Below are 72089 nucleotides of genomic sequence, written 5' to 3'. Positions count from 1 at the left end.
AAATCCTTTTTTACTAATCCACTTTGCTAATTTACCCTTTTGAGTCTAGGTCCTTAAACCGACATGTAAAAATATAGCTTTAATCACTAAAATATCAATACACATATTTAACACTAAGTATGAGTTCTTAGATTAGAAGCAACTTTAGCATAGATGTCTCCAATAAGCATTTAATTTAGATTCAGGAAGACCGCTCCTCTGCTAATTAGAAACCAATAAATTTGTAAAAGTGTAGCTATCAAACATTACCGTACCACTTAGAAATGACAAATTCAGATACCATATAATCAGTTCAAAATTATATAAACAGTAAACATAAAAGATCATGTCATCAGGGACTTAGTAGTTTGCCTACAAATCCTTCAGTGTATCTGTATTTAGAATACAAATCTCAATATGTGGCATGTAGCAAAAGTATAGCAAGTAACTGCTAGTACCGTTAAGTCTCGTTCAACATGTTAGTCTGCTCCTTAACTTGGGATCATTCTGTCTTGAATGGTCAATGATCTCGCCTCGTCTCATCCTGCCCCACCCTGCCCCACCCTGCTCCGCCCTGCCCCACCCTGCTCCGCCCTGCCCCACTTCTCCCCTCCCCTCCCCTCCCCTCCCCTCCCCTCCCCTCCCCTCCCCTCCCCTCCCCTCCCCTCCCCTCCCCTCCCCTCCCCTCCCCTCCCCTCCCCTCCCCTCCCCTCCCCTCCCCTCCCCTCCCCTCCCCCTCCCTCTCCTCAAAAACAGGCTGCCCGGAATGGTTGTGCAGTCTCCAAGCTGCCTGGATGTGTTCTTGAGTGTTCTGATTTTGATATTTCTGCTCCAGCAGGAGGATTGGATTAGATGATCTTTCAAGGTCCCTTCCAATCCCTAACATTCTATGATTCTGCGTTTCTGTGAATGTTAAATTATTTTCATACTCTCAAACCTGAGTTTTCCTTATTCTAGAGTGTCATAACCCCACCTTTTCCTTAAAGTCATAATAATACATAGGTAGGAAGAAAGTGAAATGTCACGTTAAAAGAATGTTTTGAAAAGCACTAAAAGGGAACAAACAAAATACTATTTTCTAGTGTTTATTTTTATTTTTTTTTCTTGGATGTCTACAAAATTTGTCATAATATCAGTTAAAGTCACTGCAAAAATGTTACTTAGATTTCTGTGGTCTTTGAACCATACTACAGAAAAGCAGGTAAAAAAATTACTACTCATATTATGAACAGTACCATTTATTTTATTTATTATTATAATTATTGTTATTTTCTTAGGGAAGATTAATTTATTGTTTTCATTGTGGTTTAAAAATTATTCTATATAGTTTTTTTTTATTTTTTACATATCTAAATTTTAAGCATATTTGAAATATTAACACATTTGCTACTGAATACAGACAATAGTATTTTAGTAACATAATAAAACAGAAAATGAATTGATTGTAACATATTTATTGAGCTAGATTGTTTGTGATATCAACTGAAATATATTGAAAGCAGTAGATCTCCAGCCCTGGTTTGGTTGGACATAGGAAATCAATAGTCTTGAAGGAAGTTTGGTTTTATTTTCAGAGTACTTTTTTTAAACTCAGAAGTGTCATTCTGAATTTCTGTTATTCCTTAATAACATTACCATTACTTTTGGAAAAAGAGGAATGATACAGTGGTTTGCTCTCCTGAGGCTGGTGAAATTCAGGAGGGACGACTCTAGGAGCTGTCCTTGGAGTTGTGGTGCAGATATTCCCATCTTTTTCCCATTTACTCTAACACTACCTATTCCAGGAAAAGAGCCAAAAAAAAAAAAGATTTACCTTAAAAAGGCTGAATATCTTGTGTAATGATGAGGGACTTCTTGGATGACATTATTTGCCAAAGATGATGAGCACTGCACTTACAAGTCAGATGCCACTGCTGAATTTCTCAAGTAACATGAAAATAGCTCTCAGCAATTCAAAAAATAATTGTCAGTTCCTCCCTCTTCACAAAAAGGAGAAGGAAAAAAAGAAACGACTATGAGGAAAAAATAAAAATAGTGAGACAATGACTTAGCAAATAACATAGTATAATAATAATCTTCTCATTTAGACTAATTTCATATCCAATTAATTCAAGGTCAAATTTCAGAAAACTTTGGAAAATTAATGTATCTACGAAAAAAATGTGGGATTTTCTGCCTTTCAGTAAAGTGGGTGATTCTGCTTCTTCTTTGTTGACAAATCTTGGTTGTATTCATGTGTCATGCCATGTAATTGAGAGGGAAATAATAATGTCATGTGATTTTATAAATAGAATGATTATGAGATGTATAGCCATCTTATAGTATTGCAACTGAGCTCAAACTTAGGTAAAGATGAATCTAGACTATAAGGTCATTTCCAAGGACAGTGAAAAGTTCCTGGGTATACTGGGTACATTTTTTTTTTTTTAAACATATATTTTCTGCTAGTCATATTTGTAAATTTATGTAGTTACATAATAGAGCACTGAAGTACTATGACTAATGAACAAACTGTATTGTGAGATCTTTCATTTAAAAATATTATTAGTTTCTATTATATGAATTACTTGACATATCAGAAAATACTCAAGCTGAATATAGAAGCTAGCTGTTGAAAAAGTGCTGAAAAAGCATATCTGTGTAGGGATAGAAGGGGACAAATGCTGTGTGACTGAGAGCAGTCTTAACACAGACAGGGAACATAGAATCATTAAGGTTGGAAAAGAGCTTCAAGATTATCTGGTCCAACCATCACCATACTACCAATGCCAACCACTAAATCATGTCCCTACGCACCAGGTCCAATCTGTCTTTGAACACCCCCAGGGACAGTGACGCCACCACTTTCCTAGGCAACCCATCCCAATGCCTGACTGCTCTTTCTGAGAAGAAATGTCTCCTAATTGCTTTCATTGCTGAAGAGTACACTGAGTCAGGGATTTTTCAGCTCCTCACACTGCCCTGCCAGTGAGGAGGCTGGGGGTGCAGCAGGAGATGGGAGGGGACAAAAGCAGGACAGCTGACCCAAACTGGCCAAAGGGGTTTTCCATACTGTCTAACATCATGCTGAACAATTAATATGGGGTGGCTGGCCAGGGTGGGGGGACCGGCTGCTTGGGGATAGGCTGGACATCAGTCAGCAGGTGGTGAGAAATAGCATTGTGCATCACCTGCCACAGGTCTTGGAATGGCCTCTGGGCCTGTCACTGGGATTATAGTGGCGTTGATTGCAGCTCAGTAAGCATAGGCCAATCCCCAGTGCATTGCAGTGATTTGTGTCTCCCTGGAATTGTCAGGGTGATGACACACCTTTTTCATGCATTCTGCCAGTTTCTTGGGATTTTGCACCTGTTCAAGGGTGAATTTCCAAAGCCCACTGCTTTAGATGCCTTTCCATATGTTCCCACAATCCCTGCCACTTATAACTATTCTGACTCAAAACAGATCTCTGGATGGAATTCCACAGTAGTCCTTTAACCTTGAACAAAACCTGAAGCACACTAAGGAGACAAAACAATAAGAACATGCTGGTCTGAACATCCCAAGGATGTTCAAAGACCTGAAGAGCTATTGTAACTAGCCTGGAGGAGAAGAGGAGGGTGAAGGAGAGTGTACAAGTGGGAAAAAAAAATCTCTCCCTGTCCCCTTCATAGATTGTCTCCCTGAAGAAAAAAGGTCTTTGAAATATCCTCTCCTGAGAAAGTCTATGCCAAGGATGCACAGAGCATGCCAGTCACAATAGGGTGTTTCTGCCACTCATTCTCAGTTAGGCTCACACTGGTATAGGCCTTGGGTAGTTATAGATGCTCTTGTGAGATCTTCCTCTTCGTCTTCCTGTTCCTCTGATGACCCAGCCACTTTGAAGTAGCACATCTGATCTTCTTCCTCTCCAGTCTGAGTAGGATTTCCTCTGCTTTCTGAACAACCTGACTTTTCATTCATATTTAAACAGGGGCGTGATGTTTCCCTTTTTCCACCCACCAGGGACTTTGCCTGACTGTCTGAACTTTTCAGCAATGATGGAGAGAGGCTTGGCAATTACATCAGCCAGTTCCCTCAGGACCCTGGGATGCCTGTCATCAGGTCCCATAGACTTGCACCTTTTTAGATTCATCAGGTGGTCTGGCAGATCTAAGCTCTGGCAGATCGACATTTCCACCCAGCTTGGTGTCATCTGCAAACTTACTGAGGGTGCACTCAACTCCCTTATGCAAGTCATCCATACATATGTTAAAAAGGATGGGCCCCAACACCGACCCCTCGGGAACACCACTGGTGACCAGTCACCAGCTGGATTTCGCTCCTTTCACCACCACTCTATGTTTGTCAGCTCCTGGTTGCTTGCGCTCCCCAGGGGCTGCCTTTGTAGGACAGAAGAGGGGCATTCCTGGCTCTGCTCAAGCCTCATCATCCTCCCTCACAAGGGCTGCCAGGTCCTGGCTGCTCCCACAGCCCTCAAAGGGCCCTTGAAGCGGAAAACCCCTTGCACTCTGCAATTCCCATCTCCACTGCAGCATGTGTCTGCCCTGGAGCTGATCGCCTTGAGGAAATAGATCTTCACATAGGACAGAACAATACATATTACAACATACTTTCATTATCAATGATCACAGAATTTTATAGGGCTTTTAACAACCGGAAGTATCTCTCACTTTTCAAAATATCAAAATACAGATGATTTTGCAAGAAGTTGCATGAATGGCACAAAATCTCTCTCTTTTTTTTTTTTTTTTTTTTTTTTTTTTTTTTCACATACACATTATGATGGGATGAATTTAGACCTCTTTTTTTTTTTTTTTTTCCCAGTCCGAAGAATAACACCTGTATTATTTGTTGATTGAAAAAAATAACCACATAAATTAAAAAATAGTAATTAAAACATAAAGTAAATGAGATATGAGAATGCAAGTTCCTTGTCTAGTGAAGTCCAGTTATTTTTTGGAAACTGACTTTGAATGCAAAGCATCTACATTTAGTTCATTATATAGATAAGGACATGTAAAAATATTAATTGTGATAAAATTTGGATTCTGTTGCCCTATCACATAACACCTTACTTCTATAATTTCAACACCTTACTTCTATAATTTCCAACCTGAGTGAAGACTTGTGAAGACGTTGAAAATGTTAGTTTGTTAAAACTAAACTTTTTAAAAAAGAATTCTCTAGTAATTTTAGAAAATAAGGCAGTGAAATTTCTGTGGAGAAAGAAACATCTCAGAGAACCCAGATCTCTGTAAGAGCAGTTACTTGGAAACATATTGAAAAGCATATATATAAGGCATATATATATATATATACATATATAAATATATATATATTTTTTCTGGCTATTTTGAGGGACTTGATGTGCTCATGTTACTCATATCTATGCAAGCACTTGGTCATTATGTATTATTTCTCAGTGTCAAAGTACTTTCTATTAACCTCTAATTCCACTATCTAGATTTCAGCATGTATCTGTCTTTTCAGTTCATAAGTTCACATTAAATAGCTACTCAGTAGATTTAATAAGTGATACAAAGAGTCTTCCACTCTATAAGTTATTCATCCTTTTTTGTTTATCTGTTTTTATGTGATTCTAGATTCTAGTTATTATTATTACCTCTCTAATTAAGATTATGCCTTTTTTCACCATAAGATTTTGACATTGGAGTCATCAATATTTGCTGCTTCAAATGCTTCCTAACAAGAAAAAGTATGTTCTACTGGGTTAATATTGCTTAAAATGTATCTGTCCTGTCTCACACTCTCTATCATAGTGTCTTTGAGGCTGAGAGATAAACTATTCTTGCTTGGTAAATAATCTTTGGGACCACACTTTGTAACAATGTGAACAATTAGTTAATTGTGCGAAGAGTTTTTATTCTCCTTCAAAAGAGAAAAAAAAAAAAAAAGACAATTACTATAGAAAAGGAGTACAGTTCTTTCTAAAATCATGACATACAAAGCTACTAAAGTCAATTTGCAGCTATAGAAGATCACATTTCAGAAACATGAAAGTAACTGAAATAGAAAGACAGGGCATACCTTGACACTGAAATATCTAAAAATCTGAACAAGGTTCTAAATATGTTAAGTGTTAATTACAAGTTAGGAGCTTAAGGGAAACTGAAAATGGTGGAAGATCAAGCATCAATAATTGGGAGTTTACTCAGTATCAACCCAAATATCTTTTTCTTTGCTTGTGATGATTCCTCTGGCATTAAATCAGTTCTCTGCTCTCCACAGTATTACAGAAAATCTTTTTCATTGTAAAACCTTTTGGGGACAGCATAAAAATTTAATGATTGCAATTTTTCAAAAATAAATTGGAACTTGAAATAGAGACAGAAAGAAAAGCTTAATTTGGTTCAATAAAATGCCAGCCTAATTCTTTGGAAAAAGAGAAACAGAGGGAGAGAAGGAGAGAGGGAGAAAGAAAGAAAGAAGGAAAGAAAGAAAGAAAGAAAGGAAGGAAGGAAGGAAGGAAGGAAGGAAGGAAGGAAGGAAGGAAGGAAGGAAGAAAGGAAGGAAGGAGAAAAGGAAGCATAAATAAATATGCAGTAACCTAAAGCAAACAAACAAAAAAATAAAAATGGCAGTGAGCTACATGAATATATTCAGCCATAAAATTAGTCCAGACAGCAAATAAACTAGGTATTTTATTCTATATAATCTAATAAAACAATCCTGAAGATCTCCAAAGAAACAAAATTTCAATAACAAAGGGAAAATATATAAATATTTTTTTCAATTTTCTTGAGTAGCTTCAAATATAAACCACATAGGAATTCTTTCTTGGAAAATATCCAGATTCTGTTAGCTTCCACAAGGCTGATAAGACATATTATGTTCTTAGTGTCAATCTTATGACATCTTTCCTTGAGAAATCTAGTCTCTGACAGCACTATGTGGCTTATGAGGGTATCAGGAAGTAAATGTAAAGGTATTATGAAGCATTACCAACTGTAAGGGGTGCTATAAAGGTGATTACTTTGAAGATCAGGACAAGCTAAATTTCCAGCTATCTTTCTTACTTTCCTAGACTTCTAAATTGAAAGATATGTTTTAGTCACTCTTTGCAAAAGCTGATTTTGCGGCTGCCCCAGGAGAAAGAAAAAGTACTTGAGCATTTATTACAGTCTTCCCAAGAAATAACGGGGTTAATAATGTTTGATAAGCCTATGCAATGTAAAGAGTGAAAAGAACTGATGCATTTTTAAAGGGATTGTCAGTCCCATTTGAGGCAGGCGCAGTAGTCACCCAGAGAACTCTGTCAGTAAGCAATGTCATTAATAATGATTCATGGATATGGATATTCACAACAGCTGTGTCCTCACCTTTAAGTACCTCATACAATATTTAGAAAGGACTGGGAGATATTGCAGCAGGGAAGCAACTAAATTGCTAGAAGGCAGTGCTGGTTTAAATTGTTTAATGTGCCTCCTCAAAACTGGCATACTGAGTTTTTGGAGTGAATCCCTCTTCTTCTGTCTCTCTCCAATAAAACTGCTACAAGCAAAATAAGCAACATGCTAATCATCTAGTCTGTGAAATCTTATAATACTGTGAAGTGTTGGTATCAACATTAATATATATCATCAGTTCATATATAAACTGGCTGCTAGCAATTTTCCTTGTTCTATTAACATAGGAAAGAAACATATGGAGCAGTTTCCCAGGAACATCTTGAATTTTAAACTTTAGAAATACATTCTTAATTTTCCTTTTTTTTTTTTTTTTTAAATCTTAGCCACTGTAGTTCAAAAACATGAATCCATTTTTTTTTCATGCAATAAGGGATATGTCATAATTAGACTCAAAATATTGAACTACAATCTAATTACTCTTCAAACTATGGGTACAAATGTTTAGTAGTATATTCCTCTTTTATACCTCTTCTCATCTTTAAGGAATATTTAAAAGATGAGCTCTGAAATTACCAACTAAAACTGCCTAAATGTTATAAGCATTGTCTAGGTTGCAACATTCAAAAGAACACAATGAAACTTTTGCAGGAAAGAATCAGCAAAAAGTGGCTCCATGAATAGTTAGGCCAGTTACAGGACTCTTTACATCCTCATTTCCTGAAAGACTGAACTTTGGCCCCAGACCCAATTCAAGGATGATCTGCAAGCAACAGCAAACAGGAAAAAATTATAACTTCTTCATTTCAGTAGCAAACCAGAACCATCTGTAAGCCAAGAGCTGATTTAGTCTGCCGGTACATATATCAAAAGTTATCCTAGCACACTGCAGCTGCTTCAGGTCATGATCTATAGACTTTACACCTTCACAAATTATGTCCTTTTTCTGCTATTCCTCAATATGTAAAGCTGACAAATTTTTACATTGTTGTATTGGGTTTACATGGCAAGGTTTGACAGTGGGGGGCTGCAGGTGTGGCCTGAAGCTGAGAGAGTCCAGAAGCTGCCCCATGTTAGATAAGGGACAGTTTCAGCTGCTTCAAAGGGACCCACCGCTACCCAGAGCTAAGCCATTAAGCAATGTTGTTTGTGCCTCTGTGAGAGAATATATAAGAAAGGGAAAAAAAAAATGCTGTGGAACAGCATCTGGGAGAGCAAGGTGTGAGAAACAGCCCTGCAGACACCAAGGTCATTGAAGAAAGAGGGGGAGGAGGTGTTGAAGCAGCAGTTCCCTGCAGTCTGTGGAGAAGTTCCTGGTAGAGCAGGCTGTCCCCCTGCAGCCCATGGATCCCACATGGAGCAATAAAATATTAAGAAACAAATTGCAATCTGTATTTTAAGTTCCTAGTTAGTTTAATTCTTTGCAGAACACCTATTTAATGTCTAAAACATAGCTTCCAAATAGTTTTTAGAAATGAACACTGAATTTTATTTGTTTCTACAGAATTTCTACAGAATTCCTGGTATACAACAAGTCTTCTGTGAAAGTGGTCCACAGAAGTTAAATAAAATCTACCTAAAAAGGAGGCACTGTAATCTGCTATACTGGGGACACATCAACGTTGTCCTGTGCAGCTCACATTTCAGCTAATAGCATTCTCAGAGATGGGAATAAATAAATAAATAAATAAATAAATTCCTAATTAAAATTAATCACTTGCCTTTCTTCCTTACTGAAATTTTGTAGAATATCACAATCACAGAATGCTTGAGTTTGGAAGGCAACTCTGGAGACTGTCCAGTCCAAGACCCCTGCTGAAGCAGAGTCTGTTACAGCAAATTGATTAGGGACATGTCCAGTTTGGTTTTGAGTATCTCTGAAGATGAAGACTGCACAACCTCTCTGGGCAACCTGTTCTAGTGTATGGCCACATACACACAGACAAAGAGGGAAAGGGACGGGGGGAGTTCTTTTAAGTGGAATTCTTATATTTCAGTGTCAGTTACTTCCAAGCATCACCAAGAAGAGTCTGGTTCCCTTTTCTTTACTCCATGTCATCAGGTATTTATATATGTGGATGAGATTCCTCTGGGCTTTCCCTGTTCCAGGTTGAACAGGCCCAGCTCTCAGCTTTCCTTATAGGCTAGATGATCCAAGCCTTTAATAATGTCTGTGGCCCTCCACTTGTACTCGGGAGCCCAGAACTGGATCCAGCATTTCAGGTGTGTCTCTAGGGCTGAGAAAAGAGGAAAGATCACCTCTCTCACCTGCTGGTTGTCTAGCATGCTGTTGGCTTTCTTTGCAGCAGGGGCAAAGATTCATGATTTTTAAAAGGGCAAAGTGGTTACTAAAGCATTTTCTTATCTCAAACAGAAACTGTCCTGGCTGTGCATAAATGACCCCACCATACAACTCTGTTCTCAGAGGGAGAAAAGCTGCTCCAAAGATAGAACTCCCAACAAACACATAATCCAGTATCATTTTTATAAACGTCCAATTCTTCTCTTTGAACTGGAGTCAATTCAGAGTCTATGAAAGGCTAGGAATTATATAGGCCTGCCATACCTCAGGCTCTGTAAGTGTCTATATGTAATTCCATTGATGCAGACTCCTCTCAGCTGGCTTGTTAGTTTCAGAACAGAGACACTTAGGTAACAGCATTATTAAGTAGAGGATTCATAATATAGTACTCATTTTCATTAATCATATACATGGTGATTCAATTTCTCACTTGCAAAAATAAAAGACAAATGCATTGGGTCATAAAAACTTTGAATATTTCTTCAGAATTCAGTGTTTAATTGGACTGATAGCATATAGAGTATCAAGTGCAGAAATTTGCCCTTTAGCAAGAAATTTCTGTCTTCTTTGGAGGAGATTAGTGAAACAGACTAGTCCCTGTAATCACAATTCTTATTAGTTTTGCCTCAAAAGGGGACAACAGACAGTTGGCTAATTCAGTGCCATGAGACAAAGAATGAACACATGCCCTATACTGAAGATCAGCCAGCTGGCACAATCAACTACACCAGGCATGTTTCCAGTTTATGAAGTGGAATATTTAACGTATTGGTTCAAACCACTTGCCCTCTTGCCAACCATGTGAAAATGAAATTAGCTATGGTCAATTTAGTTATGTACAGAACATAGAAAGATAATCAGCCACCTTATTTAGAATTATTTCTTTGTACCCAAGAGTGTACATATCCCATCCTTATTGAATTATAAAAGAGAAAACACATTCCATGAATACTTAATTGGAAGGCAGAAAATAGTCCTTATGAATTGGACCAACTCAAAGTAAGGATAAGAAAAGTTTAAGAATGCCTTGGTGTGTGACCCTGGTGATGAAAATTCAGAAATAAATATTATTAATATTGCCAAAAAGTTTTAAAATTCCTTTCCAGTTTTTCTTTGGATATTTTGCTTCTTGAAGATATCATGTTTAATGGTGCAGAAATTAGTCTCTTTGAGGTAAATGGTCAAGAGTGTACTGAGTAGTTAGTCACCTAATTCCTATCGTTGTTCCCACTTCACTTTTGACAATGCTTCACTAAACACTCAAGTAAAATTATTTCCCAGAGAATTATTTTGTTAGTTTACTTGCGAATAGTCTGCTTTTATGCTTCTTTTAACAACATAAGGTGAGATAATATTTCTATTTTGTATTAATTGGAATTCAGGTAGCCAGTTAATTTACATGATTTTACAATAATAATATATATATATAATATTTTTTTTATAGTTAAATTAAGGACAAGGGATCTGACAAGCTAGGCAAAAAAAGACAGTCCTAGGTCTTTCAACCTTCAGAAGAAAGATAACAAAGAATTACACGAAATAGTCAAGAAACTGTATAATAATAGTAAGGTTATTAACAGAGTAATGACTAGATGTCACGATCTACTCTATACCACGTGCTCCATTTAAGCACAGTTGAGGACAAACTAAAATGCGTAGGAGGACATGAAGTTCATCAAGCTTAGATATGGGACACATTTTTATGACCAAAACAGATACAGTTAAGTAAATTGTAATTAATCTCATGAGTAGGTTTTATGATTAATAGGGATTATTTATTTATTTATTTATTTAATCAGAATTGTATTTTACAAAGGCATTCCTTGGAGTTGTCATCACAAAAATAAATTGCTTATAAATGTTACAGTGAAAAAACAGACCTAAATTACTTACTGCATTTAAATCAAACAGTGCTAATTATCCCTGAAATGTATTGCAAAATATGGGGAAATGGTGTCTCAAACATGTAGCTTTGCTCTGTATTTTCCACATGAGTACACGGAAATCTCAGGTCATCCATGAACAAGTAGAGTGCAAATTGCTTTCATTCAAAAAGAACTTACTGTTCTGCATCATAGCTTTCATTTCCTCATTAGTTGAGACATAGTGAACAAAATGAATAGAGGTTTTGTTATTTTTTTTAATGCATTATTTCTGAATAAAAGCTGGAACAGTGTTCTTCCTTTAAGTCCCTATAACTTTATTGTTAAAAGGGTTACATGAGTTATGAAGAAGAAAATGTGGTTCTTGCTTTCAAATGCTAGGATAATGGAGTAAAATCTCTTTTCTAAGGTCTTGCTATTTGAATCTATTCAATGATCTGCGGTTTTTCATTTTCCTAACACTACCTGTTAGGGTCCCTGTGTTGTGTGCCTGTAGAAAGAGATGTCTTTCTAGCTGAGAGATAACAGATAAAATTTGGTCTGCTGTAGGCTTATTAAGCTATTTAGACAAAACATCTAAGGTGTATCAGTTTCAGGTCCCTTCCCTTCCCTTCCCTTCCCTTCCCTTCCCTTCCCTTCCCTTCCCTTCCCTTCCCTTCCCTTCCCTTCCCTTCCCTTCCCTTCCCTTCCCTTCCCTTCCCTTCCCTTCCCTTCCCTTCCCTTCCCTTCCCTTCCCTTCCCTTCCCTTCCCTTCCCTTCCCTTCCCTTCCCTTCCCTTCCCTTCCCTTCCCTTCCCTTCCCTTCCCTTCCCTTCCCTTCCCTTCCCTTCCCTTCCCTTCCCTTTCCCTTTTGTTGCTACACCAATGCTTTATACATCAAAAATAATAGACTTAATAATAGACTTACAAGTCTTAGAAATCAGGACTCTTCTAGAAATCACAACTATTCTAGATCTGAAATTCAATAGACCATATTGCGTGTTTAACCATAAAGCATAAAATAATGTTAGTATTAACATAATGTATTATGTATTATGTGATTTAAATCATGTGCATGTAACTATTCATAGAGTTCATTTACTGAAATGCGATTTGAGTTCCTGATCAAACTTCTACTGAAGTGCATAGGAGTTTTTCAGTTGACTGGCAAATCTGGTGGCCTGCCGTGATGGGGTTACAGCATTGTTGGACAGGAGAAGAGCAATTGGCATCATCTGCTTGGATATGTGCAAAGCATTTGACACTGTTTCAAGTGATATCCTTGTGTCTAAATTGGAAAGACATGGATTTGATGGATGGACTACTCAGTGGGTAAGGAATTGCCTGGATGATAACACTCAAAGAACTGCAGTCGACAGCTCAATGTCCAGGTGGACATGAGTGTTCCACAGGGATCCATATTGGGACCGGCGCTGCTTAATGTCTTTGTCAGTGACATGGACAGTAAGATTAAGTGTGCCCTCAGAAAGTTTGCTGATGGCACCAAGCTGTGTGGTGCAGTCAACATACTGAAGGGAAGAGATGCCATCCAGAGGGACCTCAACAGGCTTGAGAGGTGGGCCTGTGTGAACCTCATGAAGCTTAGTAAGGCCAAGGGCAAGGTCCTGCATGTGGGCCATGACAATGGCCACAGCCTTGAGAGGAGAAGGCTCCAGGGAGACCTTATAGCAGCCTTCCAGTACCTAAAGGGGGCCTACAGGCAAGCTGGGGAGGGACTCTTTGTCAGGTTGTGTAGGGACAGAACAAGGAGTAATGTCTTTAAATTTAAAAAGGGTAGATTTGGTGGATTTAGGTTAGATATAAAAAATTCTTTACTGTGAGGGTGGTGAGGCACTGGCACAGGTTGGCCAGAGAAGTTGTGGATGCCCCATCCCTGGAAGTGTTTAAGACCAGGTTGGATGAGGTCCTGTGCTACCTGGTCTAGTGGGTGGCATCCCTGCTCTTTGCAGGGGCCTTGGAACTAGATGATCTTTAAAGTCCCTTCCAACCCAAATCATTCTATGATTCTGTGACTTGAAAAGACCTGTACCAAATCCAGCTCTCAGTACTCTTTGCAGCTCAGAATATTCAATATTCAACAGTAGTACTTTTCCTACAAAGGAATCTGATAGGAGTTTAAATCAAGTAAACCAACCAGTAACAAACACATAAATGAACAGAAGGCATGGGGAACATCAACCACCTTGTGTTGAAGTAGGGGTCATGGCACGGCTGGTCAGTGGAAGATCTAAGAGCATAGACATTTAGAGTTTTTCTCATCTGTACAGCTGAGATCAGATGTGGATATGTTTTACTCATTGCTGCAACTTAAGTAGGTATTGTGATTGTAGTTAAATAGTTTGTGGTCTTTCTGGCTTGTAGTAGACCTTTGCAGCAGAAAAGAGATACAGAGGGGAAATTTCTGGAAAGGAAGCTTGTAGACAGAAGGATTGAACTGAGCAAATGGTGAGCATTCTGAACTGGGAAAGGAAGAAGTGAAAGAAAGGTCTGTGCCTCAAATCTGCAGACAATACAGACCTTGAGCAGGCTGGCAGCTGGCTCCTTCATGGAATATGAATAGGTTTAGCAGATTTTAAAAAGTTCCAAAATTCCAGTACTAATGATGAGAAGTCACACAGAAATTGAGAGTTTGAAATGATAACCTTTCTAAGAGACAGGAATGAAGTAATTCCTGGTAGAGTATCCAATGTTTCAGTGAATGAGTAAGCTACAATTTGCAAATATTCCCATCATTTTGATGTTGAAAAATATGGTGTGTTGGTAACGCCATAATTTGGCTTTTGGTGTGTGGCATTTGGCATTAGGTTTGTGGCAACTATCCATAGCTATGGATATAACTTGTCCAAAAATTGCAGTATTTTATTTTGTGCTGGTTTGCTGCACAAAATCTCTTGCTGCATATATATACTGCTGATTTAAGCCTGCTATATTTCAAGCCCAACATCAGCAGGATGAGGTCCATCTTTCATGAGAAAGGATGGGTGCTACAAGAACTCTGCTATTGGAACAAGAATTAACATCAAAAATAATATTGGTGATAAAATTCCAACATTTAGCCACTATATGCACATAAAGAACAAGAACATTGGGTAATATAAAATAAATAAAATTAAGTAACACAATTAACTTTAGTTATTAACTTCATGAGTGGCCATCATTATCTGAAAATTACATTATCACAACAACAACAAAAATAAAGATGGGGGTCTTGAACTTATGATTCACTTCTGTGAATCAATGCTGTTCTGGCATTCATGTGCACTAAGAATTATGAAGGCAGTTATAGGTGTCATTACAATAAAAAAATTTTCATTCCAAGATACACATAGAATTAAATAATAAAAAATAATTACAAGATTAGTAACATCTATTATTTAGTAAGGTTTAAACTATAAAAAAGTAATTGTCTGAGGGAGTGTAGAAAAGTATGAGAAAATAGGAAGAGAACACCAGGTCTTATGTATATTATACAGATGTCAAAAATATGAATGTCAGAATATTTACAGTAAAGAAAAAGCAACAAATTGTATTGGACAATAAATGTTATTCCTAGCTTTTAACTAGATTGAAAGGGGAAATATTTAAGTTAAAAAATAAATATTAAAGACTAAACAAAATATAAGCTTCATACAGTGGAAGCTCTCATATTTGGAGTTCTTATGAAGGGAAGCACATCTTAATTACAAGAATTACTACTTACTACTTACAACTTTTAAGACCTATATTTCAAATGCTGAGACATATAAATAACTGTAATTCTAACAGTAGGTTTGCCTTTGCCTAGAGATATTAATCAAAACACAGTTACTTCCTATAGCATATAGGATCTCAGAAACAAGATCCAGTCTTGATTAAAGCATGTCCTATGACCCATTTTATGCATAAATGAGATGGGATATTGTAATGGGCTAATGGAATTAAAATTAATGTGATTTTTTTTTTTTTTTCCCTCAAATGAAATATCTCTTTCTGGCATTATAAGTCTTTCCTGGAAAAATTCTCTTTGAAGTCTGCTTTAATATTACTCCTGCTGCTTAGAAGTGATGAAAAGTCGCAATGAAATAAACAAATGATGATTTGATAAAAATGCTTCTGTATTAGTTCTGTAAATGAGATTGTCATGAATGGGTGCCATCCCACACTGCTTGTTGGCATAAGTATAGCCATCACAGGCCAGAACTCACCTTTCTAAATCTAGTCAACATGGAGAAAGAACCTCACATGAAGGTGGATCCAATGGAGATTACACTGCTTCAGGCAAGTCTTGTCTTTTATAGAAATTTTCATTTACATAATGTATAGCATTTAGGAGCATAATCTTTATGTCAGTTGATGTCTTACTTTTGCACATGGAAACAACAAGTTCTTCTAGTACTCAAAGTGCAACACATCAGTCAACACTTTGCAGGAATTATTACCATGCTGCATTACCAATTTACACTACCAGATACTTTTGTTTCTTTTTTGACACAACATATACTCATCATTGTGCTTGACTTCTTTCGTTCTTAAGACTTTTGTTGGTTTTGCATTTATTGTTATTCTTCCATTTATGCCAGACAACCTCTGAATGTCTTATTTCCCCCTTCCATTGCCCTGCCTCCTTCCCAAAGTGTAGCAGACTACCAAGAAATATACTGAATGTCTCAGAAGCTAAAACATCTGCATGTATTCATGCTTCAGACTGGGCCTACCCAACAGCCTCTTCCCAACCACAGAGTCAGCATTAAGGCTGACTCTGCCCTAGTTCACAGCAAATCAGAATGATCTGCTCTCAAAAGCAGCTGTTGTGATTTGACCTCAGGGTGCCTCCACTGAGTTCTGAACACCCATGGGGTCCTCCTGGAGTCTGCTGGTGTGTGCAACACTGCAACACCTGTGTGAGAACATTGGTGGACAGTACACATACAAAAATATTGCATCAAAATCTGACCTCCACCTTCTCCAATGCCTTGCCTGTTATAGCCACTGCCATTGTACCTACCTCCAAAGAAAACAAGGCAATGTGAAAAAAATATCTGTACCAATCTGGTTATTTCCATTATATCCTTCACAAACAATGGAGCAGCACTCCACTGATGCGTCTGACCTTACACTGATAGCAGTCAAAAAATGGTTGCCCTTTCCCTTCAGACACTCTACACAGATAACCTCAGCTTATGGCAATAAAGCCAATCTTACAAGATACAGTCACATTCATCTGACTCAGTCTAGTGCCTGCACCAAGTAAGGCATGGGGTGAGTTTTGTATTACTTGCCCCTGGAAAAACTAACACAAGGTCCATTTCTCACACTCAGTACTTAGATCTGATTCCTTACTTCACTCAACTGCTTTCCCACACAAGGACAAGACTTAGCTATTTATTATTATTATTATATATATATTTTTTTCCCAGCTATTACTCTCCCTTCAAGTGTATGGAAAGTAAAAGTTGATCAGGGAGACACGCTCATCTTTGACAGTGTCTAGAAACACACAATCAGTACAAGACTACAGTACTACTGCTGTCTACAATATCATCCTCAGAGACATCTGAAACCTATAGCCACAGAATGTGCTACTTCTTGAAGAAGCCTAATTTACCATCATTCATCTTAGCCACTGACCCTCAAGGACATTGTGCAGAGGATCTTTGAACAGAGTGACATACCAAAGAAGGAAATAGGTGAGTGTCACCAAGAAGAGTGCTCCTGAAATTGCGTTGAGCTGATGCCTCAAGAAATAAGAATGATTACAAAAACTCCTTACTGATTCCATACAAAAGATACATGAAAGTACAGGTGGGATAGAACTAGGAAGAAATAAAAACAGATTTTGTGAGAAGGTCACTTGATAATGCTGTTTCCATGCTGCCTTTTGAGTCTGCTCAGTATGGGAAGGGGAGCAAGTATCACAGAATCAGAATCATCTAGGAAGGAAGAGACCTCCAAGATCACCAAGTCCAACCTCTTAGTGTTAACCTGTTAGTCTGACCTAGCACTAACAAGTCCTCCACTAAACCATATCACTGTATGTCAGGAGCTACTTCAGCACTGAGGGGGCCTCAGAAAGGAGGAGCCTCTGCTGTGCACTGGGTGGAGATTTCCTTTCTTTTCTTGAATTTCCTTTGAGTCCCAGGACTTGAATTCCTTCAGTCCTGGGATTCAAAGGAAACGAGTGATTCCAAAATCATTCCATATCTGGATTGTGACCAGATAGATCTCCTTTCTACAGTTTTATAGCTTTGCCTTTATTTTGCTGAGACCAGACTGTGCTGACTATGGAGCAAGGAAACATAGGAGCACTGATTGTGCCTCCTCTGTGACTGTTATGAAAGAAAGGGGCGTCCACTACCTTAGAATACCCCATGTGATTGGGTCTGAAAGGATGGCCTGGAATGAATGAAAATCAGAGAGATTGTGAAGATTTTGTGATTGCTATTTCACCTGAGAGAGGACCATTTAGAGGCAATAAACACAATCTTTTTCCAGTAGTGTTTGTGAATTCTGAGAGCATGTGAAAGTTTATGGGGGATACCTAGCAGACCCACTCTCAGTCAGAGGATACACTTTTTGGATGTTTGTATTGAACTCTTTTCAGGCATTGTCTATATGGTCCTGTTCAGTCTGGTGGGAGCATGGAAACATACACAGGCCAGAGATGCCTGCTTTGCTGTTGCTGCCACTGCATGTGGAATCTCCCTCCATGGGAGCAGCAGGTCTCTTAACTGTTTCCTAACTGTGGTTTCAAGGTTTCTAACTGTGTGGGGGTTCTTTTTCTCCCCCTGTCCCACACTTCCAAGTCAGGATGATGAGTACCTTGAGGATAAGTGGTCTTGCTAGTAAAGACAGATGCAAAGAACACGTTAAAAACCTCAGCCTTTTTTGTATCCTCTGTATTAATGTTCCCCTGCATCCAGTAAAGAATGAAGATTCTCTTTGGCCCTCCTCTTTCCATTAATTTATTTATAAAAACATTTTTTATTATCCTTGACCATGGTGGCCAAATTGAGCTTGTGCTGGGCTTTGGTCTTCCTGATTTTTTCTCTTCATATCCTGTCAACTTCCTCGAGTTACGTGCCCCTTCTCTCACCTGTCATAAACTCACTTTTTCTCCCAAATACACAGCAAAAGTCCCCTCTTCATCCACGCTGGTCTTCCTCCCTACTGGCTCATCTTATAGCACATGGGGACAGCCTGCTTCTGTGCCTGAGAACTGAGGACTTCCTTCTTGAGGAGCATCCGGCTCTCCTGGACCCCTCTGCCATTCAGGACTGACTCCCAAGGGACTCTCCCTAACAGTGTCCTGAACAATTCAAAGTCTGCCCTCTGGAAGTACAAGGTAGCAGTTTTACTGATTCCCCTCCTGACTTCATCAAGAATGGAGAACTCTACCATGTCATGGTCACCCTGCCCAACAGCTTCCTACCACCACATCTCCCACCAGTCTTCTGTTCATGAACAGCAGGTCTAGCAGGGTACCCCCTCTGGTAGGGTCACTGACCAGCTGAATCAGGAAGCTGTCTTTCACACACTCCAGGAACCTTAGAGACTGATTCCTCAGGGCTGTATTGTATTTCCAGCATATTTCTGGGAAGTTAAAGTTGCCCATAAGGACAAGTGCTGGTGATTGAGTGACTTCCAAAAGCTGCTTATAGAACACCTCATCCATCTCTTCATCTTGGTTTGGCAGCCTATAACAGACCCCCACCAGGATGTCTGCCTCGTTGGCTAACCTCCTGATCATTTTCTACAAGGACTCTGCTTTTTCATTCCCAACCCTGATCTCAACAGCACTGAAGCACTCTCTAATATAAAGAGCCATGACAATGTCCCTCCTTAGCTTCCTGTCCCTTCTGGAGAGCTTGTAGCCATCCATTGCAGCACTCCAGTCATGGGAGTGGTCCCACCACCATGTTTCAGTGATGGTGACTAGGTCATAGTTTGCCTGCTGCACAATGGCTTCCAGCTCCTCCTGTTTGTTACGCATGCTGCATGCATTGGTGTAGATGCACTCGAGTCACTCCATTGCCCTCACCCCCAACTCTGGGACTGCTCTCCCAGGCTCAACTCAATAGTTTTATTTCCCCTCCTTCCCCCTTCATACCTAGTTTAAAGCACTCTCAGTGAGCCCCACCAGCTCCTGGGCTACAGTCTGTTTCCTTCTTTGGGACAGGTGGGGCCCATCAGCAGCCATCAGGCCAGGTGCTGAGTAAACCTCCCTGTGATAAAAATAAATAAATAAATAAAAAATTCCTGTAACAGCACCAGCCTCTCAGCCATGTATTAATCAGCTGGGCCTCCAAGGTCTGCTCAACATCCCTCCCTATCACTGAACAGATAGAGGAAAACACCACCTGTGCACCCACTCCATCCAGTAACTACCCCAAATGCCCTGAAGTCCTTTTTGATAGCCCTCAGGATTCTCTCAGCAAATTCATCAATGCCAGCCTGAATTATCACTAAAAGGTGATAATTCACTTACAGTGGGTGGGACTTTGCTACCCCAGCCTCCATCTTTGGGTCAGGGAAACGAAACACTTGGGAAACCTGTCACTGAAGACGGAGGCAAAGAATTTGAGTACTTCAGTCTTCCTCATGTCTGTCATTACCAATTAGTCAGATATAGAAGCTCACTCCTAATATAGGATATTAACCAGCTATAATAGCTTACACAGTATTATTTTCACCCCTCAGTCTATTTTCACAAATGTTAAAGGTGCATGGTGGCCCTTGTGGACTCCTTCTGTTACTCCAGCACGGCAGCCCAAAGGGAGCTGGGTCCTCTCTTGAGCTCTTCCTCGAGGTCCTGTGCAGAAGAGATGCCATACAGTCCCACCAACTGTAAATGAAAAGTAGGTTTGAGACCACCTGATGAATTTAAAAAGGTGCAAGTCTATGGGACCTGATGACAGGCATCCCAGGGTCCTGAGGGAACTGGCTGATGTAGTTGCCAAGCCTCTCTCCATCATAGTTGAAAAGTCCTGACAGTCAGGCAAAGTCCCTGACTAGCAGAAAATATATGTTTTTTTTTTTTTTTTTTTTTTTTTTTTAAATTGTACCCAGTATACCCAGGAACTTTTCACTGTCCTTGGAAATGACCTTATAGTCTAGATTAGACTTTAAGCAAATGCCTATGTTAGAAGCAAATGCCTATGTTAGAACTCAGTTGCAATACTATAATATGGCCCAGGGAAGTGGTGGCATCACCATTCCTGGGGGTGTTCAAGTATAGGTTGGACATGGTACTTAGGGACATGGTTGGAGTGATATTGGTTGTAGGGGGATGGTTGGACCAGATGATCTTGGAGATATTTTCCAACTTTAATGATTAGATGAGTCTATGATTCTTTTTTTTTTTTTTTTCTTTTTTTTTCTTTTTTTTTTGTATTGACAAATATGTTTCTCATTTTTCAACTGAAACATTATCATGCTCAGAAATTTGTGTTTGTTTAGCATTATATAGAACTCCAAATTTTTCTTGAGTTGTTATGTAAAGTCAAAAGCAGTTTTAAAACTGAAACTAAAATTGAAAACTGAAACACCCCTACTATCAGTAGTTTTTCTCCTATAGGACATGAACAAAATGTTCACCATTTCACTACAGGTATGTTTTATATAATGAATACTTCTGTCATGAGAAAATTTGTGCTGTCTTTAAGCTTTTTCATTTGTAACAGGATTTAAAGTCCATTGAGTCTTCTGACATTCATCTTGTGTGCTGAACATGTACATTCAGGCCAAACAGGAGCCTTATCATGTTCCAAGAGATGACCCAATTATGCTGGATGACCCAGCAGTACATTTGAAGACCCAATGACATCTCTTTATGGTCATGCATAGTCAAAGAAAATAAGATTATGTTTTCAGATGTTCTAAAGGTTTATTGAAAAAGTAGATTTTGACTTATCAAATGTTGGGGGAGACAAGGAGTTTCCACAAATATGTATTAAGCATTCCATTATAGTCCTTGTCATTTTTTTTTTTTTTTTTTTTTTTTTTTTTTTTTTGACATGCTACAGACCTGAAACATATTTCCTTGCTTTGACTTCAGAAATGGTGAATAAGGTTTATGTACCCAATGCTCCTGAGAATTTTCATGTCCCTCTTTACTGAATTAAATGGGTATATTTACAAAAGTTGCCTTTGCAAATTTTTTATGCTTTTATTTGTTTTTAGCTATCTCTTGTCACCAAATATGCACACAATCTGGCACTCATGAAAATTATTTCAAAAACATTTTTCCAAGTGTTACACAATCTCACTGCTGTGGCTGGACTGTTATTCCCAAAGAGGTTCTAATTAATACAAAGAGGTACTAATTTATTCTGCTGGTTTGGAAATACAATAAAAATTAAAGAAGTTGGAAAGGTTTCCTAGTTTTTGATTTGTAGTCCTTTGCAGGTGAAAGGATTATAAATCAGAGTGCAAGGTTTCTCAACAGCTGTAATGTAAAATTATAACATGGTCTGTGCATGGTTTTCCTGAATAGCTATTACATGTATGATTACTTAATGGTTGGAAGAAATTCAGATTTAATGCTTTAACCTTTTAACTGTAACAGAATTTAAAACACTTAGTGAATTCCAATAGAAGGAAACACCACCAACTTTAGTGATCATATTTTTAGAAGATTTTTGTGCAGTTGAATCTATACTGGCATTTGTTTCCACATTAGTATTATAGTACTGTCTGCATGAAAAGTAAGCAAATAGCTCTCTGCACTATGGATATCCAAAGCCCAAAGATGAACCATTATTTTTGGTAGACAGCACTGAAAGGTGCTAAGGTGCCTATCAATGCTGTCTACAGGGACACTGAAGTGTGTCAATTGCTGATGGTGTAGAACTGGAAAAACTGTTCCCCAGTCTCATGGGGACTTAGGCTTGCCACATTTTGAAAGTGTTAAAAATTCTAAGAATCATAGAATCATTTAGGTTGGAAAAAAACGACACCTTAAGGTCATCAAGTCCAACCCTCACCTAGCACTATCAAGTCCACCACTACACCATGTCTACATCCTAGCCCACACATCTATTAAATACCTCCAGGGATGGTTTATTCCACTACTTCTCTGGGCAGCCTGTTCCAATGCCTAACAACCCTTTCCATGAATAAATTCTTCCTAATATTTAAATGCTCTGATATAACCTATGAAGACAAATTGATCGTTCTGTCCCAAACTACAACTTTTCAAAGTGGATTTTACAGAAAGACCACATTATACCGTGTGATTAATTGTGGTTTCCTGTGTCTGCTCAGATGCATCTCTATCACCACAGATGTCAGTTAATGCAGGGCACCAGCTGTTCCAGAAATCATTTCCACCCTCATGCCTGTGACTCTGGGCTGCCCAACTGGCAGCTCTGTCCAGAGCAGTGCTCCCTGAAAGCACCAGGTCCCTGTCCCTGAGGCAGAATATATGCAGGAACAAGCTCGGACCTGCAGAGGTCATGAACAAAAACACGTAAATTGGCATGAGCTCAGCAGAGTATTTCCTCTTTGTCACGAGAGATGGCAGCAATGGAACTGTCAAATTCTGCTGAAACTGGTGTTTCCTGGTAAAAACCTGTTCTGTTCCAGAACTTTACCTTCAAGTTTTGCACTTCAGCACTTCAGTTTCTGCCCAGTGATTTAATCATATGTTTCTATTCTTTTGTGGACTGTCATGTTAAATCAGTTTGGAACATGTTAGTATGTTTTTATTAGTAGCGGAAAACAGTCTAATAAAATTTTAGGGACATTTTCTTTCCCTGGTCTTCTTTTAATCTATGTAAACTGTATTTCTCCACTTCTTCCCATGTGTGCATTATGTTCTTGAATGGTTCTTGGTTCTCTCTCTTTTTTTTTTTTTTTTTTATTATTATTATTTTTATATATTTTTTTAATTCTTATCTTGCTTTTTTTCTCTCTCTCTGCCTCTCTCTCTTCCCTCAGCAATTCACCTAAGGCTTGACAGCCATTTTTCTCCCTCTTTTCTATCCTACATTATGAAAGTTAAAATTATATCCAATAAGATTTCTGGGGAACATGGGAAAAAAAAAAACTAATAGTGTTTGCATAGGTTCCTACATCGCTGTCAGAAGCAATTTTTAATATCATCACATATAAGGATTGTCAATGTTCCCTTGTTTAGCAAATTATTTATGTGTTTTTGATGACTTTTTTATCACTCTAGCCTGGGATCACTGCCTGATAAATTTACTTCGTGTGCCACAGGGGAACATATAACAGCTTGTGCATCACTAAAAACACAGTGTGTCAATAACAATATCTGAATGATAAAAACATGTAACTTTTTTCCTCTTCTGTTTTTCTCATGACTCAGTTTCCATCTTCTTTAGCCAGATTCAGGCTCATGGGTTCAGTTTTCTTTCTAGAAAACTGTATTTTCCTTAAGGTGTTATTATGATGTTGTTTATATGCAGAAAATGGAAAATGATTTCCATTCCTAAACTATGTAGTATTCAAACTTTTGAGATTTGTGGGCCACATTATATTTGACAATGGAATGTATGATGCCAATTTGTTGAATTTAAAGTGTCTGATAACAGGCTTGGTCTTTTTAGATTATTCAGAAATATATGAGAGTCTCCTTGAAAAGGCTTTTAGAAATTTGTGGGCCACTGAACCCACAAAATCAGTGTGGCAAGATTAAGCCCCCCAAAGTTCTTATTACTCTCTGTAGTCCTGCAAAGGTCAAGCTGTCCTTTGGGTTCCCATTCTGGCCTTAATGTGAAAGAAAGACACCAATTAAAATAATTTTTTAGGAATGTGAGGCAGAATTGAGCAGTAAAATGATATGAAGCGTAGTGGGAATATTGAGATTCTGATGATATGGAAGTGGAAAAAGGTGATGTGTTAATGAGGTAGAAGGGGGAGCTGTGAAGTGGTTTGATTTGAATATTTCCTAAAAGTGCTCAATAATTTGATTACATGAAAATCTGTGGTGTTACTTTGTAAGATGTTCATGTGGAGAAAAACGGAAACCCTAAAGATTCAAACATAAAAATGAATGACTGTTTTTATTTTTAATACCTTATAGTTCTAAGCCCACTTCTTTCATAATAGGAGGTAAAAACTGGATAGGTTTAGTGAACTAATGACTTCTCAGCATCTGTATGCCAGATGCTGAGAATTGTTTCTGTAGATTTTTCTGGACTCAGAAAATTCTGTGTATCTTGGCTTTATGTGATGATTAACTCCTTCCTTTCAGCTGAAGAAGGTCTTCAGCAATCTTGGAGGATCACGTGATAAAGAATATTTTCAATTATCCACAGCAGTTTTAGCCAACAGGACTAAGAAACAGCACAGGAAGGCAGCAGGCAGACTGCAAAGCAGACTGCAGAGAGATCCCTGGAAAATGATAGGTGTGTCAATGATAAAAATTAAAGAGAAAATGTTAACAAAACTGAAATATTAAAAAAAAAATGAAGCTAACAAACATAAAATCAAAATATGTCAGTCTTAAAAAAATAATAATGAAAAGAAAGCTGAAAGAAAAAAAAAAAAAGACATAAAAACAGAACAGAACCTGTAAAGCTGAATTACTTTCAATACAAGGAAAATGAAACTAAAGTAAGAGACACAGGTCATACAGTGACTTGGACAAAACTGAGCAATAGAGAAACAGTAGAGAAATACACCCACCGGAAACCATAAATAAGTACCTGTAAAATGGTGTAAGAATAAGTAAATACCTGTAAAATGGTGTAAGAAACACAGGATAAAATAAGCTTGGACAATTTCTCCGTACCTCTTTACCTTGATTTAGTACATCATCTTCACTGAGAAAGGTTTTAAAATATAAATTATACTTCTAAATTTGACATCTACATATATCTATTGATATTAATAATTCTTATTAAGAATTAATAATTCTTTGACATCCGTCATATACTTGTATTTATATCTACTATGTACATTTTTGAGAATATTTTCAATGTATTTCTTTTATCATTTGATTATATTTTGACCTTTTTTTTTTTTCTTCCTCCAAATGAGAGTTTATAATAGAAATATCCAGCATATGAAAAAGGAAATACAAAATCTGAAGATGTCAAATTTAGATTAAGTTGTTTTTATCAACTGTTGTGTTTTAACCGTGCAGGCAGATAAGCACCACACAGCTGTTTGCTCACTCCCCCATCAGAGGGAAGGGGGAGAGTATTGGGAAAAAAAAGTAAAACTCATGGGTTGAGATAAAGACAGCTTAATAGGACAGAATAGGAAAGGAAAATAGTAAAAATAATAACGACAACAACAATAGTAATAACATGCAAAACAAGCGATGAACAGTGCCATTGCACACTATCAGCTGACCAATGTCCAGACAGTCCCCAGGCAGTGGCTGGCCCTCCTTGTCCAACTCCCCACAATTTTTGTTATTCTCCATGACATCATATGGAATCATATGAAATATTGTTTTGGTTAATTTGGATCAACTGTCCTGGTTGTGTCCCCTCCCATCTTCATGTGCATCCCCAGCCTCCTTGCTGTTAGGGCAGTGTGAGAAGCTGAAAAGTCCTTGACTCGGTGTCAGCAAGAACTAAAAATATTGTGTGTTATCAACATTATTTCTCTCCTAAATTGAAAACATGGCACATAGCAGACACTATGAAGAAAATTAACTCAGCCAAAAACAGGACGTCAAAGCAATGATACATTATGTATGACTCAATCAATTACAAATGCTGAACAATTGAAGATACTAAATATGAAGTGCATCTTTAATAAGATTAATAGCCATAATAATGACAACAATGTCTATTTCCCAAGGGGTGGGCACTTTCATGAGTGCATATCAATGTATATATCAATATTCACATACTTCACTCTCACCTATAAAACCAAATTTCAAGACGCAAGGAATTTTTTAATACATCTCCAAAAAGAAACTAAAGAAAAGAAATAATTTTATAAATTACACTTTTAAACCTAAACTGAGAACTTGATTGCATTAGTTGTAGGTGTCATTAGTAAACAAAAAGTTCTAATAGATGAATACTGTCATCTAGGCATTTTTAAATTTCTGACAAACATACATTAGTTTTGCCATGACGTTTTTGATGATATCCATGTTAGATTACTGTGCTAGGCTGATCTAGTGCATTTTGTAAGCTACATGTTACATGCCATCAGTAGTTTATTACAGCGTTACCTTTATAAAGATTTTTGACTTATTGTCTTGGCCTCAGCAAATATCTGTCTTCAAATTTTGTTGACCTTTATTCCTTAGCTGTGAAGAAATCTTTATTTTCAATTTAATGAGCATAATAGCCACTTAATTTTAGAAAAAAGCAGTCCTGACTGGATATAAGGTGTAGAGAAGCTGTCTATCAGTATGATCTCCAGTGTTGGTGTGATCCGAAAACTGTGCAAAGTAAGCCACGCTGCCATGCTTCTATTTTGGCCTGTGAGCCTGAATTTCCTTCAATGGAAAACAAAGATGTAGGAATTAGGAATAATGTAAACCTAGATGGGGATTTATAGTGCTGTCATTGTTTTGGAGTTCTGCCTGCATGTGTTCTTTGATCTGGAAGTGGTCTTTGGTCCACTAGGTATTAGAGAGTCTTTGAGTCCCATATGAAATATTTCTTTCATGTAATGAAACCTTTCATTTTTCTAGGATGACTTTGTTCTAGGATGAAAAGTGAGGAATGGCTTTCTGAATATGTGAGAAGATAGTTACCCATCCTATAAGTTATGTTCTGCTGCATTTTGATATCTTTGTTCATATGATAAAGGCATCCATGTTGATCTGTTCTTGAAATAAAATCAGTATTTCACAGGAAAGGAAATGTTTTAAAATTCAGTTTACAATTAGATCAGTTCATTGAAAATGATCCAACATCATTTTAAGTGATAGACCACAATTCTTTTAAGAGAATTCTCTAGCACAAAAGAATCTCTCTAAATCAATTTCACGGCACAACTTGAATGAATTATATTATATATATATATAATATATATATATATATATATATATAATATATATATATAAATCTTAAGCAAAAGCATCAGAGAATAGTTCCAGAGAATACTTATCACAAAGCTGAATTCTTGTTTAATTTACTATAAATATGTATAAATACATGCCAAGTCCATTCCTTCAATATGAAACCAAGATAGGATCTGTAACATAATATTAATATTGTCTTACTGCACATGAAATAGTTAAGCATAAAACAACCATTGCACAAACATAAAGGCTGATGTGGACCTAAACCTGAAAGAAAGTTCTTAATTCAGTATACCACTAAGAATTTCACGATTATTAGCCTGAATGTTGAAAATTATTATCAGCTTAATCTCCTTATCTTTAAAAAGGGGAATATTTAAAACACAATTTTTAAAGTGTTATGCTTTTATAAAAAAAGGTTCATGCTGATGGAGAGGGACTCTACTCTGGTAGATAATGATAGGACAAGGGGGAATGGTCTTAAAAGAGGAGAGATTTAGATTAGACATTAGGATGAAATTCTTCACTCAGAGATAGGAACTAGAACAGGTTGCCTAGAGAAGCTGTGGATGCCCTATTTCTGAAGGTGTTCAAAGCCAGGTGGAATGGGGCCTTGGCCAGCCTGATCTACTGGGTGGCATCCCTGTCTAGGGCAGGGGGGTTGGAATTAAATCCCTTTTAAAGATTCCTTAAGATCCCTTCCAACCCAAGCTGTTCTATGATTCTATGGTATTGATCTATGTGTTTAAGTCTATATTTCTCTTATAGAGGCATTTTCTTTGATGTGGAGTCTCAAATTCATCAGTTAACCATCACAATTGGAATTTTGGGGTGTTCAGTTTACTTCTATAAAACTGATCCTTACCCTAGATGCTCAGAACTTTTGGATTTAAAGCAGTGATTTTTAGCATTCAAAAATTAATGCAAGATCCTTAAAGAGCCTGAATGTGTAATTTCTCATGTTTAGTAAGTGCTGTAGATCACGTGTACAGTTGCGTACAGGATGAATGTTAGGTGTGCCCTCAGGCAGACTAGTTAATCTGGTTAAGAACGTGTTTGAAAAGATGGGTCTAAATTCTGATGCATACAGCAGGAAAATTAGATTAACATTTAATGACCATGGAAGAATAAGTCCTTATTTGCTTCAGTAAATAACTGTTTTAATATATCTTACAGCTAATCTCTACATTTTCTTCTTCTCTTCTCCTCTCCCTCAATTTTCTGCTGTAGTAGATGTGAAGTAGAAAGGATCTTGTGCAGTAGCTTTGATAACTTGCCCAATATCCATTGCTCAGTGCGAATCAGTGCAGACAAATGATAATTTACAAGATAATTTATTACCTCACTGATGGAGGCAGCTCTACTGCCATTAATTTTAAATATAATCCTTAGTTTCCACTTTTTGACTTTAAAAAGATTAAATTAAGTTTTTATCTGTTTTGGCACACAGTAGATAATTTAATACTGTCTTCTAGTTAAAGTGCTTGGATGGTATTCACTGGATTAAGAAGCAATGAGCTGAATTTCTGACTACTGTTCATGTTGAGACCAGGTGGATTATATTTGCATGAGATTTTTAGCTGCATTTCTTATAATTAAAATAAAACCCATCAACATTGTTTCATGTAGACTATTAAAATTATTACAGAATCACTGTTGTCTGAATTACTGTTGTCTGAATACTAGTTTTCCCCTTCCAGCCCTTAGTAATTCATACCAAGGCTGTGCAAAGTAGCACATCCTTAAGGAAAAAAATAAAAGCTTGTTAAATGTGGGAGGTCTTGTCAATCAAATATTAGTTTGGGGGTTTTCATGTTAAGGGTACTTTATGCTTTCAGACTGTCATAACTTGACAATGTAAATGGACTCATGACTTTTCAAAAGATTAATGCAGCCATCTTTCAAAAAAATATTTTTGATCATGTAGATTAGATATGAGCATATAGATATAGATATGAGCATGTAGATATAGGAACATTACTGTTCTGTCTATACTACAAAATGAGGACTACAGCAAAAAATATCCTTTTGTATCCTAAGATGATTTGTATTGTATCATCTTAGAATTTAAACAGTCCAAACATTATTTGCTATTGCCAGGGGTAGTAATCTGAACATCTTGCAACATGCAGAGTTAGACTTAAATGCACTTAATTGTTATCCTTCACATTAAGAATAAAGAAACTTCATTATTATACTTTAAAACAAGCAAACAAACAAAAAACAACAACAACAAAATTGAACTTTTAACTTTAACATTTTACAACTTTTTAACAAGGGATACATTTCATAGAGAAAATAAAGAGTCTTCTGAAAATGTACCATTTGAAATTCAGTTTCATAACATCAAGAATTCCAAGCTCTACTGAGTAGAATCATCTGCAAACAGTATTAAAATTATTCAAAAAAAATTGATGAACCTCTAAGAGGTTCACCTTTGAGTCTTTAAGACTGAATTTCTTTCAGTAATCTGAAATTTAAGTAATTGGATCAAATAAGTTATTTGAAATCCTTTGGTTGAGAGATGGGAGAAATTTACTGCCATGTTTCAATTATTCACTGTTTTTAAAGGGCAAAAGATCTATGATGATTATCTAGGCTGACTTTCTAACAGGATACCAAGCACAGCATGTTTTTCAAATGCAACAATTTTATGGATTTTAACAAATCCATGCTAGACTAGAACATGGTATTATAAAAAAAGTGAAATCTTTAAATATTTTATTTATACTAAAAAAAATAAATAATAACACATTAGCAGTGAAACATACTAATCACAATCAAATGAAAGCTTCATAGCACATAACAGTAGCACTTATCCTGAAAAGAATGAAATTTCACAATTTCACATAGATCTTTATGTCAAATATTCAATCCATGACTAGAGAAATACTACTAAGATAAGTCTGTTTTTCTTTTTTCTTTTCTTTTCTTTTCTTTTCTTTTCTTTTCTTTTCTTTTCTTTTCTTTTCTTTTCTTTTCTTTTCTTTTCTTTTCTTTTCTTTTCTTTTCTTTTCTTTTCTTTTTCTTTTTCTTTTTCTTTTTTTTTTTTTTTTCCTTGAAATTTTTCCCTAAACATTGTATTTCTTTCTGGAATAACATTCCAATCTTTAATAGTGATAGACAGGATCAAACAATTTTTATTTTATTATTTTATTTTATTTTATTTTATTTTATTTTATTTTATTTTATTTTATTTTATTTTATTTTATTTTATTTTATTTTATTTTTTGTCACAGTATGTCACAGCTATTCAAGCAGGAGAAAGGGCTATGGTTTCCTGTCTGTATACCAAGCATGATTATCACACATTATCCAATAAATGCTTCCATTAATGTCAGCGGAATTTGGATAGGAGTTCCATTACTTAATGCTAAGACTGGTACTGGAAATTCAGCGCTTTTGTTCAGAAGACTATATATAATATATAGTATATATATTACAATATAATTTTAAGAAGAGCCTTTCGAAACATTTATTTAATAGCATTTTCCCATTGGTCATATGTATTATTTACTCTCAAATAGTAAGCTATGTAACACTGATAAAAAGCTTAGTAGATCTGAAATTTTTATGAGTAAAGAAAAGTACTTGGACATGTATAAATAGAGAATGTTAGTAAAAACTTATTTTTCACTACACTTTTTAAAGTATTTTTTAGGGCCAATTCTCTTCAATGTTTTTATAAATCATTTGGATGTAGAACTCAAATGCATACTAAGTAAATTTGCAGATGACACTAAATTAGGAAGAGCTGTTGACTCTCTTGAGAGTAGAGAGGTCTTGCAGAGAAATCTTGACAGATTAGTGGCTGGGCATTCACCAATCATTAATTTCAACAAGAGCAAGTGTTAGATTCTGCACATGGGAAACGGCAACCCTAGATATATGTACAGACTGGGGGATAAGAACCTAGAGAGCAGCTACACAGAAAGGGATCTGGGGGTTTCTGGTCAATGGTAAGTTGCGCACGAATCGATGGTGTGTGGACCCTGGAAGCCAAAAGGACCAGTCATATCTTGGGGTGCATGACACATGGCATTCCTTGCAGGTCAAGGGAAGTGATAGTCCCACTCTGGTCTGTGCTGGTGCTGCCTCACCTCAAGTACTGTGTGTAGTTTTGGGCACTGCCATATAAGAAAGACATAAAACAATTCAAGCATCCAAAGGAGGACAATGAAGATGGTGAAGGGTCTGGAGGGCAACATGTAGAACAGATGAGGTCACTTGGATTCTACAACCCAGGGAAGAAGAGACAAAGGGGAGGCCTCATTGTTGCAGCTTCCTCACGAGTGGGGCGGAAGAGCAGGTGCTCAGCTCTGCTCTCTGGGGACAGCAACAGGACCCGAGGGAACGGCATTGAGCTGTTACAGAGGAGGTTCAGGCTAAGTGTTAGGAAAGGGTGGCTGGGCACTGGAACAGGCTCTCTAAACCTGCTGAAGTTTGAGAAGCATTTGGACACTGCTCTCAGATATATGGTTTCATTTTTAGGTAGTCCTCCAGGCAGGAATTGGACTTGATGATCCCTTTGGGTCCTTTCCAACTTGACATATTTTGTGATTCTATGAAACCAGCTATCAAAATAGTAGTATATAAACCTAGTAAGATATTTTCTACCAAAATATGCACCAAAAATGTAATTGTCATAAATCAAATGTCACAGACTTTTATACAGGAGAATTAAGATAACCTATTGGTTTTAATTTTGATATCCTGTTATTATAGCATGATATTTATAGGTTTTGATGATTCTCCTGCTGCATTCAGAGCCAGGAGAAAATATTATTATTTTATTATTAATTTTTTATTTTTTATTTTTATTTTGCTGGTATTTGCCACCAATTTGTTTGGCCTTAAACATGCATATTACAGAACACATGCATAAAATAATATCCCTTTTTAATTAAAGAGAAACAGACAATATTATAAGAAGGACAAGGTTTGTAAATAGTTGCTTCTGAAAACACGTGAGTATTCATAGAATCATAGGATGGTCTGGGTTGGAAGAAGGTTAGATGTTAGGTTAGATGTTTAGGTTAGATGTTAGGAAGAACTTCTTTACTGAAAGGGTTGTGAGGCATTGGAACAGGCTGCCCAGGGAAGTGGTGGAGTCACCATCCCTGGAAGTCTTCAAAAGACGTTTAGATGTAGAGCTTAGGGATATGGTTTAGTGGGGACTGTTAGCATTAGGTCAGAGGTTGGACTCGATGATCTTGAGGTCTCTTCCAACCTAGAAATTCTGTGAAATTCTGTGAAATTCTGTGAAATTCTGTGAAAGCCTTAAAGATCATCTAATTACAATCCCCCTACTGTGGGGAGGGAGACCTTCTATTAGACCATGTTGCTCAAAGCCCAATCCAACATGACCTTGAACACTTTCAAGGATGTGATGTAAACAGCTTCTCTGGTCAACCTGTTCCAGTGCCTCACCACCCTCACAGTAAAGAACTTCTTCCTAATATCTAACCTAAATCTACCCTTTTTCAGTTTAAATCCATTACTCCTTGTCCTCTGACTACACTCCCTGACAAAAAGTTCCTCCCCACCTTGCCTGTAGGCCAGTACTTAAGGGTACTGGAAGGCCACTGGAAGGTCCCCTGTCTTCTCCAGGATGAACAACCCCAACTCCCTCAGCCTGTCTTCATACGAGAGGTGCTCCAGACCTTTGATCATCTTCTCTGGACTCATTCTAATACTTCCATGTCCTTCTTGTGCTGGGAACCCCAGAGCTAAGTACAGTACTCCAGGTAAGGTCTTACAAGAGCAGAGTAGAGGGGGAGAATTACCTCCCTGGACCTGCTGGTGAAGTTTCTTTTGATGCAGCCCAGGATATGGTTGGCTTTCTGTGCTGCAAGCACACATGGCCAGCTTGTGCTGAGCTTCTCATCAACCAACACCCCCATATTTATTTTATATGTATATTTTTATGCTGGATTATGAAAAAAAAAAACAAAAAACAAAACAAAACAAAACAAAACAACAACAAAAAGAACAACTTTGCCCAAACAATATTGCCTTTTGCTTTTTGTACATAAATTTTCTTATGGTCATTTTTAGATAAGACAAATAGAATCCAAAGGATCCAAAGCAGTGTCAATTAAGTCCAAAAAGAGGCATTTTGGCTATAATTAGACTAAACCAAAAATATATTTAGTTGTTACAAATATTGTTCACTCTGGTGTCCAAGAAGGATTTTTGTATTGCCTATTCTACTTCTAAGTAACACTTAGAAGTAGTACTCTACTTCTTATTCTACTTAGAAGCAGTTTAAGGATCACTCTAATGTAAATTGAAGAGTATGGACACTTTATGAATACTTTCTGTTTAAAAGTTTGGGTACAAGCTTGATTGATAAAACGTGATTAAAAGCTTTTTATGATTGTGATGGTTCCAGAATTTAAAAAAAGCTTTCATTGATAATGAATTTAATACAACTTATACAGAGCATCCTTATATCACTCTAGTAAAACCAATCACTTGGGAAACTATTTCTCACATGAAAAGGAAGTAAATAAATGTGTTTCAAATAAATGTTTAATTATTTTTTCCCTAATTTCTTATTTTTGTTGCAGAGTTTTGTTTATCTCCTATAATGTTCTTGACTTTGAAAAAAATTAACATATACCACTACACTCAAAATTTCTCAAATCTATTTTATTTACTTACTCAATTTTATCTATCAGATATAATTATGTAATCCTGAGTATACTTTCACAGGAAATATATTCACTGTTTTTAAAAAGATGTACTCTATTTCTGCTTAGATGTCTTCCAGCGTTATGATATTTTGACATGTGAAAACATACTTTGGTTTACACATTGGTAGCCAAATCCTGTCACAAATGATATACTAGAATTGAACACTACACACCTTGTTAAAAAGAAAACAGTTTGGTGTGTGTAATATAATATCACTTTTTCTTGTGGATTCTGAAACACATAAAAGATATATAATTTACAGTGTGGGTGGGATTTATTAAGTGAGGCAGATACTGACATAGATGTAGTCATGTTAAATTTTGAAAACAATAATTCCTGTTTCTCTGTTAGTTCACAGATTAAAATATGATTCCAAGATTACCAAAGATGCCAAACCAAAAGAAAGGGTTGAAAGAAAAAAAAAAAAAAAAAAAAAAGAGAGAGAAAATAAAAAAAATGATAATATATTTAATATATGAGCTGCAATTTATTTTCAGTTTTTCTTTGAATATTTTTAGCCAAAGCTTCCTGTAACAAAGGTCTTAATTTCTTGATTTCAATTCACTCAAAAGGTACTATATTTTAATATGATTTTTTTTTTTTCTCATAAAAATAAGAAATAAAAAATAAAAGAACCTAAATATTCTATTTGGTTCTATTTCATTATGTTTGGTTGCTATTCATATGAATGCCACTATGTTATGTATTGCATGCTGCAGGAAAGAAAGGCACAGTGAGTGCTAAGCATGGACTTTAACTTCCCATGAACATTAATTATACATGAAGGCGAGTGCTTAGCCAGACATTCAAAGAGAATTGCAGTCATGGCCTTGCATTGCTCTTACAGACTAATATATCAGAATGACAGCTGCTACCTATTCCCTACAGCATAGTCTTTATTCATGTTGTAACCATGCAAAAGGGGTAGGAAATCTGCTTTCTTTGTCTACCCTAGGGAAAAAAAATCTTCATTGGTAAATTTTTTGTTGGTCTTGATTTTGGTTGAAAAAGCACAGGTTTTCAGGTTAAGAAAAAATTACGGAGAAATTTCATTATAACAACCACTATCATGCTTTATTTTATGAAGTAATTATGTATTCTGTTTGTATGGATGCAAAACGATCTGTGAACTACAGCTGTGCATTGTGAAAGCTCTATGGAAAATAAAGTAACTTCTAAAAAACCTCACCTTTAAAATGATTTAGAGGATAAAGCTGACCCTCTGGTAATTAATTCTATTATTAATAGTGAAATAACTAGCAATAGTGAAATTCTAGTTTCTAAGAATTAGTACATACATGTGAATGCACTTGCATGAATTCAGGATGTTCCTGAATGTATCCAGTATTTAAAGGAAAGAACAAAAATGTCAAACTGTTTCACTCTAATTGCCCAAGACATAGAAACACTGCAAATACTTCTACTGAATTAATGCATTGATTATTTCAGGACCAAAATCTATGACTAAAGAAAAAAAATCATTTTATTTTTTAAGAGATGTGTGAAGGAAATATTATTCCTGCCTTACATGAGGTTTTCTAATTGGAACATTTTATATATTGCTGTAAAAATTAAGGTAGTAATATTTTTAAATATTTATTCACTACTGTTTCCAGTTGCCCTTATTTTCGTGTTTGTTATAGAAAGATCACTGTAAATAGTAATGCATAAAATTAAGATACATAGTGTGTAGTAAACATGATTGGAATGCAATAACTCAGCGTAGTTCTATGTGCTTGGTATTATTGTCAGAGTAAACTCCATTTTATGTTGACACTACTGTCACTGGATGTGGTGCTTTGACACACAAAGTATAAATACTCTGTAAGTAATGAAGATGTTTAATGAATCTAGAAATGCTAGTGTATTTTGGTTAAAAACATTGATGTCTTTTTTTTTTTTTTTTTTTTTTTTTTTTTTTTTTTTTTTTAATAATATGATCACAATCATAGAATCATAAAATACACAAGTTGGAAGGGACCCACAAGGATCATTAAGTCCAACTCCTGGGTCCCCAAAGGACTACCTAAAAAAAATAAGAAAAAAATCAGATCAAATCAGATCATGTGTTTGAGAGCATTGTCTAAACTCTTCTTGAACTCTGGCAGTCTCAGTGCTGTGACCCATGTCCCTGAGGAGCCTGTTCCAGTGCCTGACCACCCTCTTGGCAAAAAAAACACTTTTTCTTGATATCCAGCCTGAACCTCCCATCACAGCTTCAAACTGTTTCTTTGGGTCCTATCACTGGTCACCAGAGAGAAGAGACCAGCACCTGCCCCTCCACTTTCCCTTGTGAGGAAGTTGTAGACTGTGATGAGGTATACCCTCAGTCTTCTCTTCTCTAAGCTGAACAATTCAAGTGACTTCAGCCACTCATACTCCTCTAGACCCTTTACCATCATTTTTGCCCTCCTTCAGATATTCTCTAACAGTTGTGTATCTGTCATATTATGGCACCCAAAACTGCACACAGTGCTCAAGATGAGGCACACCAGCACAGAGCAGAGCACGACAATCCCTTCCCTTGACCTTCTCGCAATACCATTCTTGATGCAACCAGAAGGTAATATGTATATTGCAATCATTGGATTGGTTTCCAAATTACATTCTTTTTGCCCTGTTACACTTGAGAATCAGAGCTCTCATCTGGGGGAATAGAACATTTCTAATCCTTATTAATATAAATATTAGATTAAAAATATGTATTAGAAGGTCATAGAAGGTCAGAAGTATGCAAAGAGACAGTAGGACATAAACTGCCTCAGACTACCTTATTCACAGATACTGATGCACTGTCAACATATTTGATGTTTCTCAGTATTTCAAAACAATATAGAAAATGTTGCTGCAAAATGCTGGCATTCGATGTCTTTTATGCTCATTATGAGAACTGGGCAGTTCATTTAAATGGAATAAATTTTATGCTGCCAGTCTATATGTCTCACTCACAAGACTCTCAAGCAAATACTCAGATGTGTTCTCTAACTCTGTCATTCATGTCCTGTGAGCGGTCCAAACAGATGTTCACAAAGCCAGTGCTTCATGCTATTCAAAATCTGTCAGTAAAATGCTATTTTGCCAGCAAGTATTTAGAAAGTAGTTGGTACCTGTGAGACCTTGTCAGTTCAATGGGTACTTTCCACTGCATACCATGCATTACCCTAGAGGTTCATGAATCTAAGGGCTCCTCCTTAGTTACTCCCCCCTGCCTGTTTTGGTAGCAGGTGCACTGCAGTCATGGCCTTTATGAGAAGAGGCTGCCTCATGCTGGACACAGTTGGATTTAGGGGGCTCTAAAATGGGCCCATTGCTGGCCAAAGCTCAACCCATCCACAAAGCTGGTGATGCTTTTGTGATAACATTTAAGAAAGGGTAAAAACTACTGCGCAGCAGGTGTTGTGGAATAGAGGAGTGAGAAAATATGAAACAGCCTTCTGAACACTCAAGATCAGAGAAGAAGGACAAGGAGGACCTGCTCCAGGTGCTGGAGTTGAAATTCCCTTACAGCCTGTAAGAGAGGACCATGGTGGAGCAGACTGTCCCCCTGCAGCACGTGGTATACCACATTGAAATAGATTTCTACAGGACATCCCATGGAGAATCCCAAGCTGGAGCCTATGATGGTGCAGGCTCCTGGTAGGAACTACAGCCATGGAGAGGAGCCCACACAGGAGCTACGTGTTCTGTTCTGGTGGACTGCAGCCCATGGGAGATCATGCTGGAGAAGTTTGTTAAGTTTTCTTTCTTTCTTTCTTTCTTTCTTTCTTTCTTTCTTTCTTTCTTTCTTTCTTTCTTTCTTTCTTTCTTTCTTTCTTTCTTTCTTTCTTTCTTTCTTTCTTTCTTTTTTCTATTTTTGTGGGAGGGAAATCACACAGCAGGTGAAGACTGTGAGGAGTAAGGAGCAGCAGAGATGAAGTGTTATGGATTGACTGCAACACCCATTCCGTGTTCCCCTGTGCAACTCAGGGAGGTTGGAGGAAAAGGCAGAGGAGTTGGGAATGAAAGAGTAAAGCTGAGCGAGGCAAGAGAAGGGGTATGTGGGTCAGATGATTTTGGCTTTGCTTTAGCTTATCACCATCCTAATCTACTTTTAATTGGCAATAAATTAAACTAATTTAATTTTCCGCAAATCAAGTCTGTTTGGCCCATGATGGCAATCAGTAAGTGATCTTCCTGTCCATATCCTGACCTATGAGCTTTTTCATCTTCTCCCCCTGTCCTGCAGAGGAGTGAGAGCAAGAGAGTGGCTGGTCAGGCTTCTCGCCAAGGTTAATTCACCACAGCATCTTTCTTATCAAAGAATCTGTCGTGGTTCCGCTCGAGTGGGCAGCTGAGCTCCACCACAGCTGCTCTCTCACTGCCCCTCCTCAAAGAGGAATGGGGAGAAAATATATGAAAAGGGTTCAAAGGTTGATATAAGGATGAGAAAATCACACAATAATTATTGTAACGGGCAAAACAGACTCAGCATAAGAAGATAGTAAGATTTATTGCTCATTCCTAACAAGCTAGAGAAGTGAGAAACAAAGGAAAGAAACCAAAAGCACCTTCCCCCCCCATCTACCCTCTTCCACCTCCTCCCCCCGAGCGGCGCAGGGAAACAGGGGAATGGGGGTTTGTACTGGGTCTGGCTGGAATGTTAACTTTCCCGGCAGCAGCCCATTCAGTGCCGTACTCTGTACTTGTAGCTGGAACAGCAGTGTTATCACACCAGTGTTGTGTCTACTGCTGAGCAGCAGTGGCACAGCATTGGGCCTTTCTCTAACCCTCCTAGGGGGTGGGCAAAAAAGTGAGGAGAGAAACATCACTAGGGCAGCTGACCTAAACCAATCAAAGGGATATTCCATACCATGTGGTGTCACACTCAGCAATAAAAGGTGGAAACAGGAAGAAGAGGGGAGGGGTGGGCTCTCGTTGAGAAGACGTCGGTCCTCCTCTCAAACACCGGCTGCGTGCGTTGAGGCCTTGCTTCAAGGACGTGGTCAATCATCGCTCATTTGTGGGAAGTAGAGAGTAATTTCTTTCCTCTGCACTTCCATATAGCTTTCATTATTTTGTTTGTTTGTTTTCCTCCCTTTTTCCCCTTTCCCTTTTATTTCCCCTTAGTTAAATTGTTTAGTTCATGGTAGTCTTTATTTAATTATTATAATTATTTCACTTTAATTAAATTATCCTTATCTCAACCCGTGAGTTGTTCTTTGCTTTACTTCTCCCCCTCCTTATCTAAAGGAGGGGGAGTGAGAGAGCGGTTGTGGGGTTTAGCTGCCCAGCACGGTAAAACCACCACAGTCCTTTTTGGCGCCCAACGTGGGGCTCGAAGGGTTGAGATAACAATAGAATTGATTAAACACATACAACAAACACAATTGCTTGCTAGTAACCATGTTCCTTGCCCTGTTAATAATAATGGCTTTGTTCATATGTCATGCAATTCGTGTCATATTCTCCTTTCTCCTATATATCCGATCCGACAAAGTGCTACAATCTGTGTTCACTTTTTTTAATTCGTTGTGCTGCCAAGCACTGACCTTGGTTTTACTCTGGAATTCAGGCTCTGCGCTGTTATCATTTGGGTCCCATGGAAACTATCTTTCAGAGAATATTCAGAACTACACTGCCTTCCTTTTCTCATCTGGACACCAGTTTATTAATAATATCAGGAATGGTACCTTTCCCTTCTTTCACAGTGGGCTAATTACAACAGTTTGGGAGTATTTTGAAGATCCATCTGTAACCCATGTATTGCTATTTCTAATTCTGAATAACAGGTTTCATTTTCTCTCTAAGATTAGTCGATTGTTTAGAAAACTTATTTGGGAATCTGTCCCGAAACAGTCTCGTGGTGAGTGGCACGGTGTGTGGGATGATGTTAGCAGATACCTGTCACGAGTGTCTCCTCCAGTAGTTTTGAACTTCACCCCTGAGCAAGTGCTAAATCCTAAAAACTTGGTAGAATGTTTGAGAGTTGTATGTCCTGATCCTGATAATGCCGGAGAACAACAGCTTGCAGCATTGTGCTGGGTCCTGGTTTATTCCTATCAAACACTGTTTAACATCATCCAGCAACTTGAAGAGAGGGAGGAAGTCTCTGAATCTGATGACCAAGTAACACATGCTGTGGCTGACCCAGAGGACCAACCAACTATGGTATCAGTCGCCCCCATAGTCAAGTCAAAACAATGGAAACGGAGGTCAGCTCGTTTAGTAAGGGAAGAAGGCTCTCCTAAGAAGGAGGGAGAAGGGGAATTGGCAGGCACCTCTAAAGCAGAGCCATCACAAAAACAGCAGGAAGACGAGACGGAAATCATAAAGGAATCAGAAATCACTCGATCCTTATCCCTGAGTGAGATGCGAGAAATACGAAAGGATTATGGTCGACGCCCAGGTGAACACATCCTCACTTGGCTGCTCCGATGCTGGGATGCTGGGGCCAGTAGCCTACAATTAGAAGGCAATGAAGCCAAGCAGCTGGGATCCCTCTCTAGAGAAAGGGTAATCGACAAAGTAATCGGGAGAGGAGCACAGGCCCTCAGCCTCTGGAGACGACTCCTGGCAGCTATCAAAGAAAGATATCCCCATAAGGAAGATATTGTATATCACATAGGCAAGTGGACCACTGTGGATAAAGGTCTCCAACATCTGCGGGAATTAGCTGTGCGGGAGATGATTTATAGTGATTTGGACAATGCCCAGACACCTCAAGACCCCGATGAAGTCCAGTGCACAACATCCATGTGGCGTAAATTTGTGCGGAGTGCACCAGCAGCACATGCCAGTACCCTGGCAGCAATTCACTGGGATGAGGGGATGGGACCAACAATGTATGATGTCTCCTGCCAACTTCAAAAATATGAAGACAATCTCTCTGCTCCGCTACAGTCCTGTGTCTCAGCTGTGGAGAAATTGTTTAAAGGACTTGACAAGCTTGTGGAGAAAGTATATTCCCCCTCATCTAGACAGAGTGATACTTCAGCCACTAAGAATCAGCATTCGCCTGCTCAAGAGAGAGAGTACCCAAGACGTACACCACGTGGCACCTTGTGGTTTTATCTGCGTGACCATGGGGAAGATATGAGGAAATGGGATGGTGTACCTACTTCAACCCTAGCTGCTCGGGTACGTGAACTGAAAGGAAATACAGCAGGAAGAAGAGGGGCTCCTAAGAGAAATGCTGCTCCAGTTTCTATTGGGCAGTACCCCAGAGGCAGTAGAAGAGCTGATGTTATTCTTGACCACGATGAAGGGACCTCTACCTCTCATTTGCCAGAATTTGTGCATTTGCAAGAATTAAGTGGCAGACGCTCCAGCCAGGACTAGAGGGGCCCTGCCTCTGGCCAGGTAGAGGAGAGGGATAACCTGATTTATTGGACTGTGTGGATCCGATGGCCTGGAACATCAGAACCACAGGAATACAAAGCTTTAGTGGACACTGGCGCACAATGTACCATAATGCCATCAGGCTACCAAGGGACAGAACTCACCTGTATCTCTGGAGTGACAGGGGGATCCCAACAACTATCTGTACTGGAAGCTGAAGTGAGTCTAACTGGGAATGAGTGGCAAAAGCATCCCATTGTGACTGGCCCAGAGGCTCCGTGCATCCTTGGCATAGACTATCTCAAGAGAGGGTACTTCAAGGATCCAAAAGGATACCGGTGGGCTTTTGGCATAGCTGCTTTGAGCACAGAGAAGATTAGGCAGCTGTCTACCCTGCCTGGCCTTTCAGAAGACCCTTCTGTTGTAGGATTGCTGAAGGTTGGAGAACAACAGGTACCAATTGCTACCACAACGGTGCACCGACGGCAATATCGCACCAACCGAGACTCCCTGATTCCCATCCATGAGTTGGTTCACCGACTGGAGAGTCAGGGAGTAATCAGCAAGACTCGCTCACCCTTTAATAGTCCTATATGGCCAGTACGAAAGTCTAATGGCGAGTGGAGGCTAACAGTGGACTATCGAGGCCTGAATGAAGTCACGCCACCACTGAGTGCTGCAGTGCCAGACATGCTAGAACTTCAGTACGAACTAGAGTCAAAGGCAGCCAAGTGGTATGCCACAATTGATATTGCTAATGCATTTTTCTCCATCCCTTTAGCAGCAGCATGCAGGCCGCAGTTTGCTTTCACTTGGAGGGGCATCCAATACACCTGGAATCGGCTGCCCCAGGGGTGGAAACACAGCCCTACCATTTGCCATGGACTGATCCAGTCTGCACTGGAGCAAGGGGGAGCTCCTGAGCATCTTCAGTACATTGACGACATCCTCGTGTGGGGCAACACAGCAGAAGAAGTTTTTGAGAAAGGGAAGAAAATAATCCAAATTCTCCTGAAAGCTGGTTTTGCCATTAAAAAGAGCAAGGTCAAGGGGCCTACACAGGAAATCCAGTTCTTGGGGGTAAAATGGCAGGATGGACGTCGCCACATTCCAATGGATGTGATCAATAAAATAACAGCAATGTCTCCGCCAACTAGCAAAAAGGAAACGCAAGCTTTCCTAGGCCTCGTGGGATTCTGGAGAATGCATGTGCCAGGCTATAGTCAGCTTGTGAGTCCTCTATATCGAGTGACTCGAAAGAGAAACTATTTTGAGTGGGGCCCTGAGCAACAACAGGCATTTGAACAAATCAAACAAGAAATAGCTCGTGCAGTAGCCCTTGGGCCTGTCCGTACTGGACCAGCTGTGCAAAATATACTGTACACTGCAGCTGGGGAGCATGGCCTCACCTGGAGCCTTTGGCAGAAAACCCCAGAAGAAACTCGAGGTCGACCTCTGGGCTTCTGGAGTCGGGGCTATCGAGGATCAGAAGCCAATTACACCCCAACTGAAAAGGAAATACTCACAGCATATGAGGGTGTTCGAGCTGCCTCAGAAGTTGTGGGTACAGAGGCACAGCTCCTCTTGGCACCGCGGCTACCTGTGTTACATTGGATGTTCAAAGAGAAAATTCCCACTACACACCATGCAACTGATGCTACATGGAGTAAGTGGATAGCGTTAATTACACAGCGGGCTCGAATGGGAAAACCCAATCGCCCAGGAATCTTGGAAGAGATTATGGACTGGCCGGAAGGCAGAGATTTCGGAGTGCCAACAGAAGAGGTAACCCGTGCTGAAGAGGCACCACCATACAATGAGTTGCCAGAAGACAGAAAGCAGTATGCGTTGTTTACTGACGGATCCTGCCGTGTGATAGGGAGCCATCGGAAATGGAAAGCTGCTGTGTGGAATCCCATACGACGAGTTGTGGAAGCCATGGAAGGGGAAGGTGAGTCGAGTCAGTATGCAGAAGTAAAAGCCATACAACTAGCCCTAGATATCGCCGAAAGAGAAAATTGGCCAGTATTGTATCTTTATACTGACTCATGGATGGTGGCAAATGCTCTGTGGGGGTGGCTGCAGCAATGGAAAGAGAGCAACTGGCAGCGCAGAGGTAAGCCTATCTGGGCTGCTACCCTGTGGCAAGATATTGCTGCCCGGGTAGAAAACCTGGATGTTAAAGTACGTCATGTAGATGCCCACATGCCCAAGAGTCGCACTACTGAAGAACATCAGAACAACAAAGAAGTGGATCGAGCTTCGAAAATTGAAGTGGCTCAGGTGGACCTAGACTGGGAACGTAAGGGTGAGCTGTTTGTAGCTCGATGGGCCCATGAAACATCAGGACATCTGGGGAGAGATGCCACTTACAGATGGGCTCGTGATCGAGGGGTGGACTTGACCATTGAGGCCATCACACAGGTTACCCATGAGTGTGAGACCTGTGCTGCAATCAAGAAAGCCATGAAGGTAAAATCTCCCTGGAACAGGGGGAGATGGTTAGGGTTTCAATATGGTGAGGCCTGGCAAATTGACTATATCGGACCACTCCCAAAAACTCGCCAAGGCAAACGGTACATACTCACCATGGTAGAAGCAACTACTGGGTGGCTGGAAACATACCCTGTAAACCATGCCACAGCCCGAAACACTATCTTGGGCCTGGAAAGACAAGTATTGTGGCGTCATGGTACACCAGAGAGAATTGAGTCTGACAATGGGAGTCATTTCCGAAACAATCTTGTTACCTCCTGGGCAAAGAGGCATGGTATTGAGTGGGTGTACCACATCCCTTACCACCCACAAGCCTCTGGGAAGGTTGAGAGGTACAATGGACTGTTAAAGACTATGTTACGAGCATTAGGTGCTGGGACGTGGAAACAATGGGACACAAATCTACCAGAAGCCACTTGGCTAGTTAACAATAGGGGGTCTGACAGCCGTGCTGGTCCTGCCGAAACAAAACCCCTACACACTGTGAAAGGAGCTAAGGTTCCCGTAGTGCATATAGGAAGGTGGATGGGGAAGGCAGTGTGGGTTGCTCCTGCCTCGGGAAAAGGCAAACCCACTCGTGGGATTGTCTTTGCCCAAGGACCAGGGTATACCTGGTGGGTCATGCAAAAGAATGGGGATATCAAGTGTGTGCCTCAAGGAGATTTGACATTGAGAGAAAACTAATCTATAATCTAAGTTATATGTTGTAGGAAGATGCTGTAGGATCAACGACAGGTCAACTTTGCAAGGAGCCGGGCAGTGCAACAAGGACTTGAACTAAGCTGGTGCTGGTGTCCAGACATCCAACTCCGCCTGCCTTGAGTGGCCACTTTGGCAGATGAAGACCTAATCATCAACAGTTCTTATGAACATTTTCCAAGAAAGACCTATGGAATGAAAAGATACATCTGCCTATTAATCCTGTCCTGTTAAATCCTTGTCCTGTTAAAGGACAAGGGATAATGATGAGAATGCTTGTATGCTAAAGTATGGGGATCTGAGTGTGACACAAATGTTATGGAATAAGGGGTGGAGATTGTACTGGGTCTGGCTGGAATGTTAACTTTCCCGGCAGCAGCCCATTCAGTGCCGTACTCTGTACTTGTAGCTGGAACAGCAGTGTTATCACACCAGTGTTGTGTCTACTGCTGAACAGCAGTGGCACAGCATTGGGCCTTTCTCTAACCCTCCTAGGGGGTGGGCAAAAAAGTGAGGAGAGAAACATCACTAGGGCAGCTGACCTAAACCAATCAAAGGGATATTCCATACCATGTGGTGTCACACTCAGCAATAAAAGGTGGAAACAGGAAGAAGAGGGGAGGGGTGGGCTCTCGTTGAGAAGACGTCGGTCCTCCTCTCGAACACCGGCTGCGTGCGTTGAGGCCTTGCTTCAAGGACGTGGTCAATCATCGCTCATTTGTGGGAAGTAGAGAGTAATTTCTTTCCTCTGCACTTCCATATAGCTTTCATTATTTTGTTTGTTTGTTTTCCTCCCTTTTTCCCCTTTCCCTTTTATTTCCCCTTAGTTAAATTGTTTAGTTCATGGTAGTCTTTATTTAATTATTATAATTATTTCACTTTAATTAAATTATCCTTATCTCAACCCGTGAGTTGTTCTTTGCTTTACTTCTCCCCCTCCTTATCTAAAGGAGGGGGAGTGAGAGAGCGGTTGTGGGGTTTAGCTGCCCAGCACGGTAAAACCACCACAGGGTTATGGTCAGTCTACAGCACTTCTTCTCTGCCGCTCCTTCTCGGTCACTCTCGTCCCCTGTGCTGTGGGGTCCCACCCACGGGATGCAGTCCTTGATGAACTGATCCAGCGTGGGCTTCCCACAGGCAGCAGCTCTTCCAGAACTGCTCCAGATATGGGTCCGTACCACGGGGTCCATCCCTCAGGAGAAAACTGCTCCAACCTGGCTCCCCTACGGGCAGCAGCTCCTGCCAGGTCACCTGCTCCTGCGTGGTCTCCTCCATGGGCTGCAGCGTGGAACCCTGCTCCACTGTGGTACTCCATGGGCTGCAGGGGGACATCCTGCTTCACCATGGTCCTCACCACAGGCAGCAGGAGACTTCTGCTCCGGTGCCTGGAGCACCTCTCCCCCTCCTTCTACACTGACCTTGGTGCCTGTAAGGCTGTTCCTCACTGCTCTCTCCCTCCCAGCTGCTGTGTGGTGCAGCATTTTTTTTTCCCTGTCTTAAATATGCTTTCACAGAGGTGCAAAACAACATCGCTTATTGGCTCAGCTCTGGAAAACAATGGGGCCCTTCCCAAACATGGGGCAGCTTCTAGATCTTTCTCACAGAAACCACCCCTATGGCCCCCTGCTACCAAAACCTTGCCACGTAAACCCACTACAGAATCACAGAATGGTTTGAGTTGAAAAGGACCTTAGAGATCATCTAATTTCAATACCCCCACCATGGGTAGAGAGAGGCACCTTCCACTAGATGAGGTTGCTCAAAGCTCCATCCAACCTGGCCTTGAACATTTCCACTGATGGGGCAGCCACAGCCTCTCTGGGCAACCTGTTCTAGTGCCTCACCACCCTCACAGTGAAGAACTTCTTACTAATACCTAATCTAAATCTACACATTTTTTAGTTTAAGATTATTATTTCTTGTACTATCTCTCCACTTCCTGACAAAGGGTCCCTCTCCTGCTTCTTTGTAGGGCCCCTTTAGGTACCAGAAGGTCCCAGAGTCTTCTCTTCTTCAGTCACAACATCCCCAACTCTCTCAGCCTGTCTTCATAGGAGAGGTGCTACAGCCCTTTGCTCATTTTTGTGGCCCTCCTCTGGACTTGTTCTAATATGTTTGTGCCTTTCTTTTTCTGGGGGCCCCAGAGCTGATTGCAATACTTCAGGTAGGATCTTACCAGAGCAGAGTAGAGGGGGGAATCACTTCCCTTGACCTGCTGGCCGTGAAAGAAGCTGTTCATGCTTCTTTTGATGCAGCCCAGGATAAGGTTGGCTTTCTGGACTTTCTTCAAGAAAGAGAGTTTCTTGGAGTACTTTTCAAATGCCTTTAGAATTTATGGAATCAAACATGAGAAAAAACAAAGAGTATAGGTTAATTTCACAGCCAAAAAGGTAAAGAAAATAAAGAGCACATCAGAAGATATGAGATGATGGACTGTTGAGACTACCACTTCAGCTATCAAGCACTCTTGAAAACAGGTAAGGAGATTATGAACTCCAAGTAGATCACTGTTGTGAATTCTGAAGCTCCCTAGAGTTGTTCTGCCTGACAAAACAATCCAATACAGGAAGTAATTGTGCTAAAACTGTACAGTAAGATGTACATGGTCTGTTCTGAAAGTTAGGTCAGAGGTTGGACTCGATGATCTTGAGGTCTCTTCCAACCTAGAAATTCTGTGTGATAATTTTTAGTAGAACTTATTTAAAAAAAAAAAAAAAATCATGAGAATAGAACAAATGATTAGAATTTTTCAAAGTAGCACCCTTCTGCATCTACACACTGCTGCCAACAAGTTTTCCAGTTTTCGTACGCCTCCAGGAACGCCTGGACTGGAATGCTGTTTAGCTCCCTCGTCACGGCCTCTTGAAGCACCTCTACCGATGCGTGATGCTTCTCCTTGAGCATTGATTTTATTCTCGGGAATAGAAAAAGTCTGGTGGGGCCAAGTGGGGGCTGTAGGGGGGCTGAGGCAGCGTTGCCACCTTGTGCTGAGCAAGATGCTCCACCACACGGAACGCTGTGTGGCTTGGCGTGTTGTCATGGTGCAGCCGCCAATTGTTGACGATGGCTGGGTGGACACGAGCAATGTGTTTTCACAGTCTTGTGAGGACTTCCATGTAAAAAACTGCATTAACTTTGTCCAGGTGGTACAAACTCTTTGTGGATGACCCCATGTCGATCAAAAAAGCAAATGAGCACGGACTTTTGCTTGGATTTGCTCATTCGTGCTTTCTTGGGGCGTGGGGAAGCAGGGGTGTGCCATTCTGTGCTCTGCCGCTTACATGTACTCTCCGGGTTGTATTCAAACACCCACATCTCATCACCGGTCACTACGCTGCCCAAAAAGTCGGGCTCCTCATTCACATGATGAAGAAGATCCTGGCAGATCGCTTTCCGGTTGGCCTTTTGCTCCTCTGACAACACTCGTGGCACAAACTTCGCGCCCAGTTTCCTCTTGGCTAAGTTTTCTTTCACCGTCTCAAAAACTTGGGTTTGAGGAATGCTCAAGTCATCAGCAATCATTCTGATACTCATTCTGCGATCATGGTTCAGTAAATTTTTCACTCGTGACACATTTTCGTTGGTCTTGCTGGTCAAAGGGTGTCCGGAGCGGTCGTCGTCTTCCACTCTTTCCCTACCTTCTTGGAACAGCTTGTGCCACTCAAAAACACCCAATCTACCCATGGCAGCATCACCGTAGGCCTCCTTAATCATGTCATGAGTCTCTTTGCCCATTTTACCAAGCTTTACACAAAATTTGATTGTGTATCGCTGCTCCAGTAAACGCTCCATGATTATCCGTGACGAGGTGTTTCGACAGGTGTTCACAGTACAAGTGACCTGCTCTCTTCAATGGCTGACAGCCGACTGCTGATTTTTCCCAGCGTTCCCAATATCCTCCTCCACCGATCCTGCGCACGCAGACCACCTCTCGTCCGCCCGTTCGCCCAGGAAAAAGCCAGTCCTACTACTTTCAGAACAGACCATATGTATGTTCAATCAGAAGTCACAGTAGTGTGGATATGAGAGAGACATGGAAGAGATTCCTGGAGACTGAGAGAATAAATACTGCAGCAGGATAGTGCCTTCTTCAGGATTTGTGTTATGTAATGAATAAAAGCATTAAAATACTAACTTATGAATTCCGTTAGAGGAAAATGGTTACAACTAAATTTGAATTCAGGGGGATTTAGGTAGGGATTGTAGTCTCATATTTTATTTTCTGCAAGGATTGTCTACTCTATTTTTCCTTCAGGAATTAAAAAAAATATCATTGAAAGATATTTTTAATATACATGTATGAATAATTTCCTCTGGATACTTAATGTTTCTTTAACATGTTAAATATATAAAATTAAATAATGAAAAGCCAACACTTGTTCCCAAACTTAACCTTGTTTGCCTCCTGTGTGCCTTTCAGATAACTGCTGCTTTCTTGTTTCCCAGCAGCAGCAGACGTGTTGTTTTCCATATGTTTCTTCCTTGTGCAGATACGTTGCCCACTCTATATTCAGAATAACACTCTTTTGAAGGCTGAAAGCTTTGCCTATTTGCAACAGCTGTGTCCCATCTCTGATTCCTCAGATGGCTGTTCAATGATTCAATGATTCCCTGCCTACCACTTTTTCATGTACTGCTATTTCATGCCAGGACAATTTTCTGATTTATATATATATATATAAAAAATATATATATATATTAAAATATAAAATATATAAATATATATATATATATTTTTTTTTTTCCCTGCAAACTTTATTATTATTATTGTTATTTTTTTTTAAGCTTTCTTTTTTCTTTTCCACATGATACACATTGCTCCATTGTTTTTGCTTTCTTCTTTCAGCAATACTATTCCAGATGAACTGCTCAGGTGATAAAAACAAGAAAAACATTCTTATTTAGTACTCTCTCATATTACATACAGATTATGCTGATTAGCCTTCAGAACCATAATTCACCAGTAACTTAATCCTATGCCAAGCCACTGATATAAGAACTAAGTGCTCCTGAGAAGCTAGATATTCAGTTTCTGCAGAATTAATACCTGGTGACCAATCCTTTCTGCATTGTTTGAAACGAACTTGTAGTGGTGCATGTCTGATTTGACGAGATATAAAACAAATTGTCAAGACATTTTATCTTCAGGAGCTGAAAACAAAGTACACTGAATTTTGCATCTAGAGTATTTCATAACCTTTAGTAGTCCCAAAATATGAAAGAAGATATTCCTGTGGTATTAGAGATACTGATTAGTACACCTGCCGCTGTGGTAGGCTTTTGGGCACATTTTAATACAACAGCTTTGCCTTTTTGATATTAATCAATAACTGATTTGGAAAAAAAAATAATATTTTTCTTGTAATGCAAGAAGGGTCAAAAGTAGGTAGAAATATATTGAATTCTTTATTTTCAGATTTTGAAACAAAGTTGGTAAACTTTTGTCATACATTTCAGTGTATTGAAGTCAGTAGAAAAGAGTTTTGGGAATGGAAGTGAAGAGTAACTACAACAAGCTGAAAGTGAAGAAAAACAGAAAGGTTGTGCAAAAAAAGAACTGAAAAAAGTGGAATGTAAATACTAGTTTTGCATAGCAAATATGTGTTATGATGCAAAAATATTTCTTTGAACTTAATGTAGAGGGTGAAAATTCAGTAAGTCATCACAAAAAGGGCTCATGTGGTAAACATTAATTATATGGTTGATGCAAGATACGTTGCAGGATGCATGCTTTACAATGAGAAATCAGACAGCATTGACAAGGCTTTAAAAACAAGTATTTTAGCTAAAATAAGAATATTTGGGAACTAACTGCTCATGAATAATTTTAGCAAGGTTTTTGAAAAATAGAAATTTTAAAAGAATAAATTCTGAAAAAGTGGATTCCTAATTTCTTTTGCAGTATTTGTAAACTGATTTGTTTCATTAACTTATGTGGAAGAAATTTGCTAAACAATTATTTTTGACTTTGAGGAACAAAAGCATAACATAATGGCTTATAAATGAGAAACCTCACCATGGCAACCTAGAAATGAACCAGTTCTTCAGAACTGTCAGAGCTCCCACAGCTGCTGCTGTTGCTCAATAGAAACCTGCTGTCTCAACTTATTGTGCTTTTGGACTTGTTTCTGAAGGTCAGAATACAGTTTTGAGGGTCACAGTCAAGGATCTTTCCTCTTAAGAAGGGAATTAATTACTACCCCTGGGAGGAGGTTAAAAAAAATAAGCCAATATTTCTTGCTTCTATTGGGGGATGCAGTTATAATATGAAGAATGATTCAAGTATAGAGTTCAGTACCCTGGGAGATGACAAAGAACTGGCAAAATCTCAATATGTACTTGGAAAATGTAAAACTTTTTGGTCAGAGCTTGATTCTTTGCATTTGGTCTAAGAGAGTGGTAGAATTAGTAGGTTAAAATGCAAGAAAAAATGGACTCTGGGCTCATTCATAAAGTGTACAGGTATGTGGTACATTCACAACAGGCTGAATGGCATATGAAGCTTGTAGAACCCAATCCAAAAATGTTACTGAATGACTAAAAAAAGAACAACTTATTTTTTATGAATGTTACTGGTTATTGAGGTTTAGAAGAAAACGGTCTATGCAAATGTCCCCTATAAAAAAAATAAACAAATCTATGTTCAAAAAAGAACTTACTGTAAACATTTACACGGTCAAACAAAAATAATTGTATTTTCCCAAGAGAAAAATTACACGCTTTTTTTTTTTTTTTTTTTTTAATCTACGAGAGCAACACAAAGGGCTCCTCATACACAGGAGGTCAAGGTTCACAATCAGGTAACTGCATATCTTATTTATAGCAATGAAACTTGTGGAGGTCAGTATGAAAAAACAACATATTTGGAAAACTAAATAAAACAAACAATTTACATTGCTTAGATGGTTTATTACTGATGAATGTAGATAACCCAACTGAGGGTCAATAACTAAATCTATAAAGAAAAAAGAGTAACTGGAAAAGTATTTTTCTCATTTTATATATGGTGTGCTGAAATATCCACATATATAAATGAAATGGCTTATTCAATGTTGAAAATGAAGCCTGCAGTGTTTCCACTGCAGAGATTGAAATCTGATTTTATGTCTCACACCAGATCTAAATAAATAAATAAACCAATAAATAAATAGTGTAAAGTTCTGTAAATGTCGGATCTTTCCAATCCCCAAAGGACTTTCAGGTTTTAGCATTTTTAAAAAACAATTAAGCTTAGAAACAGGAAAAAGAACCCCACTGAGGTTTGTTATAAAAGTCAGCTCATGCTGCTACCCGATTTACTCATTACTTTAGCAATGGTCTTGTAGTTGAATTGCAAGTTACAATAGCCTCTGCAAGGCTTTAAAAACTGAAGAGGTGAAGACAAATATTTGTGCATTTCAGAGACACCTTAAAATTTACTGGTTGCACTTTGTTTACTGTTTTTAATTACCAAGTCTCACATAGCAAAATGTATTAGTTACTCTAAAAATACATGAAGAAATGTATGGCTGGAATATCTGTAGTCATCAAGATAAATAGATAAATTATATTTTTATAATTATCACACACAAAAATAATCAGTGCATGTTTCATTAAAAGATTTTTTTTTTTTTTTTTTTTTTTTTGATCCTTAGTGAATTAATGAAATAAGGAGAGCTGCCCTGTCCAAATATCATGGCACAGTATGTTGTGGTTGGTAATCTTATATTCTAAGTTTGCACATGTTTTATTATACCCTCTTCAGAATGACTATAGAAGACAAGACATAACTGCAAATTTTATTTTATTTATTTATTTATTTGTATGATGAGAAAATGGATTCCCATAACTGTGGAGATGATGTAATTCTTCTGTTCATATTTGTTTGCGTCTATTCCAAACTTTCAGTTTTATGTCCCTCTTGATCTGCGTATATATGTATGTATATATATAAATATATACCCTTCCTACTCTCAAATTGTCTCTCTCAAAATATCTAGGAATTATTTCAGTTATGACTCATCCTGGCCTTGCTTCTTTCAATCAGCTTCTAGTTTTGTATTCCAGTTTGCATATACTTTGTGACTTGGAGTAATTTCTATGTAGGATTTCTGTCTTTTTTTCCCTTTAAAACTTATCTGCCTGCTAGACTGATCTTGTCACCTTACATATGCTTGATATGAATGCTTAGGTAGTAAATCTTAATTATTGCAGTGCCACAAATATGAAAATGAAACATGGGTTCTATGAGAAAAGACAATGTTGTAATAATCTCTAGGATCTTGTTATATGACTGCATGATCTTGTTTATTCACCAGAATACATGGGTAACCTGTGTAGTTTCCAAATATGAGATAGCTTGTACATCAGTATAATCAAGTCTGCAAATTTTGACACGTTGGGGAGACGTAACACATTTCATTCCTAAAAGAGCAATAACAACATTTAATACCTACATATTGAGACATTTTTCATTGTGTTCTTAATGTTTCTATTTATTCCACTTCTGCTGGCCAATTTCTTACATTCTCTTTAGTGAATGGCCTGTATATGATCAAAAGAGTGGATGTGAAAACATACATATGCGATCATGTGATGCCACATGGCTGGTATGTAGATGGGTTTCGGCTTCATTCTCTGCATAAATTCATACCTGATGTTGTAAATATTCAATTTAATTTTAAACCACAGGGCAGAATAATGTATCAATGAACAAATTTTTTATTACTATCGTGAAATTCAATACATGACAGACTGAAAAGAAGGAGCTCTTCAGTGTTCAATAAAACTCTACTCCCTGAAAAGTCTTGGTATTTTGGAAAAATAGGTATTTTCACTTGGGTAAACTCCACAGAAGTGCAATACAGATTCATAGTTGGCTGGTGTGGTCCAACATTTCAACATATGGCCAAAGCAAATTAATCCTAGTTATGCTTTCCAGTTTACCCATGCGTACTTTCTACTACATAATAAGTGTTTAATGGGTATGCATGTTAGCATTCACTGTATGGGCTTAGAATTAGAAGTGGAAGATGATAACACCATGTATCTCAGGTCTGTATTCCTGAAAGAGAAAGATTTTTTAACTAATAGACTATGTCTAACCTTAGCCAAGGAGGAGGGCAGGAGGTGGTGGTGGAAAACTAGTTAATTCTAATTGCATCCAAATGTCCCTGTTTACACGTTGTTCTAAGAGAAAATATGTTGTTAATCACCAATGGCCCAGCTTCACTACCTGAATTATCCTTGATGTGAAACACTGCAGCTGTGGATTTTACTCTTCTGTTTAGGAAAATTTAAAGACAACTCACAGAAGATACAAGATGTGAACATAGATGGATCTTTGATCTGATCTGGTTTTACCATTCCTATTTTTTATACTATAAAGTATGGATTCTTTATTCACCAGCTCTGGACTGCATGGATCTTCTATATTGTCATACAGATTATTTCCTTTTAGTTTCTTTTTAGCATCTCTGAGTTGAGTTTCTAGACAGACTTGACAACATGGCTTGGCGGTAATGGCCTATATGTATTCAGCTCTTGGGGAGGATCTAGCTGCATCACATAGTTCTGCTGTAAAGAAACTCAGTCCGGATGGACTTATAAGTGATATATGTTACTTCAGCATGCAGATGATATCCTATTGTCTTATTTCAGTGCTTTCAATGCATACATTTCAGGACTTTCTCTATTTCAGGGAGGAATGTGAATTCATTCCACTACAAGTGAAGTGTCACTATTGTCACACAGTCAAATCCCCTCCTGATTTCATCACACAACCGTATACCTTATTCAAAAGGCCTTTGAATGATGGAGATAGCCTTCAGCTGAACCCTGAAGGGGCAGAAACCCTGCAAGAGATAGGATCCGCACTGCTCTGCTGGTCCTGCTAGTTAGGCAAATATTTTTCAACAGTTTCCACCTGCGTTACCCATGCCATGTTTCTCCTTCCCCTGTTCTCACTTGGCTATACATTTGTTTGCTGCCCCTAAGACTTGTTTAGGGGATACATACAGAGAAGTTGTGTAAATGTGATACCATATGACTACAGTTTCCCTCATCCATCAGAGGTTACAGTCACAGGGCATCAGGGTGGAGGAAGGGAAGCAAAGACTGCTGTCTGTATTAACTCTTCTGACCCTTAGCTTTTAATGGTTTTAGGTAATAGAACTAATTTTGCCAGCATTTTGATAAATTTTTCATAGGTGTTTTTGTGGGAAATTGCTGCACTGTGGGGAAGAAGTTTATACTGGCTTACCACACCATCATGGTTTTTCACATTATAACTTGTTGTCTTTCCCAGTAGGTAGTTGAAAAAGGTGTCAAAACTCACTGCTGCGCATTTGGTCTAGGGTACAATGTAAACCTTCATTCCACTGTGTTTCTCTACAATCTCATACTATTCCTCATAGTTTTCCTCTTTTAAGCTTCCTCCTTCTTTTACCCCTTCAAAGATTTTTTTTTTTTTTCCTCCCCAGTTACTAAGTATCCAACATCTGTATAAGAAAATAAGTTTTTATCAACTATTTTTTATTAAAATTTGACCACCTCATTGTCAGCTCTGTAAAATACACAATGTGATGCTGCCACTCTGACAGTCCCATCTGTGCAGTAGCTTGTGTATCCTGTAACCTCTGAGCCTGTGTGTTTGTATAAGCATAGTGTGCATACACATATAGATAGATACATGTGTACATGTTTTTCATGTGTGTGAGCTTGCTGATTCACAGTGAAAACTGAACATGGTGAGAAATACTACTTTAAATATTTACTTCTCACTGTGAAAGTAGACAAATTATTCCGCAACTTTAAGTACCTTGCACTTGCTTTGGTATAACCTTTTGGGGTTTCACACACCTTATTTGCAGAAGAGATATTTTTAATAAGTGTTTTAAATAACTTTTTCAGCCTTAACTTTTAAGAATTTCAAAATCAGCAGTTTTACTAAATTGCTTTAAGTTCTCCAGAGATCCTGCAGCTCTACCTTTTCCCTCTCTTCCTTCTTGCTGTCTCTGTTATCTCACATTTAACTGAGTGATAGCTTTAATAAACACTGAGCTCAGTCACAGGTTGAAATTGCACATGGAGAGGAAAAGGCATTAGTGAACTTCATTTTAAATGCCAGCCTTCAAATCTTGGGTTGCACACATTCCTTTAATATTTCAATGCCTTGCTATATCTAAATATCTATCAGTCTGCACTTTGCTGCCAATGACCTTCTTTCAAATAGTGATTTATCAAGTAAGCCTCCATGGCATCCTGTAAAAGCTTTTCCAGAGATATGTATAATGCTCTCTAAAGTGCAGGTCAGTCAATGATTTCATGACAGAAGGAGTGGCTTTAGACAGGGAAAATCAAGAAATGATTTAAGGGAATGACGATGAATTCTGCAGTACATAGGCAAAATGGCCACATAACTTAGACAAAGAGAATAGCACTATTGAACTTTGTTAGTTCGGGACTAGACAACACCTCTGAATGGAGTAGGTAACTTAGGGCATAACATAACACCTCTACTTAATAAAGTAAAAAATATTTTATTTCTGGTTTATTAATTTGAGAATCCATTGAATTTTTCATAACATCAATACTAGCACAACCACTTCTGTCAAAGAGCACTTCAGAAGAGTACTGACAACACATGGGTCCTTTTGTCTATGTAATTTATGGTCTCCTCAGACCACACAGGCCTTTATCTTTCTTAAGCACTCATAACAGTAAAGCACTTCCTGATATGTTCGACCACACCAAAAATGGAAAAGAGTTAAAGAGCAATTACTTCCATTTAAAAATTTCATGTGAAAGGCAGAGATGACTTTCAAAAAGTATAATATTTACATTTTTTCTATGATTTATTCATTTTTAATAATATATATTAAAGACTGAAGAAAAACATAAAAAAGAGGAAAAAATTCACAAAGGAAAACTCCTTTCCTCAAAAGTTTTCTTTGTCTTGATTACAATACAAATTATATTTATGGAAGAAATAATGTATCCAAGCACTGGTGGTAACAGCCCAACCAATGGGAGCATATTTTCTCTGCTGGTGCTCTTAGCAAGATCAGAACAAAGATAAATTTCCTTTATTATTGTTATTTTTATAAAAAACATTCTAGAAATTTCTTCTAAAATACTAATAGTTTCTTTAAAACAGATATGTCAAATGTGCAAAAATATTGCTTTGCTGATTCATCTCATAGTGCAATGTTTGTGTCATAACTGTGATATTTGCTTCTCAACTTTTTTCATTTTTTAACTTCCTGCCAGAATGAAAATGAAATCTGAACCATCCCTCCTCCTGCTGCTGTAATTTTTGATATAGAAAGAACCTGTATCTGTTTCTGTTTCAGTAAAAAGTCTGGCTGCATGAGAGGGGAGAGAAAAATAGTGTGTTATGTCAGGTTCTCAACCTGGATAATTGGGAAGCCGCAACTGCAAGCTGTGTGGTGCAGAAATCTTGGCCCTCCACTTATATATATAGCATATATATATAAGTGTATAGCATATGTATCTGTCATTTTGTACTGACCTGGACAGGATAAAGCATTTATTTATTTATTTGTTTATTTGCTTATTTTCATATTTATTTATTTATTTATTACCAATTGTATGGTGCTATGTTTTTGATTTGTGACGAAAACAGTGTTGATAACACACCAGTGTTTTAGGTGTTGCAGAGTCAAAGACTTTCCTGATTCCCTGCCAGTGAGGAGGCGGGGGGTGCACAAGAAACTAGGAGGGGACACAGCCAGGACAACTGACCCAGAGTAGCCTAAGGGGTATTCCATACCATATGATGTCATGTTCAACCATAAAAGCTGGTGGAAAGGGTGAGGAAGGGTTACATTTCAGGTTGTCTTCCATTTGTCTTCCTAAGAAACCATTGCACATGATGGAGTCCTTTTTATATGGAAATGGCTGAACCTACTGATGGGAATAACTGAATGATTTCCTTGTTTTGCTTTGTTTCTCTGTGCAGCTTTTTCTGCACCTATTATGATGTATTTATATTAATCCATGAGCTTTCTCATTTTAACATTCCCTATTCTCTCCCTCATCATTCTGGGGGGAAATGAGTGAGCAGTTTGGGGGTGCTGAGCTGCCTAAATGGGTGAAATCACACAACACCTTTGCAAATCATATTACTAAATTTCAGCAGACCTACTATCAACAAATAACACTAAAATATGTAACATAAACACTAAAACCTTACCTTTCCTTAGTAACTAGCACACTGAAGCACCATGGGCTATTATTATACCATCTATTATTCACAAGTAATTCAGTTAATAAAATTCTTTTTAATAGTTTTTCTGTTTTTTCCACATGGATCTATGAGAGTTCTGGTGTGATTTGTTGTGCATTTATCAATAATTTTTCTAAACTTGCGAAGTAGATGAAAGTTTCCATGAGGTAGTGTTATTTCTCTTATGTTTACTGAGTTTTCCTGCAAAATTAACCTTGTTTTACACATCACTGATGAATTAAGGAGATGGTATAACAATAAAAATCACATGTATTTCATCATCCTGATGGCATATATAATTGCATAGAAAGCAAAATAACAAATCTGTGAAACTGTATTTTATACAACAGTAAGAATTGTTGATAACTTGTTCACAGTTCACAGTATAATCAGTATAAGAAAGTCTACAGGTTACAGTTTCCCTCACTTCAGTAGAGAAAGTAGAAAGTCAGAAGACATTTAAATGTGAAATTTTCTGACATGTAGTTATTATTCCTCCCCCCAACCCCCCCAGGGTCTCACATTTCAGCATCTTAAACACATTATTTGTTTCCAAAACAATTTGTCACTCACCAAGTGAATTGTTATATTTCTGGATTTAAAAAAAAAAACAACAACCAACAGTTTCCCCACATGGGTGTTTAATCAATGTAACCAGTCAGCACTCTTGCTCTATCAGCAGGTGTTTGGCAGGAGCACAAAAAATGTCCCATTAATGCAGGGCATAGTTTATCTTATTTAAGAGGGTTTTTCATTTTCACATGCAACTCACACATGGAATATAATATAAGTATTATTTGTACCATCTTTATATTCTTTACAGGTACAAATAATATTTGTGTCTTTCCTACAACAATGCAATATATTTTGCAAGTTGTGGATAGTACAGAACTCTCACAGAAATAGTTTCTTCTATATATATGCATATATTTGTGGAATCTTTCTGTTGTCACAGTATTTGCAATTTTAAAACAATCAAAACCATTTTTCTAATCAGAACTTGAATTTCTAGTATGAAAAAAAACTTTTTCCCCCAACATTAATTACTTGTCAGGAATGCTTGGAAGAATAATTTTTATAGTGAACAATTTTTCTTTCTTGGATGACTTTAGGATATGAACCAAATGAAGAAGAAAGTTCAGCATTTTATTTTTAAAAAACAACTGTAAAGTAATAAAAGTTTAAGATTCAGTGCCTCTCAAAGCTAAGACTGTACTTATACAAGAATTTTTCATCCTTTTCCAAGAGTAATGACTCAGCCTTATATCTTTCCATTAGTCAGATAATTATCAAGAGTGCTTTCTGTTCTTGCTATGATTTCCTGTGGCATATGTAGTTGTATTTTCTGATCACTCTTTTTTTTTTTTTTTTTTCCTTCATTCCTAACCAATTAATAAGAGAAAAATTTCACTGTCAAAATATAAACACATTTTAATGGTGAACTTATAGAAAATGCATCTTTGGTCTTATCTACAGAAAAAATTATCTTCAATACCACCCAAATTTGGATTTACATATATGTAAGTATATTTCCATATGAATATCTACTGTGTAGGCAGTATTTGAGTGGAGGAGATTCAGGTAGTAGTGGTCTTGTTTGCTTTGGGAAGTTTTATGCTTTGCTATATAAGCGTAATTAAACTAGAACACCTAGAAAATCTTTTCTGTGTAACCATTTTTTTTCTTTTTTTTTTTCTTTTTTTTTTTTAATCCAAAAAGACCTGATGAAGACAAGTCAGAAAGACTGAGGTTCAGAAAGAATTAGTATGCATTTCAGATGTCTTTCATTGTTCCTGTTTATTGTGGCAGTCCACAGTCCACTGGACAGTATAATAGAATAGGCTGGCTTTTATGGTTGTGGCAGGTAAAGACATGAGATCCAGTTCTGTGTTGCCCAGCCCTTGCAATAAACAACACAAATAGCAAAGGGGACTTTAAATAGCTTCTGAGATAGATTTTTCAGTTCTGCACAGAGTGCATTGTTAGTCTGGATACATTTGAGTATGAGTTTGCAGTCTGCTTCATGTGGAAAGAAAGAAATGGTCTGATCATGCTCTTGCTGCTGCCACATTCCCTCCATTTTCCAGGATCTAGAAAGGTTTTGACTAAAACCATTCCAGTAACATTAGATGCAGCTAGAGATTGAGGTTTCTGAGTTGGAACAACATGTGTTTTTTTTAATACTGACAAAATGATATAGTTTACCCTTAACAAGACTGTTGTCTTTGAAGTCAAGCTAACATGTTTTACAAGGGAAGAAGAATTAAACACATAATTCCTCCTATTTCTTCATTTTATACCTAAAGTCACTGAAAATGTCACATTTTCATGTTTTCCACATAGACTGATAATTTCAAATTGATATTTTTACTTTATTTATTTATTTATTTTACTGAAGCTCTCTCATCTTTTGAGTTGCTGCTGGCAGCCAGCAAGTACTGAAACAGTAGTTTCTAACAGCAGTTTCTAAAAGAAGCCTAGTTTGGACCATACTAAAAATAAAATATATTTTTTTCCTTATATTCTCTTGTTAGAGGAAACACCTCAGATTATCTTTTGTATGTGTGACTACTTACTGAAAACCAAAACCAATATCAAAATACTGATGGTGGTAAACTAGACTATCCCAATTTTGTTAAACTATTCAGGTTACTAAAGGGCAGTTGAATACATATTCACTAGAAAGTGTATAGTACCACAATGTACAATTTGAATTATTTCAGTTTATCCTAGAGTAACTGTCTGTTTTCCTCTTATATTTGCATGAACTGCACCTAACGGTGAACTTCTTTTTCACTTTATGACAGAATTAAGGGTTTATAATGTTAATTGTTTGACTAGTTTTTGTAACTAAAAATTGCTTCTAAAAGCTTATTTATTTATTTATTTAGTCTTCCAAATGTCAGCCTCCTAAGTTATCTTTTTGCTTCTGTCCTGCTCCAATTTCCTTGTCTCCATTTCTTATGTCTGTTTGGACACATAGATATTTATGTGTTCTCAGGCTGTTCTTTGAATGCTCTTTGGCATGAAGTTCAGCTTATATTTGCCCAGGAAGTGTTTTCAAATCACCTGTTTTTGTTCACTTCTTTGAAGCAGAAATGTACTACAGCAGAAGAGATACCACATACTGTTAAAATGGAGTAGGCATACCTATCACAGAATGCTAGGACTAATCTTTGGTTTTGGTTGAAACCTGCTCTCCAGAAAGACATGTGGTCATGATTCACAGTCATCAGTAGAATCTCCCACATCCTTCAAAATGTTAATTATCTCACTCACTGTCCAAAATTAGCACTTTATTTCTGGATTAATGCCTTGCTTCTTCACCAAACAACTCTGCTAGATCTGTTGTTAGGACCAACAGATTTGTCCTCCAGGATGTGTTCCTACAATCTAATCAAGACACCTTTCAGTTCTTATTTTTGATCCATTGAACAGACTGTAAACTTCTCTAGTAATTCCCATTGATATATTTTCTTCTCCAAAATCATTTAATTACTACAGAGAAGGATGGCAAAATGACTCTAGCCATAGTTTTATCTGTATATTTTTAAAAAGCTTTCTAGGCAAATTGAAAGCTACATTTTGTGTTGCCATTAAATCTGACAGAATAATTTCATTAATTTATGTTGTCACCCATTGTGATATCATTGTTGTTGGATTTGATGTTAGTTACAAATCAATATCAATTAACCTGAGTATAGATTTCAGTCCTTGAACTCAGTAAATCCTTCATCCAATCTACTTTAATATTAGAATTAAACAAATTTATCTGATACATACAAAATGTAACCGAAGGCTTTAACAGTAATGCATACTGATATCATTAGTTGAGTGGTATATTCCATGCATTATTTAATTTTAGTGCAGTTTGAAATCACCTATATACTCCTATTTGTTAGATAAGGCGAATTACTACTGAGATCAGTGGGAATGTTCCTCTGAGATACACAGAAATACAATTATTGTTGCAGCAGTTTAAAACGTGCCCAGAAGCTCTTCTGCATCACGTAGAATCAATACAGTAGAGGTAGGGTACTTATTTCAGTGATCTTGTAGTTACTGTTAAATTAAGACTAAACCAAATGTGCAAAAGTGTATTTTCCATCATGCAGTGTAAAAAATGAGATATTCACCTTCCATTTGTTCTGATTTTATATTTCCTAAAAGGAAAGTTACATTTAATAGCAGAAGTTTGCTTTAATTTCCAAATACCTTCAAACAATTCTTTCTTTGCTAACGTGCTCAGAACATTGCAATACAAAAATTTTGAAATATTTCCATATGATTTGTCTCTGTCTGCTGTTAACAGGAATGGAGAAGCTTTTCCTGAGCCAATTCATGTCCCTTTCAGGGTGGTGTCCTTACATTTTTTCTTATTAATTATATATATTTGAGAAATAAATGATATATGTTTTTCCTCTTAAATTTGAGAAAAAAAGACTTAATCGCTAGGTTGCAGGTAATGAAGGATGTAGGAGTTCAGTGGCTCCTGAATACTTAATATTAAGGTTCAGTACTTCCCTTTCTTGCTTATTATGCATTCCCTTCCCTTCCCTTCCCTTCCCTTCCCTTCCCTTCCCTTCCCTTCCCTTCCCTTCCCTTCCCTTCCCTTCCCTTCCCTTCCCTTCCCTTCCCTTCCCTTCCCTTCCCTTCCCTTCCCTTCCCTTCCCTTCCCTTCCCTTCCCTTCCCTTCCCTTCCCTTCCCTTCCCTTCCCTTCCCTTCCCTTCCCTTCCCTTCCCTTCCCTTCCCTTCCCTTCCCTTCCCTTCCCTTCCCTTCCCTTCTTCTATTATTATTTTCTTTCTGAAACACAGTGGTTTGGTCAGATGTGATATTGGTACTGCAGATAGATAGCTGATCAATGTTAAGTATGTATTAAGAAACAAAGTGGAGGAAAGACTTCATTCAAGAAAGAAGGAAGACCTTATTTCTGGTATGGGTAGGAAACAAGGTTTTCCAGCTTACTGCTACAAGAGATGGGCTGCAAGTTTGGAAATGAAAAATGCTAAAGGAAGTTTTTGACTTGTTGGTACAGACTTCAGGCAGAAGAATAAACTCAGCAAGCTGGGCTGCTTACCTTGAAACTACAGCATATCTTGACTATGTTTCACCCATTTTAGCTTTCCTTCAACAGTATCTAGAGAGGAAGAGGAATGTTTTTTCCCGAAAATCTTTAAATTCCATGTCTGTGTACACATTCATTAGTAAGCCAACACTCAAAATTAGCTCATGCCTGTGCTCCAGCAAAAGTTTATCTGTGTGAGATAGATCCTAAATAATAGGATTTATCTTAGTTATAAGTTTATTCAGAATGCTTAAACTGGGATATTTTCTGTTTCCCTCAATGTACTCAAACTAGTAGATGTGTCCATTTTTGTGGTCTTAAATCTGTCCCAACTGCAGATGTAATTGAGTTTAGATCTCTCCTCTTCTTGTTAATTTGAGATGAATGCCCTACTGCATCATTTTAAATGCTATGTCCTCAACCCCTTTAAGGAATTCCAGACTGCATTCTGACCTGCCACTGGTCTGCATAGCCGGAAGGCTCAGGGAAGCATGATTTAAGTTACAACTGCTCTTCATCATTCCCACTGACTGCATTTGTTAGTACTATTCTTCTCTGTGTACTAGTAGCCCTCAATTGTATCGTCAGGCACATAACTCTTTCCATGTATCATAGCAGGGCTGCTACAGAAACAGGGGATTTAAATACTGCATTCAATGTTGCTGAATGTGCTAACGTAAGCCTTTATGGTGCACTTGCTAGGTCCACTCTCTACCTTGTCCTCACCAAAATCTTCCTTCACATTAACCTACTTAAGATACACCTCTTTCTTTTGAGTGGGCACAGAGTCCTTTGGAACAGAAGAAAATACAGGCCTATGCAATAAAAGCTTTTGAGACTGTCAGATAGTATATTTTCCGGAAAGTGTTGTTGTTGTTGTTGTTGTTGTTGTTGTTGTTGTTGTTGTTGTTGTTGTTGTTGTTGTTGTTGTTTAGCACGGAAATAAACCAGAAAGATGAACTGGAAAAACTGGAAAGGACAGACCTTTTGAGTGTCAATTAGGTTTAAGGTCCATTGACAAGATGTAATATAAGTCACTTTGTGTACAAATGTTACCATTGATTTTCTGTTTAACTGTACTATCTTCATCCTCCAGCAATTACTGTGCCTGCTGCTAAGATTTTTCTCTTTAATAGCATCTACAAATACAGCTTTTATCCTCGAAGTTTTACCTTTCTGTGCTTATAGGCCAGGTTTTCATACAGAAATATAGTGATGTGTCACCTAATTTTAGATTATCTTTCTATATCCCTCATATTTCAGTAAGTTAAAGGGCTAACTCATAAATCAGGAATGTCACTGGAACACATCTTTATATTTCAGGAAAGTAGCTAACTTGCACTAGCGTGAAAGAGAATCTTCAATCTCTCTGTGAAATATCCCATATTATTTCAGAATTTATAAAGAAAATTATAAAATATATATATATATGTCTTTTTCTTCTTTTTATTATCACTATTTAATTTGGACATCTTCGTGCACTTTGCCAGGAAATAACACTGTTCTTTCCCACCCAAATTCAGTCTGTTTTAGCACAAACTTTTTAAAGTGTATGTAAAGTTTCCCACACCTAAATAGTATTCTAAATTAAAGTGGGCTTGCTGTGTTCAGTCATATGTACTTCATTATTTAAATTCTTTTACTACATACAGCTGTACAAATTTCATCTTGTAATGAGGAAATACACATGCATTAGACAGTGTACTGAAGAACTTTTCTAATATAAAACTCAGAGATCTGTATTACAAAGAAACACAGATGACTGTAGGATTGATGGGGGTACTCTAGAACAAACATCCTTGTTGATATTGGAAGGTCAAGCATTACAATGAGAAAATACTCAAACTTTGAGCTCTTTGCACTCTACCAATTTCAATGATAATTAGTAATTTCATTGAATTCATCTTCCTGCTCTAAAACAGATTTCAAAGACAGAGCTACAGGAGAGTTTTTTGTTTGTTTGTTTGTTTTTTCTCTTTTCCTTTTTAATATATGTCTTAGTCACAAATTTTCTACATGTTTTATATTTTGAACCTCTATGAGGTTCAAGAGATCCACGGTGTGCTCAGTGGTCTTCTGATGCTTCCTGGAAATATTTTAATTATGTATGGTTCTCTTCATGTCATGTAGGCAGAATAGTAGCCAATAACACCCCATTTCCCTGTTGAGCTTTAAAATTGAAACCATGCTTTCAGAACCCTGCCCTAAATTAGCTTTCACACCAGTAAAATTGCATTGCACAGGCAACCTCAGCTCTGCTGTCTGAGCTATATCTAATAATAAATACATCATAAAATGTTTGTAATTGTCCACAATCTGCTTTTCTGCTAGCTCTTTCATATCTGGAAAATCAGTAACCTTCATAAAACTTCCTTTTATCTCTGAGCTTTTGTAGTACACCTGAAATATTAACTTTAATGAAAATGACATTTTTCTGTTGACATTGGTGTATGTATATAGTTATCTTAGAACATCAGTGTGTTGTTCTGAGATGAAATTAAAATTGTGAGTATGTATAATGTGAGTTACAATGGAGTTAAAGCTAAAAAGCTGAGAAGAAAGAATCTCCTAACAGTTTCTACAGATGTATTCACCTTTTCACTTATGTTAAAAACACAGTGATTAAGAAGCCTTAACACATTACTTTCTCTGTGAGTATATTTCTAGCTTTAAACTATTTCCTATTACTTTTTTTTTTTTTTTTTTTTTTTTTTTTTTTTTTTTTTGATTAGGATTATGTGGAGTCATGGTTTAACAAACACTAATGTTTCTATTTTCTCTCTACCTCGTCCCCTACATCCCCCCATCCCCCTTTGCCTCTTATCTTGACTTCTCTCCTACTTTTTTCCTTTCTCCTCCCCCTGTCTCTCTCCATCCCTTAGGGGTCTTTGTTCTCAGCCACTTGTCTTCAAATAAATTGGAGACATAGGTAGTGAATGGCAACGAAATTTATCAGTGTACCATCACTGGCTGCTGTGCTTCAAAGAGAAGGGAATCATTAGTACTTAACAGAATATTTCCAAGTCTTAAGTTGTGTCTCTTTTGCCAATGTCACATCATTTACCCACCTTGTTTTCTTTACATGCCCATCTGAAATCCACTCTGCCCTGGGATTTACCATTTGATTCATAACTTCACCATCATTGAAACTTCTGTTTTATCTAGTTCCCTCATCCATGGCCTCTCTGCCTGTAATGTGGAAGTTCAAACAGTTGACTTAGGAGTCTCATGGTTTGTTTCTCCGTCTTTCTCCCAGAGGAGAAGCCAGAGGACCTCTTCCATAACCCAGCTGCTCAAGGTAGATAAGGTAGGTAAGTCAAGGTAGATACAGCCTGACATTTACTCTTGTGAATGAACTACAAATACAAGTTTCAGGAAATAAAAAATGTTCTCCTTGGGAAATTATTTAAAATGGAAATGGAACAATGATTGAACTTTTTTAAAAATTTTTTTTAAATTTCATGTTGCTCTGTTTTTGTTGAATACATGTTTAAGTCTGTGACCCATAGGAATGTTTGTGAAAATGAGACAGACTTGTGCTTGTAAATGATTACTATCTTTGAGAATTTTATCTGTTGAAAGGATCCATATGTGGTGGACATAAGTCACACTGTTACCAGGTAAAAACTGTCTTGTTCTCTACCTACAGACTCCATAGGAATACTTTAGTCTTGTTTTGTATTTTGTACTGCGGCAATTCTTTACTTCAGATATCTTTCCTTTCACAGCTCTCCTCTGTACCCTTTCTTGCTACCTAAAGTAGCTATTGAAATATTAAATTAATAAGAAGATAGAGTTACAACGCATCTACTCAGAAGTACAATAATGGCTGTAAATGACAAAATCTACTTTGATGTATTATTTAGAAATGCCGTTTTGCTTCCATGCAGCTATTCTCTTGAGAGATGACAGTCTATGACAATATATGATAATAATCTAGGAAGGAGGGGCTATTTAAACATACTGTCTACTGAGAAGCTTTTGTATGTGTTTTTAAACGTCAAAACAGAGGATAACTAGAATGATTTATAACTCTTAGTTCTGCTCCTAATAATTATAGCTAGGTGGAAGGACATCATTGATTATTGCTTTGTCTATTAGTCAGTAAGCTTTCAGTACATATTTGTTAGCCTTTTTCCGGTCTTTGTTTGAATGTTTTACAACAGCTTTACCATAGTTCATTTATATTGGTCTATGGATATTTCAGTATGATTACAAATATGCAAATAGTTTGACCTGCTACGAAGTGGAAGTTGGGATCAGGAACAGCAGATAGACTAAAAGACATATAAGCAAACACCTCACTAGAACTAACTTATTAAAGTAAGAGCCTATGTGCAGAAGGAATCTATCTGTTTGCAGATTTATTAATGGATAAATCTGACATTTTTTCATCAAGTTTAACTTCTGTAGAATGGGAAAGGGCTGGGACAACATACTTTGCATAGCTGAAATTAGAGTTGAAAGGTAACAACATATGATATGAGTGAAAGCAGCACCAAGCAAGTCTTCAATGCACAGATTTCCCCAAAACAGGGTGAACTGCTGGGGATATTGGTCTAAACCTAGTTAAGTAGTATAAGGATGGTTTCTGATAAGAACAGGTCTGTGGAATTATTAGACCTGGGCTGTCCTCCAGAAACCTATTTTATGGTCTTAGGCACATCATTTAATCGTTGAATCATGGAATTCAATGAGGTGGAGACGTACCCTTTAGAAGAGAAAGGGAAAAACTGCTTTCTATCTGAAGACAAATGAATCATTCTTTTCGGTCTTTGTGTTGGATAATCATAATTAGATACTGAAGGTTTTTTTTTTTTTTTGCCATATAACAATCTTGTTCAACATGCATGTTAATAAATTAGATTAGTAGGTAATTTAGAATATTATATTTATCAGTAAATTAGATTAAGACAAAAATGTCCTGGACTTATATCCTCTAATTCATCTTACAGCAAGGAAATAATTTACTTCTTGAGACCACTAATCTGAAATTTCAGGAAATAATTATGACAGCTTCTAATACTAGTTACTTAAAAAAGCTGATGATATATTCAGCTTCTGCTTTTCTGCATGGAACTAGGTCCCATTTTCTTTAGTGTTTTTGATGGTTTCACTGCACAGAAACATAGAACTCTGAATGTTTCTGTGAATCTTCTGTTTTTGTTTGATTTCATACTGCTGCATGTCAGATGACTTTCACATAAGGTCATAAGGTAGATCTCTTTTTAGTCAAAATTATGTTTAAGTTTTGCAATTAAATTTTGTAAAGAATAAGCACAAAATTGTTAATATATAATAAATGTTAAATCAATATTAATAATGCAATTATTAACGAAAAGTAATTAAAAAGTAATAAAGAAAATAAAGTAATAATTACAGAAAAGTATTACAGAAAAGTCTCTGATAGAATTTATGTCCCCTTTTGCTGGTTAGAGTTCATGTATATCTGCCACATATGATAGCAAGCAATTTAATTATTATACAAGCATTATTTTTATTTTTATTTTTATTTTTATTTTTATTTTTATTTTTATTTTTATTTTTATTTTTATTTTTATTTTTATTTTTATTTTTATTTTTATTTTTATTTTTATTTTTATTTTTCATTTTTTTTGTTTGTTTGTTTTTATTTTTGAATTCTGACAATTTATCCTGAACATTAAAAAAAATGTAAGCATTATCAGCATTTCACAAGTATTCCCTTTCAAAATATATCTTCAATAAACATACTTTCAAAGGATTGCAGAAATCAGCATTTTGAATTCTGCAGATCACAGTAAAAGGAATAATGGGACTATTAATTACTTCTTCAAGAGACAAAAGACTGTTTCTATGTGTTTTATATACTTAATAACTCTGAGACAAATTTTCAGAAAGGTAGAATTATTGAGAAAAACAAGAGTTAAGAACAAATTTAATGATAACAGAGGTAGATATTCCCCAAGAATGCTGCAAAAAATGCTCAGGAAGTGAAAACACACTGATCTCACTGAGAATACTGACCTTTGGCAAAATTTGATGTTCAGAATGTGTTCTAACGTAACTATTCAAAGATACTTTTTACTTGGTAACTAAAAAAAAAAAAAAAAAGATCAGAATTTTATTTCTTAATTGGCATCTTTGAAACGTGTCTGAATATTGCAGAATGATAATAGTTCAAAATGATTTGTTGACTGTTTCTCAAGGTTACAACTCTCCTATATTGGCTAAAATGCTTCTAATTATTACTAACTCAATAGCCTCAGTATAGTTCAAACCAACCCAATAAATGTTTGGGTGGGAAAATTGCTTCTTTTCATCACAATAATGGTAGAAAAGTGAGTACAGTGAAGTTTCTTCAGTTATCTTGCTAGAAATTCCAGTGTGCAACAACGGATGGGAAGTTGGACAAGTATGTATGGTACATAAGGCTCTTAAAGGAAAAAATAGTAAGAGTTACCACTATGACACTCAATGGCTCTGTGTCCAGGTGGAGGCAAGTGACGAGTGGTGTTCCTCAGGGGCCTTTGGACCAATACTGTTCAGTTTATTTATCACAGACATAGAATGGGATCAAGTGCATTTTTAGCATGTTTGCAAATGACACTAAGCTGAGTGATGCAGTTGATATAACAGAAGGAAGGGATCCCCAAAGGGACCTGGACAAGCTTGAGAAGTGGGCCCACATGGATTGAATGAGGTTCAAGTCCAAGTGCAAGGTGCTGCACCTGGGTTGGGACAATGCCAGACATGAGTCTATACTGGGAGAACTCATTGAGAGCAGCAGAGAAAGACTTGGAAGTTCTAGTGGACAAAAAGCTTGACATAAGCCAGTGGTATGCACTTGCAGCACACAAGGCCAACTGCATCCTGGGCTGCATCAAAAAGACCAGCAGGTGGAGGGATGTGGTTCTCCCCCTCTACTCTGCCCTTGTGAGGCCACACATGGAGGGGCCTCATCCAGGTCTGGGGCCCCAGCGCAAGAAAGATGTGGAACTGTTAGAACAGGTCCAGAGTAGGGCCAACAAGTTGATCTGATGGTTGGAGTACCTCTCCTATGAAGAAAGACTGAGAGGTTGTTCTGCCTAAAGAGAAGTCTCCAGAGTGACTTGTAGCTTTTCAATATGTAAAGGGGTGTTATAAAAAAGGTGGAGAACAACTTTTTGCTCAGTCGTATAATGACAGGAGAGGGGGAATGGTTTCAAACTAAAAGAGGGAATATTTAGATTAAAGGTTAGGAAGAAATTATTCACTCAGAGGGTAGGGAGACATTGGAACAGGTTGCCAGTGGAAGCTGTGGATGCCCCATTCCTGGAGAAGACCAGGTTAGAAGAGGCCCTGTTCAGTCTGATCTAGTGGGTGGCATCCCTGTCCATGGCAGGGGGTTTGGAACTGCATGATCTTTAAGGTCCCTTCCAACCAAAGCCATTCTATGATTCTATAATTCTATGACATGGAAAGTTATTCAGATATCTAAATTGCATTAGCACAGTTAAAGAAAAAGACAGAACTTAGAATTATATTAATAATCACATGGACTCATGTTTTGTTATGACAATTTACATATGGTTATCTACATCTATATATATAGATACCTATATTCAAATCCACAGAATACACCACATAAAAACATTCCAGGCAGAATATAATCCCTTTACTTCCCTTGTTTCAGTCCTTTCTTTGATTCACAGCAAGCAGAAAATAAATAAATAAATAAATGGTTCTATTTGGATTTCACCAAGATTTTTCTTCCTCCACCTACTGAACCGGCTCATCAATATCATGAAACAGAGCAAAGTGCTGAATGCCTTCAGACTGCTGTCACCTATAAAAAAAAAAACATGGTAAACAGCACAACACAACCTGTTTGGCAGACTTAGTCAACAAATTTTCAGCTTCAACATGTACCTGACTCTACTGTTCTTGGAACGGAACTCGCCTATGCATTTGCTTGAATTTTTTAATAATGAAACAGAATATAATTAGATGGAGGACAGATTTTTCCAGTGAGAAAGTCTGTGCTGTATTATAGTCACCACATTGTTTAGACAGAGAATCTCCTTGAAATTATGATGTTATCTCAAACTGGAGTATGGAATGTTTTGCACCCTGTATCTTCTCCCTTCTCACTTAAGAAGCCCACTCACTTCTTAAAGACCAAGATATTGCAACACTTTCCAGACAATTCTGGATGTAACTGTAACCAAAACCAGCAACATCAATAAAACAAACAAACAAATAAAAAAGGAATAATTCCTTTAATCTCCAAAAAATGTTTGTCTTCTGTGGCTTTTCTTACTAATGAAGTGCTTTATCTGTGTGTTTTTATTACAGAAGTCTTGAGAAATGACTGGGTGTCATAATAGTTTGTCTTTATTTATGGATTGATGTATTATGTTATATATAAATTTTAGCTGAAGTTTGCAAGCTAAGAATATTTCTGTTCTAAAACTAAATTTCTTCAGAGATTCATTTATTTGATGTTAACTCTGATAGTTTTACATTTTTTTAAAACCCCTAAAATGCCCACAAAATATTTTTTCAGCTTTCTGTATCCAGGTATGTACCAGCTCCAAACCAGAAGACACATTTTTATTTGTTATACAAACCCAGACTAATACTGTTGAGGTATACCCCTGGCAGGCATCTAAGTACCACACATCCACTCTCTCACTCTCCCCAGGTGGGATAGGGGAGGGAATCAAAAAGGCAAAAGTTTGAGAATGCATGTGTTTTTAAGGACTTTTTACCAGGCAAAGCAAAAAATATGCACACACAAGTAAGGCAAAGCAAGGATTTAATTTGCTACTTCTCACCAGCAGGCAGATGTTCAGCCACCCCTCCAGGAAAGCAGGGCTCATCATGTGTAACAGTTTCTTGGGAAGACTATCATCACTCTAAATGTCTCCCCAGTCCTCCTCCTTTCCCCCAGGTTTTATTGCTGAGCATGATGCCACATGGTGTGGGACATCCCTTTGGCCAGCCTGGGCCAGCTGTCCTGTCTGTGTCTCATAGCTCCTGGTGCACTCCCAGCCTCCCCACTATCAGGGAAGCACAAGAAGCACGAAAAGCCTTGGCTCTATGTAAAGCACTGCTCAGCAACAACTAAAACATTTGTATGTTATCACCAGTATTTTCATCAAAAATAC

This window comes from Aythya ferina, assembly GCF_964211825.1.
Source record: "Aythya ferina genome assembly, chromosome: 2".
Taxonomy (NCBI): domain Eukaryota; kingdom Metazoa; phylum Chordata; class Aves; order Anseriformes; family Anatidae; genus Aythya; species Aythya ferina.
Note: the sequence above shows the minus strand (reverse complement) of the source record.